This window comes from Cucumis melo, chromosome 5 (assembly GCF_025177605.1).
Source record: "Cucumis melo cultivar AY chromosome 5, USDA_Cmelo_AY_1.0, whole genome shotgun sequence".
NCBI classification, from domain to species: Eukaryota; Viridiplantae; Streptophyta; class Magnoliopsida; order Cucurbitales; family Cucurbitaceae; genus Cucumis; species Cucumis melo.
In genome coordinates this window covers 9,718,271-9,790,359 of record NC_066861.1, presented here as the reverse complement: position 1 = coordinate 9,790,359, position 72,089 = coordinate 9,718,271, and the positions used below count along the sequence as shown (strand labels likewise).

The 72,089-nt window shown below is 33.2% G+C and overlaps 1 protein-coding gene across 7 annotated transcripts; it reads right to left on the bottom strand.

Moving 5' to 3' along the window:
• Window positions 1-28,915: 28,915 nt before the first annotated feature.
• LOC103496936 (SNARE-interacting protein KEULE) lies at window positions 28,916-52,536 on the bottom strand. 7 transcript variants are annotated; one of them, XM_008458985.3, is made up of 22 exons: window positions 51,935-52,511; window positions 49,573-49,763; window positions 49,284-49,342; window positions 48,929-49,010; window positions 47,910-47,988; window positions 47,277-47,327; window positions 47,068-47,164; window positions 46,899-46,931; window positions 46,337-46,462; window positions 44,508-44,699; window positions 44,311-44,394; window positions 44,118-44,216; window positions 43,970-44,046; window positions 34,578-34,674; window positions 34,133-34,258; window positions 33,954-34,049; window positions 33,627-33,746; window positions 33,481-33,555; window positions 29,964-30,154; window positions 29,571-29,661; window positions 29,386-29,475; window positions 28,916-29,284 (listed from the first exon to the last, which is right to left on the bottom strand). In XM_008458985.3, exons 2-22 carry the CDS (start codon window positions 49,643-49,645, stop codon window positions 29,231-29,233), a joined length of 1,992 nt encoding a protein of 663 aa, XP_008457207.1. In that variant the 5' UTR covers window positions 49,646-49,763; window positions 51,935-52,511; the 3' UTR covers window positions 28,916-29,230. The 7 variants fall into 7 exon arrangements, with proteins under 7 accessions (XP_008457207.1, XP_008457205.1, XP_008457206.1 ...); XM_008458983.3 differs by having other exon boundaries at window positions 33,481-33,558; window positions 51,935-52,510; XM_008458984.3 differs by having other exon boundaries at window positions 33,481-33,558; window positions 49,573-49,708; window positions 51,935-52,510.
• Window positions 52,537-72,089: the final 19,553 nt, after the last annotated feature.

The following is a 72,089-nucleotide window of genomic DNA, read 5'->3' as shown; positions in this document are numbered from 1 at the left end:
CAATGTTTGATTGAAATGATATGATCGACATTTATGACATGCTTATGATAATGTATGTTATGTTACATGCTATGGTTAGGTTGTGCTGTTAGCTTTAGCTATTAGAGTCGTATCCACATGGGTGTCCTTCGGGATCACCACCTTTTATGACTGTGTAATCCGATGGGATCACCAGTCCAGTATGACATAGACATAATTATGAGCGACTCGACGGGGTCACTCACAACCCGATTGTCTTAGTGTTTCCTTCGGGTACACTAAAGACCAGTTGTCCTAGGTGTTCTTTTGGGTTCACCGAAGACTAGATATGTTCCTATTGGATCACAGATTGCACGTGTTTGGGAACGTGCCAATTTAGGGGTACCACTTTACAGGACTCTAATAGGAAGTTAACAGGCACCTAACGGAACTAGTAGTGGGTCCCTTACTGAGTATATTTTTATACTCACTCTTTCTTGTTTTATTTTTCAAGCAGAGGTAGATGTAAGGGAAGAAGGAAGCAGGCGAATGACAAGAAGTGACTATGATGAGCCATATGGATCTTTTTGCTTCCGCCTTATGTTATTGATCAAATGCATTTTTTTTTATTTCTTTTTAAAACTAGATAGGGTCCGAGTTAAGATTTTATTTAATTTTATTTTATTGATATATTGTCTAATTACTATGGTTGTTTATTAGATATTAAATATTTTGTGATTTTTATTTGATGTCATGTACGATTGCTATCAACTGCAATACTCGATTGAAATCACAAAATGAAGTGGTACATGTTTCCATCCATTATCAATTTGTTGATAAAAAAAGGTTAGAAATAAGAGATAAAAAATCGTATACAACTTAATATTAGGGGTTATTTCAATCTAAGTACCCTTTTAAAAGATAACACTTTGCAAACAAGAATAATATTGAGGTTGTTAGGAAACTGAAAAGAAAAGAAGTGCATGCGCAATAATTAATTTCATAAATTAATGGAATAGCAATGAGTAGTACAAATAAGATAAGAGCAAAAATTATAATCGTCAAAACAACTTTATTATTTGTTTAAGAAAAAATAAGAATATTGAAAGGGTAAAACTATTTGATATAAGTTGCACATATTTACTTTTTCGTTGATTCTTTCACCACCCAAACGTAGCAGAAGGCAGAAGCAAAAGCAAAAAGCCTAAGGTATGTGCAAGGAGGGAGAGAAATAATCGGTAGAGAAACATTTTGGTTTTGATTTGATCTACACCTGGTTGCTATCAAACTTCTATATGATTACTATTTGATTTTTACGTAAATGTTATTTGATTGCATGATATTAAGTATGTTTGATTTTTTTTCTGATTGTTATTTGGTTTTTATACGTTATTTTCATTAAATGTTAGATATTGAATTTATGGTGCAGTGTTTAATTTATCTTGTGGTTTTTGTTTGATTGTCAAGTGATCTTAATTAGTTATTTTAAAATTCTTTATAGTTTTTATGATAACTATACCTTATTTTGTGATTTTTATCAAAAAATACTATAAGTTATGTGAAAAAAAAATATAAGATAATTATATGTCAATTAGAAGTCATCTAGATGAGCAACCGACTAAAAAAAATAAAACACTTTCATATATTAATAAAATGAAAATCAAATAGACTATAAAAAATTGTTATCTATTATATTAAGAATATGACACAATGAATCTTCTTTTTATTTTTTAGTTTTCAAACATGAAGACTTAAGGAACGTTCGGGGAGGTAATAGTCTTAGGGTAGTAGTGTAGACTATTATAGTTTGTATTTTATATATAGTCTACATTTGGGGTGCACACGGTAAATTATTATAGTATTTGTTATAATAATAATATTAAAAAATATAATAATAATAATAATAATAATAATAATAATAATAATAATAATAATAATAATAATAATAATAATAATAATAATAATAATAATAATAATAATAATAATAATAATAAATTGTCTTTTACAAAACAAGTCAAAAAAATTCTTCAAATACGGTTTTGAGAATGATGGCAATCTTCGGATCAAAGCTGTGCTAATTATAAATTTTGTATTAAACTTAAAATAAAAATGTCATGCAACCAAATAATTATCAATTACTTTTTTAATTGACTACCAAATTAAACAATCATTAATTAGATGCTAATTACTAATTATACCCTGATTAGAACAAAATTATTGTAATCCCTAAATAAACCCACCATATAATAAAACAAAAGAAAAGCCATCAACTATAGATAATCCGTGTTTAATAACTAAAAATTGTTCAATTTTGCTGCACCAATTCAATCGCTAAAATTATCATAATTAGTCGGAACCCAAAAATTCATTAATAATAATACTTTATCTATTTATTTATTTATTTATTTATTTATTTATTATTATTATTGTTTTTTCATGCAACAACATTCATTTATTTACTGATATAGGAAATTCCATGATTTTCTTTTAAGAAATTAAATGTCATCGAGTACAACTTATTTATTTATTTTTTGTTTTACTAATTAGCTAATTTGGTTTTAGCAAATGAGTGTAATATTTTCAACTTTCCATTTTATAATTTTACACGCAATATTTTTCTTTGTATAAGAACACACCCCTCATACAGTAGTAGTTAATATAATTTTTGTGTTAATAAAATTTATAAATATAATTTATTAGTGAAAAAAAGCATTGCTATTTATTTTATTTTTGTATTAATTTTCATTTTCTAGAAATTGTTATCAACTAAAGAATTATCAAAACAAAATTATAGAAATAGACAAAGTCCTCTTAAAAAATATAATAAAGCGGCAAAATATTTATATAGAACAATTTCGAAATGGAATAAACTCATAGATCTACAATGAAAAAATACAAAAAATGCCCCATCAACACACGATTAATTTGGCTCTTGTGCGCGTAATATTTTTGGTACACGATCTTGTACCAAGATCATTTAGATTTGGCTACACGATAGATTTGACTACCCAAATCTAAACGATTTTTTTTCAAGATTTCTTTGTACACAATCATTTAGATTCGACTATTCTTTACTATAAGATCATTTATATTTGATTATGATTTTATCGTTTAGATTTGGCTACCCAAATCTAAATGATTTTTTTTTCAAGATTCTCTAGTACACGATTATTTAGATTTGGCTACATGATCATCTAGATTTGAATAGCCAAATTTAAACGATTTTTTTTAAGATTCTTTGGTACACGATTGTTTAGATTTGGCTACAAGATCGTTTAGATTTGGCTACATGATCGATTGCAGCAACCTCCCCTATAATAAAGACAAGTATATATATAAGATTTTCAGCTTTGTTATATTTTAAACAATTTATTAAGAATTTATTAAATATTAGGAAAATTTTCATACATATGACAAACCAGTAAAGTATTTACGGCCTGTGTAACAAATCCAATGAAGTTAGCAATTTTTTAAATATTCTCGGTTTGCCCTTTCTTTTATTGTCTTTCTTCTTTTCCTTCTTTTTCCAAATTGTTATTTGGTTCAAGATCGTGTATCAAATATAAAATATCAATTTTTTTTCTTCAAATTGTTATTTGGTTGTTCAAGATCTTACACTAAATATAAAAGACTTGAAAAAAACGAGATTTAGATATGAGTAGCCAAATCTAAACGATCGTGTACAAAAAATAGCCAAATCTAAACTATCGTGTACAAAGAATCCTAAAAAAATCGTTTAGATTGTGGTAGCCAAATGTAAATGATCATTTAAAAAAAAATGATCATGTACCAAAAGAATCTTGAAAAAATAAACGATCGTATAGACAAATTTAAACGTGTACCAAAATAATCTTTAAAAAAATCGTTTAGCAAAATATAAATGGTCGTGTATCAAATCTTGAAAAAATCGTTTAGATTTGGCTACCCAAATTTAAACAATCAAATCTAAATGTTTATATAACAAAATCTAAACGATCATGTAACCAAATTAAATGACCATGTATAGAATGTTGAAAAAAATTGTTTAGATTCGGCTATCCAAATCTAAACGATCGTATACTAAATAATAGTCAAATTTAAACGATCGTGCACCAAAAAATAGCTAAATCTAAACGATCGTGTACTAAGTCAAATTTAAATGACCGTGTATGTACGTGGTTGACGGGATATTTTGGGTACTTTTCATTGTGAGCCTGTGAGTTTTTTTCGTTTTCAAAATTGTTCTATACATTATAAATATTTTGTTGCTTTGTTATATTTTTTAAAATACTCTTAAATAATACATAATATATATTTTCTAACTAACAATTTGAATTTAAATTTTAGATTTCTCCTAAAATAATGTCAAATCTAAATACAAGATTTTCAGCTTTTTTATATTTAAAACAATTTATTAAATAATATATAATATATATTTTTAATAACAATTTCAATTTAAATTTTAGAATTGTAATTATACCTCAATGACATTTTTGCTATTATTTGAATCTTCTTTTTCTACATTTTTGCAATGACATTATGCCTCAATGCCTCAATGGTTTGTGCAACTAGTAGGCTAGACACGCTTACAACACACTTCACCTATTTAATTTTTAACTACAACATTTTCTCAGAGAAAATACACTTCTACCAGATATAAAAAACCCTAAAATTTAAAAATTAGGAACACAATTAGTAAATCCCTAATATCAAATTTTTAAACTCTAAGTCAATTTGACGACAACTCAAAGGGTCGGATTAGACTTGGATTACTCTTTGATCGAAGACTAAAAGATAAGGAGACCTAGTTTTTCTCTCCAAGTTCGAACATACCTTAAACAGGATGATCAAACTTACCTGAATGTTATTGGAATATAACCTCAAATCAAGAATTACAAAAAGATGGCGATAAGCTAGCAAGACTCTATTACCTACTAGAGATTCTGTGTTGATAGGAAAAAAACCTAAAACTTCAATTATCAAAAACTCCAATTAAACAGCTTAAAAAAAAGGCTTAAATTAAATAGCCTCCTAATAAAACAGCTTAAAAACAAGGCTTAAATAGCCTCTCGATAAAACCCTAATGTATGGTAAAAAGACGGAATTAACTCTACTTAATTGATATTAAAAAGGATGAATCGGAAAATAGTCAAATTACATCAAAATTATTAAATAAAGTATAATTAAAATAATGGGAAACTATTTTAAATGTAACAAAACACCAAACTATTTACGGCCCGTGTAACAAAGCCCATAAAGTTAGCCATTTTTTAAATATTCCAGATTTGCCTTCCATCTTTCTTTCTTCTTTGCAATTCGTCTTCCTCTATTTCGTCTTCTTCGTTCTTCCCTAGCGATTTCGTCTTTTTCTTTTCTACGATTTCTTTCCGTTATCTTTCTTATTTTTCAATTCTTTATTTACGTCGTTTAATCTTTTCATTGTTTTTCTTCTTTTCCTTTTTTTTTCGCTTCGATTTCTTTTCATCGTCTTTCTTCTTTTCTTTTTTTACGCATTTGCATTTGGGTAACCAAATCTAAACGATTTTGTATAAGATTGTGTACATAAAAACTAGCAAAATCTAATGTGTATAAGACTGTGTAAAAAAAATAGCAAAATCTAAAAGATTGTGTATAAAGAATCTTGAAAAAAGATCATGTAGATTGGAGTAGCCAAATATAAACGATCGTATAAAAAAAATAAACGATTGTGTAAAAAAATAAAAGATTGTGTATAAATAATCTTGAAAAAAAATTATTTAGATTGAATTAGCCAAATGTAAACGATCGTTTAAAAAAAGTAAACGATCGTATGTATAAAAAATCTTAAAAAAAATTCATTTGAATTGAAGTAACCAAATGTAAACGATCGTGTAAAAAAAAGTAAACGATCATGTAAAAAAGTCAACGATTGTGTAAAGAAATCTAAACAACCGTGTAGCAAAAGAATTAAAAAAACCGTGTACCAAATTTTTTTAAAAAAAATCATTTAGATTTGGGTCCCCAAATCTAAACAATCGTGTAACAAAATTAAACGATGAAATTGAAAAGATAAATTGTAGTCATATCTAAACGATCGCATTGTAGCCATATCTAAATGATTGCGTATAAATTATAACCATATCTAAACGATCGCCTTGTAGCCATATCTAAACGATCACTTATAAATTATAGTTATATTTAAACGATCGCGTATATATTGAACCATATCTAAACGATCGCGTATAAATCGCAAATATATTACGCGTGCGTTATTGACGGCGTGGTTGACGCGACATTTTTGGTATTTTACACGGTGGGCCTCTGGATTTTTTTCGTTTTTTGAATTGTTCTATAGAGTCTAAATATTTTGCCGCTTTTTTATATTTTTGAAAAGATCTGATTAATAATTAGATGTTTGATTTCATTCAATTCCCAACAACCCTAATTTCATCCAATTTTGGGTTTACTATAATTAAGTCCTATTAATTACCTTAATTTACTTTAATTCCTCAAAATTAATTCAATTTCAATCTCAAAGTATCTTATTAGTACCAATCGACTCAATAATTCAGCTCAATGATCCATAATTAATCTTTAATCTAGCAAATTCAACTTTTAATTGTGGTGCAATGTTCACCTTTTTTAATGCGGACAAAAGATGAGGGACTTCATCTTCAACCTCTTGCTATACATTTTCCATTATCTTCAAATTTTGAGCCAAAGTTTCAGCGACACTTCGACCGCCAATTTCTCTCATTTCAGCCGTACCCACTTTAAATAGCTTATATAGACTTCTTTCCCAACTATTAAACTTTCTTACATCAAATTTTGGAGCCTCGAAACGCCCTAAAACGCCCGGAACCAATCAATCTTTCCATGGAGCTCTGTTTTTTCGACGAAGAGTTGCATAATTTTTAAGCTTCCATTCTTTTCAATATATCTTCCCAACCAAATTTCTGATGTATGTTTCTAATATCCAAAAATTCCAAATTCATATTAATCTCCCATCTCCGAGCTCGAAATTAACCTTTATAATTCTTGAAAATTCCAACTTGAACTGTAATTGGGGAAGGGCTTACAGAATACCACCCCTTGAAAGAATTTCATTCTCCAAAATTCAGTGAACGTTACTCGAAAAATCTTATGCCATCAATATCATAAAATTAAGCTACAAGATTTAAAATTTCTAATTTAAGTTCACACTACAAGAAGAGACGGGAGTACTCCCGACGCTAAAAAACATCGGAAAAAATGAAAATGACATCAGAAAAGGATATGCCGACGTATTTCACGGCGTCGGGACAAACATCGGGAGAACCGAGTCGAGAGAGGCATTCCCGACGCCACGTGGGTACGGCGTTGGGAATGCCTCTTTCCGACGCACCTTATGCCGACACACCTTGCGGCGTTGGGAATGCCTCGGGAATTCCTTTTTATATATTTTTTTAATATTTAATTTCTATTTTTTTTCCTAAAATATTTTGCTCAAACATTCACAACGATGTTCAGATTGCTCAAAGATTTTTCCCGACCTTTTTTATTAAATTAAAACAAATTGAATATAAATTAATAAGTTAAGAAATATACAAACACAAATTAAAAAAAAAAAATTTAAAATTAATAATACGAATAACTTCACAAAATATTAGTAAGTTTAATACAAAAAATGTAGTTCTCATAATACAGAAAAACGCAAACATAACAAAAAGTACTGTAAAGCTAGGGATCATGCGGTGGTCCTTGTTGTGCACGAGTTAATTCTTCCATCATATTTTTCATTATTTCCACTTGTGAAGCTAACACTTGGTGTTTTCTATCTTGCACTTCAATCCGTTCCAAAGCTTCATTAAGTTTAGCTTGTAATTCAATCTCTTTTTGCGTGGACTGCGAACAAGATGTCGACGAACTGCTCGCACTCGTCGTCCTGCGGGCCTTCGGCTTGGGTCCCCAACCAAAGCCAAGAGTAGCCTGGTCGTCTACCCAACACCTGATCACATATCTCATCCTCAGAGAGTGGCTGACTACCCTCTGGGGTAGGCTGGGATTGGAGTTCCACCATTTGATTCTGCAACAAATTTAAAAACTATGTTAGGTAACGCACAAAAACATATAATGAAAGAGGATAATTAATAAGAGCATAACTTATATGCGCATCTCAACGGCCTGCGACACGAACGTTCCAGCTCGAACGTGTGTTTCCCGAAACAACTCCACACGATCGACCGGCTCCCCTTTTCTCTCAGCGAGCTCGTGTCATTGTAGAAACGACTTGGACCCACTACTATGATTGTAAGGTTGCCTCTGTCTAGCAGCTTTGTTCATCCGTTATTGCTCCTGTATTCAAACAATTATATTGTTATTTCTTATACATATTAAAACTTGTTATCATAATTAATCATGACAAATACCTGGAATGCACAACTGATGTAGTGGTCGCAAAGGAAGTGTCAATCCTCATGACGTTCAACCAATGCGTTTGGTGGGTTGGCACGAGCCTCCTCCGGGTCGCTGTACTTCTTGAAATGTTTGTAACAGTCGGCCCGGAACTCTTTAAAGGTCGTGAGCATCTGATGCTCAACAAACCTATTCATTGCTTGATCATTGAAATCAAGCACAAACAATCGCTACACATTACAAACACAACACATTAGATTGGTTAAAGTTAGATATGTTTCAAATGAAATCATAAATGTGTAGTGCACTTAATTACCTGGAGGTCGCCCTTGACGACCTCAATGTATTCTCTCCCAATGTCCGCCCACTTAAGACAGCGGACGGGAAATGTCTTTCGCACGCACCCGCCTATCGCTTGGTTGAAGCGAACGACATATGGGAAAATAGGCTTCTCCGCTCAAGGGGCGATCGTCATCGAAATGCACCCATTTATTGCAACGTGGCACTCTAACTTCAAGAGTCGAGACTGCGCACGTCTCCTAGGAGTCGGAGTTGCAGGTTGTTAAGAAGAAGACCCTGCTCAATAAATCGATAATAACATATAATGCTATAAAAAAGAACATTAAATGATCGTAAGTTAAAATGAAGAAAATTCTTAGACTCACCCGTATTGTCGCCCATAGACGACGACCCTCCCGCGATGTTATCTAAATCATCCTCAAACTCGAGGAATATAGCGTCCGTCTCCATAAAATTATTACGTGGATATGACGATGACATAATGGCTGTGGACATAGAAAACAAACATTCAAAATAAGCAAATACGAACACATAGCTAGAATCAAACTACTTCAAGCTATCCTACTACCACCCCTTGAAACCATCCCAAACAGAAGCAAATTCAAAACAAAAAAGGCTACCATAACTACAGGATAGCCATCCCAAACAGAAACAAATTCAAAACAAAAAAGGCTACCATAACTGCAGGATAGTCATCTAAAATCAACAATACAAATATTCAATACAAATAGGCTACCATAACTGCATGATAGCCAAAACAAATCTTAACACACATATTACATTTTAAATTGAAAACATAAACCCCCTACAAAAATTTCAATTCAACTATAATCCCCCCCCCCCCCCAATTCAATTTTCAATTTAACTATAAACCCCCCTCAATTCAATTAAACCCTAAACCCTAAACTATTCAAATTTCAATTTAACTATAACCCCCCCGGCCCCCAATTCAATTTTCAATTTAACTATAAATCCTGAACCCTAAAGCCTTCAAATTTAAATTCAACCACAAATTACACACATTCTATACAAAAATACATTTAACAAACAAAAATCTATTCCAAAGAAAATCCTAAAACATAAATTTAAACTAAACAAACTTTATATTTAAACTTTCCTAAGGTGGCAAACGGCGGTGGAACGGGGAGGGAAGACAGCGAGGGACGGTGACGACGACGGAGTGGAAGGCGGTGAGCTACGAACGGTTCTCTCTTCTCCCTTTCCCTTTCGGTTTCAGTTCTGTGAAATACATAACTGAATCGAATATAAAGGGGATTTCTCGATGCCATCGTGCGTCGTCGGGAAATCTCCAAAAAGGCATCGGGAATAATCGTATCCCCGACGCTCATTAAAAGGCTTTCCCGATGCACTATGGCACGTCGGGAAAACCCCTTATTCCCGACGTCGTTCCCGACGCCTTGTGCACGCCGTCGGGAATAAGGTATTTTTTTAATTTAATTTGGCCTATTCCTGACGTCGTTTGGCCGACGCGTGTTTGATGCATCGGGAAAAATGGTATTTCCGATGCCCCTCCCGACGCAGTGGTCACTGCATCGGGAATACACTTATTCCCGATGTTTTTTGTTCCGACATCTTTTTTGGCGTTGGAAAAACCCCCATTTTCTTGTAGTGGATCACAAATCATTCATAGAAATGTACCTTTTGAACGATTCCTGATTTACCCAAAATATTTGTTGTTGAACTACTCTCTCCTTGGTAGTTCACTATTCAACTTTGTCTTCTTATATTAATTGTGGACACATTCTTCCCAATAAGATGAGGTACGTTTGTCCATAATTATAACAAATATTTGTCCTTTTGAGTCACTGACCTCGGTGATACTTTTTGTATACATAACTTTTTCTTATTTAATTCTACTTATCGATATTTGCACTTTTATGCTCATCTTTCTTAAAACTTAATAAGTCATACTAGCTTAGCGATAACAAAAAAATTATTAATTAACACTGTTTTTCTCGTTCTCCATCATTTTCCAGTCATTCCTGAAACCCAGTCCTTCTCCACCATCGAATCGCGGTCGTTCTCCATCATTTTCAGCAAGCTTTTCGCCGGTAAGTTCTCCCTCCATTGTGGCGTCCGAAACCCCCCTCCCTTCCCTAGTTTTGCTTTTCCGACCCCCTACCCGATTCTAATTTCGAACTCCCCCTCCCCCTCATTTTGATTTTGAAACACCCTTTCCCCATTTGGATTTTCGACCCCCTTATACCCGATTCTAATTCCAAAACCCTCCCTGATTTTGATTTGGAACCCCCCTCCCCCCGAGTTTGATTTCAGAAACCCCCTAATACTATTACCATCACTACACAGTCTACAAAATCAATAAACGACAATAGTGGTTTCTCTTTCCTTGTGATGTAATTCCCTTTCCTGAACTTAATTGGTCTATAAAAGTTAAATGGTCAATTGGTCTAGAAGAGTTAATTAAATGGCCAAGTTACCATTTGATAAACAGTTCAGGAGAAGTCAGTCAGTTTACTGTGAGAAACTTCTTCAATGGAATTGAATGGTTACCAGGAATTGGTGTACCATTTAGACCAGATTTGTAGTTAATTTTTACTACAACAATATGTTTTTCACTAACTGATTTTCTCTTTTCTTCTTGTAGGATGTTCGACGAAGAACTTGCTGAACACATCGGACGTCGCTGCCACAACCTGCTTACTAAACACTTCGAACGATTTTGTGTTTCGAAGAGATCCCTCGCTGCTTTAAGTTTGATCCTATCCTTGGTAAATTGATTGAATATTAAGAATTTCTATGGATATATGTTACACTTAGAATTATGAACGATGCAATAATATATATTAGGGATTAAGTGTTACATAGACACTTTTTAACTTGTTTTAGGAGTTATATTGATAATTTTACACTTTTCTTACACTTAGAATTTCATACTTATTTATATGTTTCAGTTGTAATAGGTTGTGGCTATCCTGCAGCTACGGTAGCGAATCATGCATATCTAAAATAGTTTTTAGATATTTTGTAGTTGATTTTTAGTTTGAAAGTTACACTTGAGTAGTTTTTACTTGTTTTGAGATTTTTAGTTTGAAAGTTAAAGTACTATTTAAATCATTTTTTGAGATTTTGGGGTAGGTTTTGAGTTAGGAAGGTACACTTAGACATTTGTAAGTTGTTTTGAGATTTAAGGCATTTAAAAGATGATTTTTGTATGGTTTTTAGTTTCAATGTCCCACTTGAGTAGTTTTCACTTAAGTTGAAGGTAAACGTGCTTGATTTAGACACTTTTAACTTGTTTTGACATTTAAAATGCTACACAAACTTTTTTTTTTTGATATTTTGTATTTGGTTATGAGTTTAATTCGGAAGGCTCACTTAAACATTTTGAAAGGATTTTTTTTAGACATAAGACACTTTTAAGTTGATCTTTAGTTTGAAAGTCGTACTTAGATATTTTGAAAGGATTTTTTAGACTAAAGGCACTTTTAAGTTGATTTTTAGTTTGAAAGTCACACTTAGTCATTATTAACTTGTGTTCATAGTTAAAGTGTCAGCATTGATGATCATGCATATAGTGGTTTTATGTTTAAGACACTTTAGTTGGGTTTTTGTTGGTTTTGAGTTTAGGAAGGTACACTTGAACATTTGTTAGGTGTTTTGAGATTTAAGACATGTAAAAGGTAAATTTTGTATGGGTTTTAGTTTGAATGTCACACTTGAGTAGTTTTTACTTAATTGGAAGGTTAACGTGCTTAATTTAAACAATTTTAACTTGTTTTGACATTTAAAAGGCTACACAAACTCTTATATATATATATATTGTATTTGGTTACGAGTTTTATTTGGAAGACTCACCTAGGTATTTTGAAAATATTTTTTAGAATTAAGGCACTTTTAAGTTCATTTTTAGTTTGAAAGTCACACTTAGTCATTATTAACTTGTGTTCATAGCTAAAGTGTAATATTGATGATCATGCATATAGTGGTTTTATGTTTAAGACACTTAGTAGTTGGGTTTTTGTTAGTTTTTAGTTTGAAAGTCACACTTGAGTAGTTTTAACTTGTTTTGAGAGTTAAAGTGCCACTTTGACCTTTTTTTTTTTTTTTACATTTTGGGGAGTTAGGAAATTACATTTTAACTAAAAAGACAAGTTAAAAAGTATTTAAATGGCACTTAAACACATTTTAACTTTTTAGATCAGCTTGCCACTTTAACTAATTCGTTGTCATAATTTGCTATAGGGTTAACTTTTTGTCCATTCTATTTGAAGATGACTAGGATTTGGATTAAACTAAAAAATAGATTTTCAAGTGATTATATTGATGAAGTTGCTCAATTTATGGAAGTGGCTAAGTGTCATGTAAATGATGTGGGGAAACTAGGTGTCCATGTAAGTATTGTAAAAATTCAATGACACAAACATTGGGTGAAGTAGAATGCCATTTATTTACATATGGAATATCTTCTTCATATGATAAATGGGTTTACCATGGAGAAGCAACGAACTTAGCTCGATTTGAACCTGGTGCTACTTCATTAGAAGGTGGTAGATTAAGTGGAGAGTCTAATGTTGACGACGAGGACAATGATATTTTAGATCTTTTAACTTATTTGCAAGGATCAATGATAGCAAGGAAAGAAATTTTTGTTGACGGAGATGGTTTTGATGATGAATTTCCAGAAGATATCAATGAAATAGATACTAGTAACATTTTTTAGGAGTTGATGAATGAAGCACGTAACCCATTGTATCTTAGACGTACCAAATTTTCCTCGTTAAATTTTTTGGTGAAGTTAATTCATATCAAGGTTTTGAATAATTGGAGCAACAAATCATTCAATATGCTACTAGAAATATTGTTGAAAGATGCATTTTCAATCGATACAATTATACATAAATCATTTTATGAAGATAAGAGAAATTATGTGACTTAGGATTAGGATATGATTTCATCCATGCTTGCAAATATGATTGTGTTTTATTTTGGAAAGAATTTGCTAACTACAAAAGTTGTCCAGTGTTCGATGAATCTCGATATAAAACAACACATAGTGGAAAAGGAAAGAAGATTCCAAATAAGGTTATGCGTCACTTTCCATTAATTCCAAGGTTGAAACGATTGTTTTTATCAAAACATATCACTTCTGAGATGAGATGACATAAGGATAAACGTGTTAACACAGAGTACGACATCCAGCTGATGCTGCAGGTTGGAAGCACTTCGATAAAGAATTTCCTCAATTTGCTTTAGAGTCAAGAAATGTTCGTTTAGGCTTAGCTTTAGACAGTTTTAATCCATTTGGGAATATGAATATTGCCTATAGCATGTGGCCAATGGTACTTATACCATACAATTTGTCCCATTGGAAGTACATGAAAGAATCCGATTTTTTCATGTCTTTACTTGTACCTAGACCCAAATCTCCTAGAAAAGAGATTGTTGTATATTTGCAACCCTTAATTGATGAGTTAAAAGAGTTGTGGATTAATGGTGTGCGGACCTTTGGCTGTACAGATGGGAGTACTTTCGGTTACATGCATGTTTGTTATGGACCATCAATGATTTTCCTGCATATGGTGACTTGTCGGGATGGAGTACAAAAGGATATCAAGCATGCCCTACTTATAAAGAAGATGCGTCATTGTTTGAGATAAAAGGAAAAATATCTTTTATGGGACATCAACGTTATCTTTCGTCTGATCATGGTTGGCGTCAAAGTCAACAACATGATGAAAAACCCGAACACAGACCTTCACCAGTTATAATGAGTGGAGATGAGATCTTACAACAAATAAACTCCATAAACCTTTAGAACTAAGTAAGCATATCCATCCAAGATGAATAAGAAAAGAAAGCGTACTATTAATTGAAATAAGAAAAGTATATTATTTGAACTTCTGTTTGGTCTAAACTTCTTTTGAGGCATAAGTTGGATATCATGCATATTGAAAAAAATGTTTGTGACAAATTTCTTGACACTTTAATGAATATTGATGGTAAAACAAAGGACACAATCAATGCCCGTTTAGATATAGAGGACTTGAATGTATGAAAGGAATTACATTTACAAAGGCAAGGAACTAAGTTGATAAAATCACATGCTACGTATACATTAACTGGGAACAAAAGAATAGACTTTTGTAAGTCCTTAAAATTAGTTAAATTTTCTAATGGATTTGTCTCAAACATATAACAATATGTGAGTGTCAATGATGGAAAATTATGGGGACTGAAGACTCATGACTTTCACATTTTACTCTAACGACTTATTTCCATTGTTGTACGAGCATATACTTACATAAGGATGTATGTACAAGTATAGTTGAGTTATGTAATTTTTTTCATGATCTGTGTGCGAAGACAATATGTATCAACGACCTGAATCATCTGGAAGCTGATATTGTGCTCATTCTCTGCAAACTTGAAAGAATTTTTCCACCTACTTTTTTATTACATAATGATACATAATGATACATCTTGCAGTTCATTTACCGGCTAAGACAAAGATTGTTGGTCCAATAAGCTATAGTTGGATGTATCCTATAGAAAGAAGCTTGCAAACATTAAAACAATACGTATGGAACAAAGTTCGTCCTAATTGTTCCATTGTAGAAGCATTCATTATGAATGAATGTTTGACTTTATGCTCGATGTATCTAACAGGAATAGAGACAAGATTCAATAGAAATCCACAAAATGATGACTCAATGAACAGATAACTTAGTTGTGGAGACTTTGATGTATTTAAACAGAATGTGCGACTAATGGGGGGGTCAGTTTGTGGACGCTATCTGAAGAGGAGAAGAGAATTTTTCATTGGTATGTTCTGAACAACTATAGTCAAATAGAATCGTATCGCAGGTAAATTATGTACAATTAGTTACTTATTAGTTTATATATTGTATATGACTAAGTCAAAATTCTTTTTAATGTTAGATATGATTACTAATCAGAGAACATTTGAGCTTGATAAACACCAGAGGTGAGGATGGATTAGATTTATTTTGAAGGCACCAATTAGAATTTCATGATTGGTTTAGAACACATGTAAGTGTTGTTTTCAACTTCAAAATATATTATTTTACTATTGAGTTATTAGTAGTTATTCTAACCTACATAACATATCTAGATGTATTCATTATGTGAAAGAGGTGAAACATTTGATGATCTTTATTCCATAGCGTTGGGGCCTATTAATAAAGTTCGCACTTATGGTTGCTTTGTAAATGGATTACGTTTTCATTTAATAGAGTGTGACAATTGTCGGACTACTCAGAATAGTGGAATCATAGCATGTGGAGAAACCAAAGCCGACGAAACGAATAATTATGGTGTATTGCAAGAGGTCTTGGACTTAGAATATCCTAAGTGTAGACGTGTATGTCTTTTTAAATGTAATTGGTTTGACACAGATGTCAAGAAGAATAAATTGCATTATGATTTAGGGTTTAAAATAATCAATATTTCTCATTTTTGGAACACTGATGACCCATACATATTGGCTACTCAAGTTGTGCAAGTTTTCTACATTGACAACCCAAAACTACGTAGTAATTGAAAAATTGTGCAAATTGTCCAAAATAAACAAGTATGGGATATCCCAAAATCTGAAGAAGTAGAAGATGATAGATTTGAGTTGTTAGAAGCATGTAATTCAATTGGGATTGATGAATCCATACACGATATCCCCTTTTGTAGATGCGATATTGAGCCTACTGTTGTTGATCATGAAGAGACAGATAATCAAGATCAATCCCCAATTGACGACAACTTTATAAACGACGAACCTGAATAACTAGAATCTTCGGATTCAGATGAGAATGAATAAGAGTATATATTATATACTTAAGACATAATAATTTTAAAATCTAATCACTAATAGTTGATTTTACAGCGTAATGGTACGTCTAGATCAAACATGTTTGGCATTGACTGAAGTTGAACAAACAAACACTCCATCAGTCGATCCTTCCACTCCATCAGGTATTAATATGATATGTTTATTTGTTATACGTTACTTAAATTATCTAAAATTTGTTTTACTTTTAAGATCTCAATCACGAACTAAAACACAAGGAAGGAGTGTGAGAGGGTACAGTCGAAACATAGAACTAGATAAGTTTGTAGAAAAACATGGGAAGATCAAGATAGAGATTAATGAAGAGGAAGTAAAACCAGTAACTTCTTTTTCCCCTAAAATTACGTTAGGCATTGGTACTGCAGTTCGAAACACTATTCCATTGAGTTGCGAGAAATAGAAGGTGGTACTTATGGGCGTAAGGGAGCTCGTGATTGATCGGTTGTAGGTACGTTTATGATTCTTTTATGCATTCATATACTATTTTAAATGTAAAAGCAATCCATTTATATATTAATGAATATGCAGACACATTTTGAATTTGATCCCACTAACATGGTTGTGAGAAAATACTGGGAATAAAAGATGCATAATACTTTTAGAAAATTTTGTAGCAGATTTGCACAAATATTACTGTGAATTTGATGATCCAGTTGAAGTCCATGCCAATCCACCAAATAGGATAACACATGAGGATTGGAACATGACGTGTGATAGATGGGAAACAGATGCATGGAATGTATGTTTTCCTTAGTTCAGAAAATTGTTTTACATGTATATTATGTACTTGTTCTTATCACTACTTCAATTAAAAAAACGAGAGACAGAAAAAAGAAGTCGCTCTACTGTCAAGTTCAACCATGTCACTGGGGCTAAGTCATTCCTCCAAGTTCGACATGAATTGGTATGATGAATTGTAATTATCTTTTGTACTATTATGTGAGTATTTTTTAGTAATCTTAATTGTATTCTTTTTGTAGAAAAAGAAAAAAGGTTGTGATGTTGATGAGATAAAAGTATTCCATGAAACACACTTTCGTGAAAAAGAATGATGGATCAATGATAAGGCAAAAGATGCATACGTAAGTTTGTTTTATCATGAATAAGTAAATTCATGTGTTGTTAAATATATTTAATCTAACTATATCTTTCATATAGTTGAAAATGCAACGAATCATTGCAGAGTCAACTGAAGCTGGTGTTCAAACGATTTCCAGTGCAAAGGTATGCGAATTTGTATTAGAGAATCGCTCAATGCAAACTGTCAACCCAAAAAGTGGTGAATCGTTAGGTAGTAATGTGTCATCTACACATGAGAAAAAAAAAGAACGAGATGACATACCTTAAAGAAGCTAATGAAAAGTTAACCCATGAACTTGTAAAATGGGAACAAAGGTGGGCTGACATGAAGAAAAAGTTGGCTCTACGAGATGAAGAGGAAGAGGATGCACCTTAAAACACTTAGGTATGTTTCTAAACTAAAAATTAAAAACTTATATTATGGTAGCCAATAATGCATACATTTCACATTTATTTCTGTACTTTAGTTGAAATATTTTGTGGCTATTTTACAGTTACGATATCCAATCATGCATATAATGATATTTAACACCTATTTCGCACACTTCTTAGTTACACTTTAGTTTCAAAATTGCACTTGGGCATGTAAGTGTTGTTTTAAGACTTAAAAATGTCACCTAGACACTTTTTGAGGACTTTTTAGGTAGATTTTGGGTTTGAAAATCACACTTAGGCTATATAAGAGTTTTCTAGGACTTTTTAGGTAGATTTTGTTTTAAGACTTAAATTTGGACTTGGGCATATAAGTGTTGTTTTAAAACTTAGGCTCTTGGGCATATAAGGAGGATTTTTTTTTAATCTTAAATACATATGTCACTTGTTTTTTCCTTGTTTTCATACTTGATTCATTTGAAACAAGTAGTTAGAGATAATACACCTATTTAGCACACCTAGTACATTTATGCGTCTCATGAATCATGTTTTGCGTGAGTATATAGGAAAAATTTGTGGTCGTTTACTTCGATGATATTTTGATTTATTCCCAGCCTTTAGAAATGCATGTGGAACATGTTAAACAGGTTTTGTATGCTCTGAGAAAAGTTCAGTTGTTTGCTAATATGAAAAGTGTGCATTTTGTCTAGATAAGATTAACTTTCTTGGGTTTGTTATTTCTACAAATGGTATTGAAGTTGATAATGAGAAAGTTAAAGCAATCCAAGAATGGCCACAACCTAAAAATTCTAACGAAGTTAGATCTTCTCATGGCTTAGCTAGTTTTTAAAGGAGGTTTATCAAGGACTTTAGAACAACTGTTGCACCACTAACTGAGATGGTTAAAAAAACATGTTTTCCAATGGGGAGAACCTCAAAAAAGGGAATTTAATATTTTGAAAGAAAATTAAGTTTTGTACTTTTGTTGGCATTACCTAACTTTGAAAATACATTTGAAATTGAATGTGATGCTAGTGGAATAGAGATTAGAGTTCTTTAAATGCAAGAACAAAAACCCATTATGTACTTTAGCGAGAAATTGAATGGCGTTGCTTTGAACTATCCAACTTATAACAAGAAGTTGTATGCTTTGGTAAGAGCATTACAATTCATCTAATATATCATCAAGTCTAAAGTATATTTAGGGTGACGATATTTTCCGTAATCTTGTTGATGGATCTACAATCCATGCACATTCTCCAAGTCCCATCCTTCTTTGGAACCAAGATGATAGGAACAAAACAAGGACTTAGACTTTCCCTCACATATCCTTTTGCAAAGCAATTCATCCACTTGTTTTTAAATTTCTTTTATCTTAGTAGGGTTAGCTCGATAAGATGGTCTATTTGGAATGACAACCCCTGTAAGGAAGTCAATTTGGTGCTTAACTCCTCTAAGTGGCGGCAACCCACTAAGTATGTCTTCAGCAAAAATGTCCTTAAATTCCTATAACAAACTAAGAAAAACACTAGGCAAAGAAGTATTTGAAGCACTAGTAAGAAAACATGATCCTTTGCACTAAAGTACAAAGACGATTTTTGTGGAAAATAAAGCCTTTCTAACCTTTCTATTTCTAGCTATTAGAGTACTCTCTATTCTTTCTATTCTTTCTTTGGGATATTTTTCTTCTTTTTCACTCCTTTCTTTTTTTTATACGTTTATTTTTCGCATTCTCATCAAGAAAATTATTTTCTCTTTTGCTTTTTCCACTAAAACTATTTTTTTCATTTTTTTTCAAATTCCACTCTCATTTTCTCTAGCTTGCATTGTTCATCATACACATCATTTGTGGACAAAGGAAGAATGATTTTTCTACCATCTTTGCTGAATTTGTAGTGGTTAAGATAATCATCATAAATAGCTTTTCTATCAAATTGCTATGACCTTTCCAACAAAATTTCTCCAGCGTGCATAGGTGCAACATCACATAAGATACTATCATTGTATCTTCCAATCGAAAAAGTCACAAGACATTGTCATTCACGCGCACTTCCCCACTATTGTTTAGCCATTCAAGTCTGTAATGTCTAGGATGTGGTGTTATTGGCAAACTCAATCTTTTGATAAGTAATGTAGTAACAACATTAGTACAACTCCCATCATCAATAATTACACAACATGTCTTTCCATTCACATGGCATCGAGTATGAAACAATGTTTCTCTTTGCTCCTGATCAACTTGATCTTCTTTAACTTGAGCACTTAAAGTTCTTCTAGTTACCCACACATCTCCAACTATTGGTTCGAAACTTCCATCACTAGCCTCTCTTACTTCAACAATTTCTTCCTTACCCACTTGATTTTCACTTTCCTCTCCCTTAGTTACTACCTCGCCCTTTTGAATGGTCATTGTCTTTTTATTTAGATAATCTCTAAAGACATGACCTAACCCTTGACATTTTCAGCACCTAATATCTCTATTTCTCTCCTTAGACTCTTCAAATTTAGACCTTTCTTTCATAGAAGACTCACCTTTTTCTTTAAAACTTCCATTCACAAATTTATCTCTACTTCTAAATTCACTTTTATTTTCCTTTTTCTATGATAAGTTAAAGGAAGAAGAAGGTTTATAAGAATTGTACCTTATTCTTTCGGTACTCAATTGTTTTTACACTTTGATGGCAATATGCAACATCTCTTCTATGTCAAAAAATACGACTGCATATATCAACCTTCTCAACAATCTCCTTGTTGAGGTCATTTAAAAAATGTGCCATGAGAATCTCTATTTCCTCAACAAGATCAAGTCGATCCATCAAAGTGTCCATTTTTTTGTAGTAGTCTTCTACCAACTTGTTGCCTTACCTCAATGCTTGAAGCTTTTGTGCCATGTCTCTTTGGAAATGATTTGGAACAAACCGCTTCCACATAGATTCTTTGAATTCATACCATGAATCAATTAATTGGTGCTTCGAGATTCCTTCTCCTTCTGGACATTAATTTGTCCCACCAAGTTTGAGCATAATTTTTAAATTTGGCAACACAAAATCTAACCTTCTGCTCATCATTAAAATTATGGTAAGCAAACACATTCTCCACCTCTTTTTCCCATTGAATGTACTCCTTTAGATCAGTTTTCCTAAAGAACTTTGGAATTTTAAACTTGATGACTCCCATGTTATGCTCAAATTGAGGTGCTTCTTGTTGAGCTCTCTTTTGGACATTTTGATCAGCTCTTCCACAACCTCTTCCTATAACTACTCCATGTCCCACATGTCTCGACTCCCTCAATATAATATAACTTGGTCCTCGTTTAAACCATCATAACCATCACCCTCATTTTGGTTGTCACTTTGGTTAATTGCCACAAGTTGTGCTAAAGGAGGTGGCAGTCTTTCTCTTGCCCGATTTTCAATCTCCAACTTATCTAAACGATCTGTCAAGGCTTCCATACTACTAATCATCCATGCAATAACTCCTTGTGTTGTGCCTCTCTTAATCGTACTTCGTCATTTTGATTGTCCATCCTACAAAAGAAAAACAAAGGAAAGAAAAAAAATGGACCTCACCAACACTCTCTTATATGATTACTCTCTAGAAAATGAAAGGTCACTCATGTCTGCACTCACTAAATTCATAGGTTGACTCCTAAGACTAGAAATATATCTCAAACTTCAACATGTCTTATGGTATTCTTATGAGAATCATACAAGTAATGAAGCAAACAAATAATGAAGAGTTGAGAATATATATGAGAATGAACAAAAAGGTGTGGATGAAAGATGATAATGACAGAAAGATGAACATATGAATTTGTAGGGATTCAAATCACATGCTTCAATACTTGTTTGACAAACTTTTTTTTAATCACCTTAAATAAGTGACATAAAATATGAAAAGTCTCTAAAAGACGATAAGTCACTCTTTTTTTGTTTTTTTTTTTTTTTTTTTTTTTTTTGCAAGCATAAATCACTTATGAAGCAAGAAAATTGATAAGATAAAGAGTAACATGAATTATGGAAAAAGAAAATAAGGATATAATCTGTTTAGAGCCAAAGCTCTGATACTAAATAATAAATAGAACTACCTCAATAACGTTTGAGAACTTTCCTTATTTTAGGTGAACCCCCACAATAGTAATAAGAATAATCCTAATTAAACAAACAGTTAAACAACCCCAAGAAAACTAAGCAGATTTTGGCTTGAAAAGATCGATCAAAGATCAAGAAGAAAAGAGAACATGTTCCTAACTTCAAGATTTCAAACCCTCCACAATCTAATTGATCAAACTAAATTGAAAGTCCTAAACATGCATTCTAACATAAGAATACAAAGGAAAGCATAAAGCTTGAGAGATAACACTTTATGACAAATTTCATTCAAGTTCAAGTTGTATTCAAAATGTGGAAACTACAACCCTATTTATACTAATTAAAAATATTATATGAAAGGACACAACATTTAATTTTATGTCCTTTCAACTACTCTATTTAATAACATTAAATAAGTACATATTAAAGATGTGAATGAATCTAGAAATTCATTAAAGATGCAATGAATCTAGAAATTCATTAAAGATGTGAATGAATATGAATTAAGCGACTCTTGAAGTTCCAACTCTTTATTAAAGACTGAAAATCTAGCTTGTAAACAAGCATTTAAGACATCTTGGAATCATCTAGCTCTAGCTTTTGTCATTGAGCCCTGAGCCATAATGATTGCCTATTGATTGGTTTAACTTAGAAAGTTCTCCCATGAATTTCCAACACGTGCTTCATTTTCCTCTTCATTTGAGTTGGTGTGAGCTTGTTGAGTCTCATTTTCTGCTTTGTTGTTCAACATCTTACCAGAAATTTTTCATAAATTCTAAATTTTCCTTTGATATTGCAAACGATTCATCATTTCTATTTCTTTTTCTTTGCTATTTATTCATCTTCTCTTCTTGACTTCTTCAGCTTCTCTTCTAGATTTTTTTTCTTCTATTTTTAAACATTTTATTCTTTTGTTTAAACAAGAATATTCAAGATCGTTTATAAAGAACATTGAACTTCATCTTCCTCATATTCAAGAATATCAAAATTGTTTAAATATCACTGTGACATGATCTACACGATTGTTCACCATTGTCAACACGATCTTTTGACATGGTCAACACGATCAAGAGTTGAAGCAATTTTTTACCATTTAAAAAGAACTACAAGATCGTGTGGATATGATCTAAACGATCATTTACCATATCAAAATGATCATTTAGCATACTCAACACAATGGTTTAGATTTGAAGCTCTTTTCCCATCATTAAAAAAAGAACTACATGATTGGTGGATATGATCTAAACAATCGTTTAACATGGCCAACACGATCGTTTAGATTTGAAGCTCCTTTTCCATTGTTAAAAAAAGAACTACACGATCAAGTGGATATGATCTAAACAACCGTTTATCAAAGCAAATGATCGTTTAGCATGGTCAACACATCGTTTAGATTTGAAGCTCTTTTTTCATTGTTAAAAAGAGCTAAACGATCATGTTGATACTACCTACACGACTGTGTATCATTATCTACACAGTCGTGTATCATGATGGTTTAGAAATGCATTAAAGATGTGAATGAATATAAATTTCTAGATTCATTCTGATCCTTGGGTTTCCAAGTGACTTTTAAGTTCCAACTTTTTAATAAAGATTGAAAATCTAGCTTGTAAACAAGCATCTGAATCCATTTTGAAATCTTTTAGCTCTAGCTTTTGCCATTGAGCCTTGAGTCATAATGGTCTTATATCGATAACATGGGTACGTATGACCGATTAATCATACATTGACGGAGACATTTTTGGTACTATCTATTGTGGGCTTCTGGGCTTTTTTTCGCTTTTAGAATTATTCTATACAATATACATATTTTGTCGGTTTGTTATATTTTTTTAAAAAAACCCACATATTTATAAATAAAGTAAAATATTACAATTTGTTTGTGACAGTAGAGATAAGACTATTATTTGTGGCTAAGCATGATGCAAATAGCAATCTATCATGATCTATCACAATTTATAATAGACATAGATAGTAGTCTGTTATGGTTTATAAGATATTTTGTAAATGTTTTAGTTCATTTTGTTATATTTGAAAATTATCATAAGGGTATTTTTTATATATGCATGGCAAAAAAAAGTAGTAAAAAATCAAGTTTGAAGCTAAATTTATTAAATAAATATCATAATTAACAATATTTAATAGAATCAATTTAAGAAAGATGTGTATTTCATGCACAGGATACATGTACAAAACCAAGTAGTGAAAAATCCAGATTCTAATTGTCTCCACCCAAAACACACTTATAATAACACATATTAAAATAATCTTCACCACAAAAACAACTTATAATAACACAGACTATATAATAGTCTGCACCCCAAACGCGAACTATAAAAGACAGACTATAGTAGCTTGCACCTTAAGCCCAACATAGGGAAATCCGTGGAAATAGCAAATATGAGGATAGAAAAAATACAAATAGCAAACTGTTATATTATTTTGATTTATGGAAAAAACTAACTGCCATAAATATTTTTTCATTTTTTTTGTCCGAAATTACCCCTCAACGGATGACAATTGTCCATATACAAATACAGTGTATTTGTTGAGATCAAAAAATCAAATAAAATATCACATATCATGAATACAGTGTATTTGTAAATACACTCACTTATGATAATTATTAACTAAATCAAAAAATTATTATATTGTTCCAACAATCCCTAAACATATGCCATTAATTTCAACATCTTCTAATTATCACGATAAAAACCAACAAATTAACGATAAAAATCAACAAATTAACAAAAAATAACTTCAAATATTCAATTTTTTATTTTTTGAATTATAGATTCAAAATTGAATCCTTCTCTAAAATCATGTCAAAGATAATGCAATAATTAATTATTAGGATAAAAATTAAGAAATTAACGAAAAATAATTTCAAATATTCAATTTTTTATTTTTCGAATTATAGATTCAAAATTGAATCCCTTCCTAAAATCATGTCAAAGATAATGCAATAATTAATTATTAGGATAAAAGTTAAGAAATTAATGAAAAAGAATTTCAAATATTCAATTTTTTATTTTTCGAATTATAGATTCAAAATTGAATTCCCTCCCTAAAATCATGCCAAAGATATGCAATATCCATTAATTTCATCATTTTTTATTTTTTAAATTATTTACCAAAACAACATACATAAATTAACTAATTTTAGATTCAAAAGTAACATTTTGTGTTTTTAAAGTATTTACGGAAAAATTATCATAAATTAGTTAAGTTTAAATTCAAAATTCAATCCATACCTAAAATCATGGCAAATATAATGCAATAATTAATTATTACGATAAAAATTAAGAAATTAAGAAAAAATAAATCCATCCATAAATTCATCAACATCTTCTTCATCTCAGCCGTAGCCCTCCTCCCACTCTCATCTTCTTCTTCTTCGAAATCACACGCCCCTCACCGCCCCTACCTCTCTTCTCTCCATCGAGATCTCCGACGAAAATCTCCCTTCATTTGTCGAAGCCGCCACCGTCACCTTAGTGTTTCCTGTCAAGCTTTTGTTCGTCGTTAGCCTAAGCTGCCACACCCCGAGCCGCTCTCCTTTCCGTCAACCATCTCCTCTGCGTCGCGATGTTCCGATCTAAAGTGAGCGGACTGTGTTTGCTCCAATCGGTGTTTGTTCGCGAAGCTCCGATCGCCGTCGTCGCATCTCCACGAATCCAGTCGCCGCCATCACGATCTCCCATTCGCGTGGAGCTTGTTGCACCATCCATCCTTCTCTATAGCATGCTGCCGCACCATGGTGTGCTCTCCTCGCCATTGAAGAAGCCTCCGCCCTCGAGCAGTCATGTCCCAAGTGTGGGTGCATAATTTGTATTAATTATATGGTATTTGTGGATTCTGTTACAAATGTATTTAGAAATCACATTTTCCAATTAGGTAGGGCCATTTAAGGCATTGTTCTCCCATTTATTAAATAAAATAAAATTGACATTTATCCAAAGTAAACATCTAATTTTGCTATTCTTCTTGTCAGCCCTTAAACATAATCTATAATAGTATGCACTCAAACGGAGACTATAAAATACAACTTATAATAGTCTGCATCCTAATCACAGATTAAGTTACTCTTCACCCGAAATGCCTTCTAAAATTTAAAATTAAATTATTATAAATTATAAGGTAGAATGACTAATATTATTAAAGTTAGGGACATCAATTATTCATTAGGCCAAAATAGGCTTGGCCAAATCAAGACTCCTTTGGGATGACCCATTGCGTCACTTCCTTTGACTATGATAATTAGCCAAATAAGCACAACATTTTTCTTTTTAATTTAAAAATTACTATTATTCCCTAAACTTTAATAGACTAGTTATTTAAGACATGTTTATATTAGGGGTCTTTTAAAAAATATAAAAAAGCGGCAAAGTATTTATATTGTAAAGAACAATTCCGAAAATGGAAAAAGCCCAGAGGTCCACCGTGTAAAATACCAAAAATGCCCCTTCAAGAATGCACGTAATATATTTGGTAATGCGATTTGGTACACGATCGTTAATTAATTGGGTACACGATCGTTTAGATTTGGCTACCCAAATCTAAACCATTTTTTTTCAAAATTTGGTATACAATCGTTTAGATCTGGCTACACGATCGTTTAGATTTGGGGTTTCAAATCTAAAAAAAAATTCAAAATTTGGTATACGATCGTTTAGATTTGGTTACACGATCGTTTACATTTGAGGTTCCAAATCTAAAAAAAAAATCAAAATTTGGTATACGATCGTTTAGATTTGATTACACTATCGTAAACATTTTTTTTTTATTAAAATTTGGTATAAACGATTTTTTTCAATATTTTTTATACACGATCTTTTAATTTTGGTTACTCTAATTTAAATCCCTAACCAATTTTTTCAAGATTCTTTATACACCATCTGTGTAAAAGAAAAAAGAAGAAAGACGATTTTTTTCAATATTCTTTATACACAATCTTTTGGTTTTTGGTTACTCTAATTTAAATGTCTAACCAATTTTTTCAAGATTCTTTATACACCATATGTTTAAAAAGAGAAAAGAAGAAAGACGATACAATGAAAAAAAAAAGAAGAAATAGGAATAAAAAGAAATAAATTTGGTTACCCAAATCTAAAAAAAGAAAGATGGAAGAAATGCATGAATACAGAGAAAGAAGACGATAAAAAATCGCAGAGAGGAGAAAATGATAGAATGACAAATCTAGAATATTTAAAAAATTGCTAAATTTATGGTCTTTGTTACACGATCCGTAAATATTTAAGTAATTTGTTATATTTAGGAAAGTTTCCCTTTATATTATTTATTTTGTTTTATAATTTGAGATTTACCAAGTTTAATGAATACATGCGTAAATATATTATGCATTTCAAAATTTAAAACTCATAAATATATAAATATATTAACTGTTTGTTTGGATAGACTTATAAATTTTATTTAAATTATTTTTGATAAAAATATTATTTTAAATACACTTCAAAATCTATTTTGAGTGATTGTCAAACAAAATTATATTTCAAATTAAACACTTGAGAATATATTCTAAACATGAGCTTATGTTACAATCATTCAAATTTTTTTAAAACTAAAATCTATATTATGTAATGTATTATGTCAATTATGTTGCACTCTAAATTTAATCCCTATAATACAGAAGTTAATTTCATATATAATCTTTATAGTTTCGTTAAGTCCTCTTGACAAATCCCTACCACAGAGAATATTTACTATATTAAAGCTTCTATAAAAAACTATATGGGTAAAATTCTAATTATAAACCAAAACACCTAAATTGAGACCAAAATTTCAATTTTTCTAATGAATTATTGAATATTACAAAACAATAACTATACAAAATTTTTACATAGAAAATGTTCATAAATAAATTATTAATAATTTATTATCGATGAATATTTAGTTATTTAGTGAGTAACTATGATTAGTTTACAACCCTTCAAATTATAATCTAATTTCTAAATTTGCTACCAAACACAACTCACTTTCACTTAATCTATTGTTTTTAAATTTTTGTTTGTTTTTTAAATTTTTGTTTTTCAAATTCTCTGCCAGAAAAGCTTCTAATTTGCAACAATCTAATTCTTATACCTTCAAATTTGTACTAATTCTTGAATTTTAGCATATATCATCACTAAACTTTCAAATTTGTTAACATTTTAATCAATATTAGGAAAAGATTAAATTTTATTGTCAATTTTGATCATAACACAACTTTAATCTTCACAATTTATAAACAAACTTAACCCAAAAGAAGCTCGTTTCAGATTATTTAATTATAATTGTGAAAATTAGCCATAAATTTTAGTAGTACTCTTTTAGGATACAGATCAAATTATTACAAATGGTTTAGTACGAGGACTATTATCATTTAAGTTTTGGTTTTAATTTGTAAATTACAATAGCCAATATTATTAAAGATGGAACAATTAAAAAATGAAAACAAAATAAGTTTTACTTCCATGAAAGGAAAATGAATTTTAACTTTTCATTTATTGTCAGCTACTCTTACTAATTGATTAAAGTTAGGGTGTGATCATTTTCTTGCACATTCATTTTGTTCTACTGGAGCAAACCAGCTTTAATGAACTACATATAACCTAAACACATGACGTTGGTTTATTTCTCAAGTGAAAACCTCTACCTTTCCCATCGCAATTTTTATGAACATGAACTTGACTTGGCGCAAAAGGTACATTGCCTATTTGAAGACACTTACAAGAAATGAAATTCGTTGCTAGGATGAGAAGTCTTAAAGTAGCCATAGTTTCATAAACACTATAATATTCTTCATTGAATTCACCCCATAACTTGTATTGAAACGAAATCTGTGATTCCTAAGCTACAGTTGTTTCTGAATCCTCCAAACAAATTCATGAATTCATACCTATCCATTTGCAATGTGTACTAAATCAAACAACACGAATTGATTATATTTGCTTCCCAAAAATTTACACAATTAGTTTTTTCCTTCAATCGTGTGAACTATGGGTAATAATGGGAAGGCACAGTTTCAATCGTATCTTATCTATTAAGAAATGTTACAATATACGAATGTAAAACATGTTACATTATGCAATATGCACAAGCTAAAAGTTCATCACAAGATCATGACAAACTAGCAATAAAACTAAAGCTTAAAGAGGCAAAAAAAAAAAAAAAAAATCAACCAACAGACTAGTTACAAAGCGCTGAAGAGCAGAGAAGAGGCTGCTTCTAATCATCATATCTGGAGATCATCCAATGAGAGCTCATGTGCAGTCAACATCTTAAGCTTCTGTATCAGTTATACATACGATATTTATGAGAAATGATGGGTGTCATAAAAAGGGTAGAAAACAACTCCACATTTCAATATAAGAGGTAGAAGCTAAATACCGTAATAAATTGAGGAGGATCATCGATGCTTGTTGAACCTAAAACTACTTCTCTCTTCAACTTTGCTGTAAGCTTGTGACAAACTCTAAGCTGCAGGTTGAAAAGATATAATTTATGCGTCCAGATAACCAACTCAAAAGAGTATCAATGACAACCTGTTCAAATAATATAAGAAAATATTTTACCTCCGACCTAGTTGCTCCACCTACAATAAATACAAAGATACGCTGCCCCATCTTCTTGAAATCACTAGATGCATGCCTCAGTATTGAATCACTGTCCGAAAAGAAATTTTTAAATCTAGAACAATGCATCGTAAAAGAAACATGCCAATAGGAAATTCTACTCTATTAGATTGTTACAGGTTCAGATCTTAATATCTTAATAGTCTCCAAGTAAACCAGAAGTATCAATGATTCAACAAGAAAATTAGACAGGAATCAAATGTGACAAATGAACCACAAAAATTTAAATGCCATCAATGTGAAAATTTGATATATATATATGTGTGTGTGTGTGTGTGTGTGTATATACAAAATAAAAACCAAAAAATCAAATAAAATAAGTAAATAAAGCACCTTGAGTATCCATCATCGGAAGCACGAGGTCGGGCCCATGTTGGAGTCCGTCTTGATCTCATTGAATGAGCAGCCGGAGGTGGCTGAACTGCTGCAGTATGAGATGGTCCATGGTAAGTTGGACTGGGGTCATTTAGACATGGATAATCATCCTTGGATAATTCACCTTTGCTAAGTTTTTCAATCAGTTCCTGAAAATTAATTTGGGTCAACAATGACAGGAATGGATTTCAACAAAGATAAATGCCTTAAAAGCCATTAGCTTTGGAGAACATGGCGTCGACCGTTGAAAATGATCACACTAAGGGTACGTTAAGTGTCACCCTGATTAAATTGAGTTTAAGATATTTGGTCCAACAAACAAGAAATGCAATGTTCTTTTAATTGTGAAGCAACATCAAAGCATGGTAAACTGAAAGGCCATAAAAGATCCAGTTTAGGTAAACACCACCTGCTGGCTGCTCAATAGTTTGAAAAGAAAACTAATTGGCCAAATCTCTTGGTCGTATATTATTAATCCACGGGTTAAATTTGCAACTACACCCAAAAAGTTAAACAAATAGTCTTGGGAAAACAAATATTAGAAAATACTCTTCCTCCTTCACAAGGGGGCTTGTGTTTATTTATTTCTTTTTGTAGAGGATATGAAGATTTTCCTCAAGTAAATGAAAAGAGCCTGATACACACACAATAAAAACAAAGCAAAATAAAACAAAAACCTCGTGACAAATAATAAACCAAACAAAACTAGTAAGGTGAAAGAAAACCAAGACAACTAAGACTTGATAAAAGGGGGAAATGAAAGCATCCCAGTTTCAAAAGATATCTTGAATGGGAAAACCACCAAAGACCTTTGATATCAAGCACCAATGCTCTGAGATGTGCCAAATTAAAATGATCAAATTGAAAAAGAGAGTAAATTTGAAATATGCACTAATTTCTTTCCAACCAAAGTTCTAATAGACGCTGCTTAGAACACTTTTGTTATAAAATTTCCCCTGAATTTAGATTACCATCAAGCATAAATCCAAATCAGAATATTAGTCCTCTTAGGACACTGACTTCCACATAGCTGCAAATAGGGAGCTAACACAAAGGAGAAGAAACATTCAAATACTCTGACAAAGTCATATCGATTTCCCTCCATTCCAACTTGTATCATACTATACAACACGGTTATCGTACAATTTTAACAACACTAGATCAGAAAGCAAGGATGCACAATGATAATACCACATTCTGCAATTTTCCACCAACTGCTATAAAACTGAAACGGAAAGGGGCCCCAAATAAAGCTTCCATCTTCCAAAGGATTTAGAAGAAAATGAATCCTGTGTAGTAAACACTTGTCTTGTAACACATCAGATGAATGAGTCAATAAACAGGAACAACACTCTTCAATAAAGTCTGAATTACGAACAGTAATACTAACCCCTAAAATAAGTCTCTAGTTTCTCGTTTTCGAGAATAATGAAGAGGGCTGGTATTAATTGAACAAAATTAACATTAATTAAGCCTTGTTGTGATTTAATAAATAAAGAGTCCTTATCAGCTAAAAATCGGTTGCTTGCTGATATTCCTGAAGCTAATGGTCACCAAGTAAACAAATCTTGGTTGAGACATCAATGAGAACATTGAAAGTGAAAATCGTGTTAGCATTAACTTCGATATTGGGTATGTCAAATGAATAGGAATGGCGTTTCTCTTTCTTCTTTAAACGTGGCTGAGAACTAAAAGGATTTATATTCACATCAAAATGATTAAAGCTTGCAAAACAGCCATTAATTGTTAATCTTCAACCTCAGGAAGCTGCTCGGTTTACAAAGAAAACTTGCTCTGTTTTTTATTCCCGGTACAATCACACTTTTTTCCACACTTTAGGCCAACAACTTCCAATAGATCCCTTGAAAACAAGGAAATGGACTGAATGAAAGCCAAGAAGTCAATATCATACCTCTGAATTTGAAGAACAGTACCTTCATCTGCCATAACCTGGCATAAACGAAATAAATCAAGTGAATTTGAAAAAAACTTCTACAATAAATCACCATGAATGAGATTGGGAGGATCTAGAGCTAAAATATCTCCCAAAAAAAGCAAGAAGTATACCCTATCAACATCCTTAATTTCGGTGAGAAGGCATGAAACCACACAAGTTTCTTTTAACTTGAATACAAGCCTCAAAGCAATTAACCAATTGAGAGTTTCATAAGCTATACTCTCTAAACCTCCAAAATAAGCTCCAATAGTTTCCAATGTTCTCCAACACCATTAATCTTAAGGAAAACTTTTGATAGAAATCCAACCTCCAAATCCTTTCATACGAAAGGAGGACTGCAAATCCATGTTCCATTTTTCAACTGAAGATGAAAATTACCATAAGCCTGCAATTCGCTTGGAGAATCAAATAAACTCTTCCATTTTGCCCTTGTCAAGTACAATCAGAGCTTTATCCTCAACACGGATTAATACAAATTTTAGTCTTAAAATGAGCTTCAGAGTTGTAAGTCTCCTTCCAATTATCAAAAACAAATAGTTTCGAGATCACCCAAAACTCATTGAAATCTTCAGCAAACACTTCAGATTCTTTCCTGATCCAATAAGATCCATGAGTCTTGGGAGGAACAAAACAATTTGAAGCTAAAACAGAGGAAGAGACACTTTGTTTTCCTTGCAAAACATCTGGAACTGGAAATTAGTACTCTGCTTTCCTTTCAGAATATTTGCATAATTCTTGAAAATTTCATTTGGCATCAGAGGAGATAACAAAGAACATTTATCCTTACAAGGCCCCAACTAAAAGTTCTTGTAATAGATACTAAGCATGCCAACTCAAATTTTCAATATGCAAGTAGAATGAGCAACATCAACTCTGTTTCTTGAAGAATTGACAAGTTGACAAGCCTAGAAGTTCAGTAATGGCTTTTTCAAACCAGAGGAAATGAGACTTGGAAAGAGGAAAAACATGTTTACTTCTAACATCTTCCAAACAGAAAAGTCCATCTACAAACCAAATGCTAAAAGAAGAAATCTTCAACTGTAAGGTCGGATAATGAAATAAAATTTAAAATAAAACAGCTTCGTCCCACACTTGTTTACTGATCAGAGAAAACAGAACACTAGACAGAGCTACAACAGCAAGGATGACGAGGAAGAGAGGAGAGAGAAGACTCTTGTAATTACTTTTAACTTCTATGGCTTTTTTTATTTTTTAAAATAGAAAAACACATCCATCAAAAAATGAAATATAATACAAAGATGTTCTAATTGGATTTTGGCAGAACCACCCATCAATCACTGATTAATATCAATTGAGAAGGAAATAACATTTTTGAAATTCGAATTTAGACAAGACCTACTGATCCCTGTCACCTGCATCAAGTCGATAGGCTAGAGCAAAAAAACACTAAACCATATAAAACATCTCCCCCACTTTATATCAAGGCCATCTAATCATATGTTACCCAATATTAATAATTGCATCAGATTGAACAAACAAGCATGACCGTGGTCTCACCTCTATCATGGGATAAAACCGCGATAACTGCCACGTTTCTTCTCCACCATTTTGTTGCTTCCTAACTGCACGCTTCTTCTGATGATAACTATATTGTCAGACATCAAACAAATAAATTAAAGAAGCCAAGTGATGGACAGTTTTACCTTATGAATATCAAACTTCAAAGAAAATGACCCTAATGAGCTTTTTTTGCTATCAGGTGCAGCACCAAGTAATCTCATGTTCGTAACAGCACTCATATCCTCTGGTGGTAGTTTTGCTAACTGCCAAGCATTAAACATCGTCAAGATGTGAAGCATGAAGAATAAAAAACAGCAATATCTTTGTTTTTTTCTTTTTCCAGTACAAGACAGCAATATCTTAGTTAAGATATCTTGCATGTGATAAATAACTTAATTAGTTAAATAGCTGGTTTGTTGGAAAGGTTGTCCTTTCTTTCCCGGCAGTGGGTCAAAGTTCAAACTACTAACCTTCATTAAATTTTGACCTTTCTCACCCTCGAATTTCTCAGGATAAATGGCTGCAAGAATCATCAATAACCGTAACTTATTTTCACGACTTGCATCCTGCCAAGATGTTCAAAGTATCTTTCATATTCGTATCTCTACGGACTTTTACTTGAGAACATTAATATAGTTTCAGTCATCACCTCATTTGTTGTCAAAAATTTTATTACTTCCTTTGTTCCTGCATCTCCAAAAACAAGATCCTGCTCAATTTGTCCTAGTTCTCTGAGCCCCTGTTCCTTGATGAACTTGTTTAATTTTACTGCAATCTGAATTAATAAACTCAATGTCAGTTCCTAAAGATCTTAAGAAGTTATTTCCAACTCCTTAAATATTGAACATATTGCTGAGCAAGAGGGAATGAAGGCTCCTTTGCTCTTTTTTGAAACATTTTTCAGTTTCTAAGGCTTCTAGACACGGCAAAGTTCTCAACCACAGTACAAAACCAAACCTGATTAAACTAAAAAAACCATCCTCTTCTCTCCTCTATCTATAAGCTAAGATTGTTTGCTCTAGGTAGGGGAAAAGTACCATGCAACATTTAGGTCAAAAAGTAACATACAAAACCAAACTCTACAATAAACTAACCTCCACATGTAGAGAGAGCTTGTCGATTTGTTCGCTGTATTGTGGCAATGCTTGAACCATCTTTTGCAAATCCCGTGTGGAAAGTTCACTACTATTTCTATAGAAAAGCAGAAAATATTTAGGTCAGAAAAGCAACATCATAGTAAAGTATGCTTGTTTAACTACTGCTAACAAACCACAGAAAATTAGCTCATATAGGTACCCAGTGCTTGGCCAATGACTCAATAGTATAAAAGAAACTAGAGGCCAAAGTTCAATAAGGAAGAAGAATTCCCTTTTATCCTGTTTGTTCAATGTGAAATGAAATTGTGGAAAGGACAAGCACGACTTTTTTTTTCTTAAAAATAAATAATAAATAAAAGAGGGAAATATGGCAGTGATCCTGTAACCAATTATAGGAGAATACGTTTCCAATTAGCTTGTATCAGAAACAAAACAAAATTACAAAATAGATTAGTCAAAATGATCCATCAATGAAGCCTGGAGAACTAAATCTATAAATAAACTCCGTCAATATGAAGTCAAAAATATCTAAAGTTGAACATGTTGCTTCATTCCAGCCACTTACCAATTACCAAAGCACCAGCCACCAATACCCAATCATTAACCATTGATTTCGGTTTTTATATTTGCAACCAACAAAAACATAAAGCAGCCATTCTTGAGGACCTCTCAAACTACAGTTCCAATTGAATTATCAAAAGAAAAAAATCGCTAGATTGTACAGCCAGCTTAGAGTTTACAAACAAATGATCTTGGGCTCTCTAGCCCCATTGCACATGATTCACCGGAAAATAAACGTTTGGACGCTGGATCCATCCACCAAGGTTTGTTTTTCTTTTTTTTTTTCACATCAGTAGAATTGGTGGCTCATCAAGTACACTGATTCCCAGGTTGCTTCATCCTCTGGAAGTTCTTTCCATTTTAACCAACCATTCATTAGCTCCCAAGTCAATTCCAACGCACTCTCAACACTGTTCAACTAGAGCTTGTAACTCAAATTCCTCCATCAAAGTGGGGTGCTGATGTTGAATTTGATTGGATTCCATTGGGAGCTGGGATACATGGAAAACATTGTGTATGATGGCTTCAGGAGGCAAATCCAACCTGTATGCAACTTCTCGATCTTCTCACTTATCCATTAGGGCCCGTAAAACCTTGGAGCTAATTTCTAACATTTTTTTCTGGTGTCAATATGGTCAAAGCTTCAAGAAATACCCCATGCCCTACTACAAAATTCAGATCCCTTCTATGCAAATCACCTTGTTTCTTCCTTCAATTTTGTGCCCTAATAGGTTCTCTTTGAACACATTCAGAGCCAAATCTCTTGTTTCAGTTGTTCCACACTATCATTCGTTGTCATCTTGGGTTGTGGGTTCCATAAACCACTTGAAAAAGGGTAGACTTCATTGAAATGTGCAAGGTGGTATCATACCACAGTTCAGCCCAAGCTATCAACTTACTCCAATTGTTTGGCTGCTCATTACAAATGCATCTCAAATATGTTTCTAAGCAACAATTCACTCTTTCAGTTTGTCCATTGGTTTGTTGATGGTACGTCGTACTACTCTTGATCACCGTTCCTACCATTGAAAAAAACTCTTCCAGAAATTACTCAAGAAAATCTTATCTCGAATAGTAATAATAGATTTTAACCACTTCTTGTATAAACAATTCCGAATTAGGAATCCTTCCATGAAATCCATCAATAAATCCCCCCAAATTAAGTTCGAAAGTGGATTGGTTGAAGGAGTCCTACTGAAGAAAGTGCTATGTTTTATTTCTTTGGCACACCTCACAACTTTCCATATATTTCTTATTATCATTCTTCATGCTTTGCCAAAATAACTCACCATTCAAGCGCTTGAACGTTCGAAGGTACCCCGAATGCCCTCCCAACACATTCAACACAAAATAATGAAAAGTATGGAGCAAAGTAGGAATTAGAGAAGAAGTAATAGATAAAACTAACCTTCCCTTGTAAGGAAGTCTTCCAATTTATCACTAATAATTAGGTTTTCCTTTGGGGTCCTTCAACATTCTGTTAATGCTCAGTAATTTTTCATTCTTTTCAACTTCCGGATGAATTATCTCAATATCTAGCTAGGTTGGGGCTCTAATCATCATTGCTTCCCCTGCTATAGGAAATCTACAAAGGGCATCTGCTGCTTCATTTTGTAATCCAGATTGGCATAAAATCTTGAAACCATATCTCAACAGCTTCATTAACCACCTCGAAAATTGGGTTGCACCTTACGTTGCTCTGTCAAGAACTTCAATGTTTTTTGATCAGATATTACTGTGAATTAGTTTCAAAGCAAATGATGCCACTTTCGCACAACCAAGACCACTGTCATCGATTCTCTCTCATATATCAATTTTGCTCAGGCTCTACGAGACAACTAAGTCCACAATTAGTCTGGAATTTTGAGTTAAAACAGCACCCCAAGCCATGACCTGAACTAAAGTATCAGTTACAATAAGAAACGGTCGCGAGAAATCTGGTAAGGCCAAAACTGGTATGGTTATCATGGCCTGCTTCAATTCCTTGAATGTTGCAGTGGCTTCCTCACTACATTCAAAAGCATTTTCTGCAATAATTTAGTCAATAGGGTAGAGCAATGTTTCCATACCCTTGCACAAATCTTCTCAATATCCAGTCAGCCCAAGAAATTCTCAGTATCCGGATATGTTCCTCAGTTGTGGCCATTGGGTCATGGCCTCCATCCTTTCATCATTGGCTTATACTCCTTGCTGGGAGATCTGATGTCCCAAATATTGTATCTGTGGTTGACTAAAGATACACTTCTTCTTTTTGGCGAATAACTTGTTGTCACGAAGAATATTGAATACTGGGGGTGTATATGTAGGATTGGGTTGAGGTTGACAAAAACAGCCTAAAGTTGTTTGGGTTGACAATACAAAAGACCCACCCAAATAAAGTCTTCAACCCAACTCAACCCAAGGTTGGGTTGGGTTCGATTACAGGGTAATAATTTATTAGTTTCTTTCTAATTAAAAATAGGCAAATTTATCTACAACACATGATTAGTTAGGCAAGTTTCTTTCTAATAATATTTATTACAAACTCTAAACAAAGACAAACATCATAACCGTTCTAAAAAAATATTAAACATTCACAAATTAATCCATTCAAAGTAATCAAAGTATAAAAAAGAGAAGTATAAATATATTTTTACTAATATATATGTACTTTGGGTTGGATTGGGTTAACCCAAGCTTTTCTAGGCAACCCGTGGCCCAACTCAACCCAACAAAGATAGCAAATGTTTAACCCAACCCAACCCTTACATTTTAGGTTGGGTAGTTCAGGTTTTATGGTCATATGAACAACCCTATTGAATACTGTTAAAAGTGATAAAGTAAAGAGACACACCAAGTTACGTGGAAACCCGAGTGCCGGGAGAAAAACCACAATTTACTTTTCTTATTAATTTCTCATATTAACAAATAATACAAGAGGGGAAATAAAAAGAATACAGCATAGAAAAAAAAAAAGAATATTAGGTCAAATCCTTCCTTTGGCCAAACCAACTAAATCTAACACTCCACCTCAAGTTGGGACGTAGATATCAATGAGACTTAACTAGCTAACACAAAATCAAAGTTCTGTCTGAGAAGCCCCTTGGTGGGAACATCAGCAACTTGTTAACTCGAGGCAATATATGGAATGCATATGCTACCATTGTCCAACCTTTCTTTGATAGAGTGTCGATCAATCTCAACATGTTTAGTTCTATCATGTTGAACTGGATTATTGGCGATGCTAATAGCTACCTATTTGCACAGAATAATTTCATTAACACCTCACATTCCTGATGAAGACCAGACAAAACTATCTGGAGCCAAATTTCCAACGTATCCTCGAACTAATAGCCCTATACTAGAGGTAGATTTCATGTCAACATCAGACCTTGCCCAGTTAGAATTAGTATAGGCCTCAATAGTTTTCTTGTTTGTCTTTTTGAACATCAATCCTTTACCAAGAATCGTTTTTAAGTATCTCAATATTCTGTTGACAGCTCCATGTGTTCCCCATAGGGAGCCTGCATAAACTGGCTCACAGCACTTATAACATAAGAAATATCTGGTCGAATATGGGACAAGTAAATCAACCTACTCACAAGGCACTGATATTACTCTTTATCAACTAGAACTTTATCACCTGAATTTCCCAGTTTACAGTTGAATTCAAAGGGAGTGTCAGCAAGACAACATCCCAACATACCTGTCCCTTTCCCTGTTTAGTCAACGAGGAAAACATTTCCCCCAGTCCCTTCCCCATTCTCCATCTAATCACGGATCCCCACCCCATTTGAGGTGGATCCCTACAAGACCCAACCCCACAAGAAAAATGAACATCTCTATGCACTTCCTCTGTCAACTTCTCAATACTTTTACATAGACCCAAGATCATTTCCTTCATTTTCAAAATCTCCTCATTTGCTTCCATCGTCTCATATGTTTTTGAGCCATTTGCCTTGTTCGCCCAGGATTGAAGGCTTTGATACCAATTTGTTAGGTCCTTTCTACCTAAAAACAGTAAAACCCAACAAAAAAAAAAAGGAGAAACAAAACAAGATAGGCTCTGATATACTGATATTGAAGAAGCAAAAGACCCAAAGTCTATTACAAGGTCTCACGAAAATAAATCAACAGTTCTTCCTCAAAGCTAAGACATTAAAAAGTCAGTCAAGGTAAGTTATAGACTCATCTTAATGAAAATGTTGATAAGTTGGAGGAAAATATTTCAGGGGAAAAAGGGCACTACACGATGCTCCTTTTCTCCCACGACATCTCCCTAACCCACCCTTGCCAAAAACCATGACCAACTCCTCTTTGCCCCAAAACCTGCTGACTTTCTACCTCCACACCACACCAGCCCATCACTCTCTTGAAAATCGAAATGACCAACCACCCATCACCTAAGAAGCAATCAGCCACCATCTAAATGAAGGCCTACTTGATTGAAGCTGATTCCATATTGAAAACCACAAGCGTCAAGGTCCATCTAAGAGGGCAAAGCTTTCTTCATCGCCCTACACTTGGAAAATTCCTAACTTTCCCACCATTCTTAACCAATAATAAAAATTATGTAATTTCCACAAGTTTAATGCATCCAACTCATTTTCAAAAAAATACCTCGCACCTTCTGAACACCCACTCCCACAAAAATTACAGTTGCTAAAGAATACAGATATGAAGCCATCAGGACAGATGAATTTCTCATTCAACAATATGTGCCTCTTCATACCCAAAATGTCTTTATAGCCCACACCTTAAAAGATGAGGAAGTCTATTTCATAACAACAAACAATAGGAAAAAACTGCATCTAGAAATCCTAACACTCTTTTTTTATAAAATCAACGGCTTTCATTAAGAAAAATTGACAAAGTATACGGGCATACCACAAAAACTCAGCCCACAAAAACAGCACCCTAACAGAAGGGATTCCAACCATGCAAAACAACTCCTATAGAAATCTTTACAAATTATTTGCATATACAAATCTAATTCAAAAGATTTTATGCATCCAATCAATGGTAGCATGATGGATGGAAAGATAAAAGTTCTAATAAAACTTTAAGATGATATCCTGATGGGATATGCATATCTGTAATTCATTTATCCATTTGATTGCATCTCCCATCAAGACAAATGAATCTCCCATGCAACATTATGTTCCTCTTCATCCCTAAAATGTCTTTCTAACCCACAACTTAAAAGTTGAGGAAGTCTATTTCACAACAAACAAACAAAAGAGGAAAAATTGCATCCAGAAATCCTAACGAACTATGTGCATATACAAATCTAATTGAAACGATTTTAAGAATCCAATTATTGGTAGCATGACGGATGGAAAGTTGAAAGTTCTAATAAAACAATGGCAGAAGTATATGATTTAAGCAAATCATCCCACATTACTAAGAGACACAACTTCCCAAATACTTTAGGGCTCTGTTTTGATGGAAAGGTAAATGCCTAAGGCACACTATGGAGCTTAGGGGCAAGACACACATAAAGGCGTTGGCTTCTTTTTATGAGTCACACTACATATAAAAATATTACATTAAAAAGAGAAGTATGGTTAAAGTGGAAATATGGAAAAAAATACCTCAAGCAGAATTTTTGCATTTAGGCTTCGTAGACTTGATTCTTTTAGTTAATAAAGAAGGAAAACCCTCAATTATTACATCTTTTTAGAAAAATGAAAAAGCCCCAATCCAAGGGCTTTGAGCCATGGGGATTCAGAAAAGGCATGCGCCTCCTTATACCGTGAGCCTCACCTTGGAAAGAAAAGGCGCTAGACCTATGCTTTGAGCCTAGGCAGGCCTAGACACAAGCCTGAGAGGGCTTTCTAAAATACTGCCAATGATGAAGGAGAAAGTTCTCAGGTTTCCTCTGTTTTGAAGACAGCAAAACAGAGCTAGTGGGTGATAGAAAACACGGAGGTTATTCGAGCAAAGTTTGAACATCTGTGGATAGATACGAGACTCTTTGCGTTGGATGATTGGAGAGAAATCTGAAAATTGCTGGAAATCTGTTTCCAAATAAGAATTATCAACCCACTGATTGATGAAAAGACCCTCATTAGTCTAGACCAGGGATTGGTTGAAGACTTCGTCAATGAACCTGAAAGATGGTAGGAGATGGGGTCGTTCCACCTTAAGTTTGAAAATGGAATAGATTTAAACACAACCGGCCACTGGTAATGAAAGGCTTTAGAGGATGGTTGAGAATTAGAAATCTTCCATCAGACTACGGGTGCAGAAAATCCTTCGAAGCAATTGGAGAGTATTTTGGGGGTTCGGAAAACATTGCCACAGAAACACTTAATCTGAGCAGCAAAGCGAGAATTCAAGTTGAACAGAATTTATGTGGTTTTATACCTACCACTTTTTTTTTTTTTTTTAATTTTGGTGATTTGGAGCCTATGGATCCCCCAAGTATTTTCAAGGGAAGTCTTATTTTTAAGGATTTCAAAAACCCTATTGATCAGCTAAGGGTTAAGCAAGCTTTGGAAGATGAAGATGCTGATGTTTCGTTCTTCACTCCAGAACTTAATGTGTTAATCCACTAAAATTCTCCCTCCGTTTCAAGAAATCCATTCAAAGTTTTGAATTACTGATGTAGCCTAAATAACCTCAAGAAGAAATCCTCCAAGAACCAAGATTGTGGATCTTTTATTAGAATGAATAATGTGCTTCATACAAAAGGAGAAGACTCCTATTTATAGAGTTCTATTACAAGTGGGGGTAAAAAGGGAATTAACCTAGAATATAACCTAATTACCCAATTAACCCTTAGTCTTCTTACATCAATCACGTTCAAGTTTCCTCACTGGTGCCGGAGGAGAAGACAAAGGCCAACAGCCAGATTGGAAATGGAATCTGTCCATTAAAATTTAAAGAGCTGCACTCAAGGAAAGGAGAGAAATTAGTAGAAGATGACTGTGCCTTTAATTCATTGGGCTTTGGTCTCCCGCCAATTTAACCTCAGATGTTAGAGAACTCAAATGGGCTCCTTTCCAGCCGAGTGTGAACACGAAAAAAGCATTAATGAGGAAAGAGAATGCAGATGGAAATGATTCTCTGCAAAGTAACCTTTCATCTTCCATCCATAAGGGCACGAAAAAGAAATTTAAAAAAGTGGCTGTTGTAGTTCCTCCGTTAGTCCCCCCAAAAGACAGCTCAGCAGCATTAACTAATCACTCAAGAACCCTTCCATCTTCCAGTCGAGTTCTCATTTCTTCCTCTACCTCGGAATCCGACTGTTCCTTGCCAATTTCCAACCAATCAAACGGTAAACTGAACATAGCATTCCATTCGTCCAAGGATAATTTGAATAATGATCTTCTTCAGTCTCCATCTCAAAATACAAGTACGGTATTTCAACCGCAGAAGTTTCCGGCTGACATTTCCATGCATCAATGAATGTAGAAAAACAAGAAGCACAAGATTTCTAGAATGTCCCAAAGAAGTTCTTATTTGTTTAAGCCTTTTCGAAAACACTTCACCAGGAAAAGGACTTGTTTTAACAACTCCTGGACAAAATTCACAAACCCCGATTTGCTTGAGTCGTGTTGTATCAAGATCCAAGTCCCTAGGCTAGAACAAAACAGCTCAGCTTCTTTACCTTTATTGAATAAACCCGGTTCCCATTCTGGATGTAATTCCCAAGAGTGTTTCAATTCTTCTGCGTGAGGTATACATTGCACTTTTCAGACAACTTCTCATAAAGCTCCAAAAGACTTCAATGAAGAGTCATTGGCAAGTGTAAGCAGTGAAGAACTGGAAAGAGAAATGATAAGGATATAAAACATTCAGATGAAATGTTGGACGATATGAACAAGGCTTTAGGTATTTTATTCCAAACTGAAGAGGTTCAATTACATTCCATTAAGGAAAGCTTCCCCCTTACTCCACTGGAAAAGAAAGACATACCTCAAAAATTACATTTCATATTGGAAGCCTGTGAAATCTCCTTACCCTAATCCAAAGGAAAACAGGTCATTCAGTGGATATCCTTCAGGGTTGAAAAATGAAGATTAGCTATGGAATTACGTGAGGATTTGGACAAGAATCAAAGCAAATGATTCTTAAAAGTTTTCTAAAGGAATTAATCCGGACATTGTACTAATTCAAGAATCTAGAAGAGACCTTCAATAAAGAATTCATAAAAAGCATCTAGAGCTCAAAAAAAGTTGGCTGGACTTTAGTTGGAGGCTTTAAGAAGTTATGGAGGCGTTCTTACAAGGTGGGATGAAGGTTTTTTCAGAGACAGACATTGCTAAAGCAGATTTTTTGGCAACTGGAGTAATGCCTTTAAGGCAGTGCTGGCAAGATTTTGTGGATTGGAATACTGCTTCAAGTTCCTCTGGGCATTGGATTGCATAGGCAAGATAGTTTTGAAGCAGCTATTGCATCTTCTTGGCTTTCTCCTTCTCCTTTCATCTTGAAGATTTGGGTTTGCAAGATTTAAGATTAGAGTGGGCTAACTTTGAGAGAGAATTCAAGTAATGCTTTGTATTTAGCTTTCTACTGATGTATTGTCTTTGAGTGGCTTTGATTAGCTCGTTTATTTTCTGTCGGATTCGTTTTTAGGTTTCCATCATATTTATGTTGCCCGTGTATATTTTTTGTTTAAGTCTCAGCTTGTATATTCCCTTAGTTCTTTTGTTATTCGTATAATACTCTTGTACTTTGAGCTTTAGTCTCATAATCACTAATAAAGAAGCTTGTTTCCGTTCCAAAAAAAACCAAAAAAGAGAAACAATTCTGGTATACCCATTCGAGTGACCTAAAAGCCAGGTTCCCAAATTCATATTCATAACACCAACCCAAAAGCAAGCAAACACCACAGCGCTAACCTTGAACCTTGATGAATTTGTGCAGCCTTATTTTTGGAAACAAAGTTGGTCATCTTCTCATGCAATCGCTCACTTGCCTGAAAAAACCCAGTGATTAGAAATAAACAGAGGAGTAATGTTCAAAAGATATAATAAGGACAAGCCATACATCTGCAATGTGTGCATGGCGAAGCTCAAGCCAAACCGGATCATGGTCCTCCAAAAGAACCTCTTTCTTCTCTGGTGGACCTCCAACTTTGCTGGGAACCTGAACAGTAAATATCTTATGAACATAGTGCCTAAAAAGAAAAACAAATACAAGATCAGAATCAAATAAAGACCTTATAGAATGCTAAACTTACCTCATGAACATATTTATTCCCCTCCATACTAAGCAAATCACGACACATTGCATCATATGTCCATTCATGAATAACAGGAGCAATCTAGGGAGAAAATAAATAAATAAATAAAATATCCATGCTATAAACCAAACAAAAAAGGTTAAATTACAAGTGTTTAATAACTTATAAGTAGTCAAACTATTTGCATTATATACCTGATCTATAGATCGATCAAGAATCAATAGCTCGCATGTTTCTGACTGAGGAAAATCAGGAATTGTCTTCTTATATTTCGTTATACAGTCATAGACACCAGCAGCAACTTTAGTAGGAATGAGATCACGAAAAGTTGTCATTGTAGTTGCATCTAGGGACTTGGCAGCTCGGTACCGAACAAAAGGAAATTCCTGGAGAAGGAAAAGGTTGGGGAATACTTGATCAATACAATGTAATCCCAACATAAAATAAATCTACAGCCTCAAAAGGTAAATCAAGCTTAAGCCTTGAGGAGTCTCGATGAAAAGCAGTAGATTTTGCCTCAAGGTTTATATCTCACACCCCCATCATTTTTAAGTTATCAAAAAAATTAGAAAGGGAGAAGAAAACCCAAGTTTCCCCTCCCCCCACACACACAAAAAAGAAAAAAACAACGTGAAGTGGTAATCCCGAGGAAGCCAAATAGATTCATTGGGAATCATCAAATCTGAAATCTCCATATCGTCTCAGTTTCATCTTGAAAAGTTCTCCTATTGCCTCTTGACATACCTTCCAACAGATAGCCATTACTCATCCAATCCAATTTGTTTCATCTTCATTCTAAAAACGAGTCAGAACTCAAGTACGATTAAAAAGAGTATAGAAACTGATAAGTTACCAACACATTCAACCATGCAAGGAAACCCTCACCACAACTACTACTTGGTCCATTATGAAGCAATTTTAACAAAACTCGTCCTCATTATTTTTCTCAAGGACGGAAGGTGCTTGGGCTGGTTATTATGGACCACATCTAACATTAAGATACTCAACAAGAAAATAGGAGACTACCAAGGCCTAGACCCATAAACCATTGATTTTTTCTATTTCACCATGGGCTGCCCTTATGCCTTTTATGTTCAATGATGGTGCTCTGATCAAGCTTAATGAAGATCCATGCTGGAATAATACAACCTTCTGCTAACGTTGTATCAGTTTGAGTGATTCTAAGGATGCTTTGATATAATTTTTTTTTAAATGATGGATATGGACATCCTTGCCTAGAATTTAAGGCGAGGGTGAAATAGGAATACTGGATGAGGATAGAGGAGAATGAGCTATCCGCAGTAGCAGTTTGGATGTCATCCTTGTTTCCCATGACAAAGATTCTAGACATGGAAGCCTCCGTCATCATCAGGAATTTTTTTAATTAACACCCTTTTTCATTTGATGTTCCCTAGAAGGGACCTTTAACTCAAAGGAGTTATGTCGGATGACTTAGAAGTCTAAACTCCTCAAGAAGCATAAAGTTACCTGTGGTCAGTTCTTTTCTTAAAGGCTTCAATGCTTGCAGATAACATTGCCAAAAGGTAGAGCCCTTGCTTGCCTCTCACCCACTTATTTTGTCCTCTGTAGAAGAAAAGTAGAATTTGCCCAACATTTTTTTTTTTTTTTTGAGTCAGTTCATTAAATGGCTTTGGTGGAAGTTTTTTGACCTCTTCTGTTTCAGCTTATATGGGCCAATCAATTGAAGGCTTTCATTTTCAAACTTCTATCTGGGCCTAAGGGTTGATGAAAGAGGGGTGCTTTGTGGGCTAATGGCATCTTTAATATTTTGCAAAGGTATGTTGGAAAAATTTGACTGTCTTGGTGATGGGAATTTGTCGTTTTTTGTTCTTCGTTTTTTTCCTTTTGTTATTTCTGACCTTCCATAGCCTTTGTAAATTTCATTTATTGACTATATATGTCTTCCATCCCTCCCCCAAAGCCAGCACTAAAACCATGACCACTACTAATGCAATCAATGACATAATCAAGGATGCATGTTTCCTTTAAACTCAAACAATACCCTTAATGATGCAAAAACTGTGCCAACACGGATGGCCATCTCATTCAAGCACGCTACACCTTTTTGAGAACTCTCGTCATCACAAAAAAGTTCCTCCAAAGCTTTCTCATTGTTGGTGGTAAAACCCTGAAAACGTAAGAATACTCAAATATATAAGTTCATTGTTTATAGTACACAAATTTATGATAACATTAATGCATGAATGAAATTTGTCATGATATGCAGTTCAGGACATAAATGTTCACACTTTCCTCTCAATGAAGAAACATTATTCAAACTCATACTATTGCAAAACTAAGGACAAATTTATCATTTCAGTACGGAGATATATAAACATACGTATTTCGGTACAGACAAATATTGGAAAATGAAATAATCTTCAGAAACAACTAGTGAGTGGAAGTCATTATGTTTAACGAGGAAAAGATCAAATTAAAATATCATCACAGTTTGCAAAACAAAATTTGTAAAAAAGAATAAAGATACGAGACCTACAGCCTACAATAAATAACACTACTGATCATACACCTGCATTGATCAACAAGTAGGTTAAAAGGGATACCTGGCTGTCTATAGCAAAGTACTCCAAATTCATCTGTATATAGACACAAAAAGAAAGGTGCGAAAGTAAATATTCATTTGCATCTAACAATTAACGAAAGCTTTAATCCAACAGACTACGATGGAAAAAAATCAAGCAGAAACTTTAGCCTTGGCCTGAGATCAGCAACCTCTTTTAGGGCAGCTATGCGAGGTAAAACAGTTGAATCCCTCTTGATGTGAGTGACTAATTCTTTCGATATAGGTGAACTGAAGAAAACAAATGCCCTTCAAGGATACAAAAGAAAATAGATTCAACTACTACAAAAAATAAATAAATAAAATAAAAATAAAAAGCTCAACTAGAAACATTATGTAATTGGGAACTGAGCCTACGTACTTCCGGTATAAAGGGGACCTCCCTGACATGTCTGAAAGGAACATGATAACACTGCAAGTTCAAAAGAGAGAGATAACGAAGAATTCAACTCTAATTTATGCAATCAATCTAAAATAGTAACCAATACTAAGTTTACTCCATTCCTGTATTTATTTATATAAATGATATTTTCTTTTGATAAGAGGTGTAAGAATTAAGATATTATCCTAACAAAAAGCAAAGAAAGAGGGGCCCTTCTGACGAGGTTAGAAAAATCTCCTTTGCCTAGTGCGGTTCATACATGTATCTATAAGTAAGAAATATAGAAAAGGACTTGCTTCATTACATCTGTAAATAAATGAAACACAAACTTTTCTTCTCTACTCCAATTTATGCAGTATAAAAAGAATAAGCAGGAATTAAGACAAAAACAGAATGAGACAAATGTTCAAGTCATAACGATAAAAGAGAGAAAATAACTATAAATGCAGGAAACCAAATAAAAAGTATAATCAAACAGAAAAGATCTGTTATGTTCCAATTTTGCTCAGTAAAAGGTAGAGACAATGTATGGTCTTAAAGTTTACAATTAAATGGAACTATCACATGGAACTGTATACTTGAATAAATCATATAAAAGTACAAACATATTACTTCTCTCGAGAAGGCTGAATGAAATAGATAGCATCCATGGACGGCAGTGGCTGCCTTCGTCTGTATATGTCTTCTACCACTGCAACACCAAATGAATCCAGACACTTTCAAATTCCAAATGGAGAAAAGATCTAGCTTACAAAAGCATTTCTTTAGTAATTTACCACAAAATCCCAACCAATTAGAAAAGGTTTTTAATTCTTCTTCCTATCTGCTTCGATAAAGAACACATAAATATAGCTTTGAATTCTGGACGGATTAGTTAAATAATAGAAATCATTACCCCAAATACATGTAGCGCCTTCTAATAATTACATAGGGATAAAATCATTGCTTCAGATAAATAACACATAAATATAGCTTTGAGCAATGGATGAATCAATTAAATAATAAATTTCATTACCGCAAATAGATGTACTGCATTAATAATTACTTAGGGATTCAAATCATGGTGATTTAACGTCAGTACGCTGTATTATAGTGAGAAAGGGTTTGTTCATTTTACATCTGGAGAGAAATAAAAGGATTTTTTAGGTTTGGTGTAAAAAGGTCCCCAAACGAGATCTGAGATATCGTTTAATGCCCGCGGGGGGGGGGGGGGGGGGGGGGGGGGGGGGGGGGTTGTCCGTCTACTTTTTTATAATTATCATAGTTCTTATTCTTTTGATTGGAGGCCGATTTTCAGCTAGTTTTGAGACTCTTTTTTGTATAGCCTCATAAACTTTTTAGTTTCCTTCATGAAAGTTTGCTTTCCCATTGAAACAAACTCAGCCAATGAAATTAGCAAAAAAATGATAGATATAGAGGAGATTAGTGCATGAGGTATTAATGTGTAATTCCACTTCCAGAGTAACAAACCACCCCTGTTTGGAGTCCTTTAATGAGAAAAAACAAAATGCAGTAAATTCATATTCAACTAATATCATGAAACTGCAATATATTGTCTAACCAACGCAGTGAATCACAGAGAGGGAATCATTGGTATGAAATTTCTTAAAGAATACGTCTGTGTTTCTTACATGAAACACCTTCGTCTGTGATATCAGCCATCTTGCATGAGTATGACATTATCTTGACGGTAAGTTTGTCCATGATGAGAACCTGCAAGCAACAGATCCAAGCACCAAGAAATTTGGGAATGTGGTGTGGAGTAATAAACCAAACGAAAAGCAAACCAATGATTCTTGCTTGTACCAAAAAAAAAAAATTAGTTTCCCATTTTTTTTAAGTCCCCCTTTCAGACAAATTCCATGTTATAAAAATGCAAAATGCTACATTAGACCCTTGCAAATTCCAAAGCCACGTAAGAATCATTATGTTAAATGAATGAAGATGAGTGAAAAATAGGCTTGAAAGACCATGCATATGGCATACCTTCCATGTTGATTTGGAATCTCCGGTTTTAGCTGAGCGAAGCATCTCATGCAGCAATCCTGACAGTGAATTTGAAATGATAAGTAAATCAGTCAATGTGGTGCCATGATGCAATGCACTGGCCATCTAGGAAGATTAAAGATCTAAGGTTGATCTTTTATAATATGCAATATTATAAAAGTTTGAAATGCTTGTGATGATCAAAGTTCTGTTTCCTACCGATAAGAATGAAAAAATGCTAGGAGGTAAGTAAATTAAAATAAATGCAAAAGAGAGAGATGAGACTCACGATCACGACTGATTTGCCTGAAATTTTTATAATCACCCCCATAAGAAGATGAATCGGAATCAGAGAACGACATGGTCCAAGACCAAGAATCCCTCCAATTGATCGCTTCAGAGATTGTTTACCAATCGAGGAAGTTCTAAATGAGGTGGAAGATTGGGGAAGGGAACAACAAAGAAAATGCAGTGATGATCCTGAAAAACAATAACCCAAAAAGTAAATGTAATTGTACAGCCCCAACTTTTTTACACCTAAACTTACTAAGGACATAAGTAAGTGCATGTCATACTATTTCAAACTTGAAAATAGGCATGGAGAAATAATTTTCCAGAAAACAATTAAAACTTCTTATTTCGGATCCCATTGAAAACTTGTAAAACATAAAACAAAGATGAAGTGTTAAACCAATAGAAACAATTTTATGACATAATTTGAAATTTAAATGATATAAAGAATATATGAACGTAGAAATGTGCCCCTCCTAGTCTCATGGCACAGTTAACAAATCGCCTTGCCAAGAACCCTGTACACTTGTATCATTATTTGAAAAATTTTAAAAGGAAATGTTGAGTAATGGAACTACTCAGTAAATAAAGCCACTATGAAGGTCAAGATATGCAATGTAATGCCCCAATATTTCAACATTAACAAAACTTACTCTTTAACTAACTTTACTAACTATGATAGTTTAGAAAGATTTGGCAGCATATTAACACAACCATAAACACTACGTATATGCAAATCACCTGGTAAACTATAAAGGCAATCAAGGAAACTAATGTTCAAAACACTTCCTAATCAAATTAACATGGAACATAACTAGCAAATTCAAGCCAAAGTCAATCTGAAACCAATCTTTGAAACAAAATAACTCTACAACAGTTTTTATCTTCTTTTTTTTTTTAATGGAAACAACTACATTCGTTGAGAAAGAAGGAAAGAATACAAAGACATTAAAAGAAAAAAAAACCCTAAAAGAACCCCATTAGTGAAATGGTTTCCAACTAGGTAAGATGTTGCCTAAAGTGTACTTACAAAAAGCCATTTCGAAACCCAAAGAGAAACATGAAACCTCACCAAAGGTCAATCCTCGTTGGGTCACCAAAGGCCAAACCTCGCTAGGTCACCAAAGACCAAACACTACTAACTCTATTAGAACCACCCAAACACAAGGGCAACCACAATAGATTTGCATCAAAAACAAAAGTTTTAACTTCCAAAAGTTTTTAAACAAACTAAACTCAAGAAAAGCAAAACAAACAGCACGCCTAGTCATAATGGTCAATCTTTCTCAAGCTCCCTTTTTAGCATCACTAAAATCCTTGTACCCATCAACACCTACAAATCGGGTTATTTGGCCACATCTGAAGTACCACCAAATAGCACACAAAGATTCAACAATTACAGAGGCTCGCTATTCATGGTGTACAGCTGGGGTATTTGCAAGGTGCTAGTGCCTTCCTCAACAACACTAATATATAATCAACACAACAGGCATTTTCTCAGTGAAAGTTGTTTTATATCAAAAGAAAATCAACACAACGAGCATTCAAGCATGCTCGACCATATTAGAACACATCACAGTTTCAGGATAACATCAGTCATAATTATTCATAATGGGAATAAATCATACATCATGCTAGAACAAAGTAAACATATCCAACAGGTAGAATTCAACTTCCTTAAGCATTCTAAGGTGCTTCAAAATTAACAAATAATAAATTCAAGGATTCAGGGTCAGAACTTCGTTAGAAACCTTATTCAAAGTCTCAAAAAACACTCGGAGCGAGTAATTTCCCAAATTGAATCTAAATAGAGTTGTAACGCCTAAAACTCACCAATGGTGGCTTGAATACTTGTCGAAAAAATAATGATGCAACATGGAGTAATTTTCTCACTTCTCAGACTCAGTACACATCACATTCATAAACACTTCGTATTAACATGCACACCAACTTTTTATTCACATCTCATTGATCGACATAGCATAATATTTATCACGCATAATATAGCATACCATTTCGCAAACATAAACATAGCATGCCATTTTACACAGACCAAACCAAAAATACCTGCAGAACACAATTCCAAACCTAGTACTAGTGCGGTCCGGTAAAAACAGCCACTTACATCAAATCGATTCCAAACTATTACAGAAAAACTTAGACTAAAACCTAAAAACACATTCCAAATTAAATATAATATCGGGGGGTCCTATTAAAATGTTTAGAAACGTTACCCAAACTGTCCTTTATTTCAAAACTCGAGACCTCAATTGAACAATCTAAACCAGGTTAGAGACCAAATTACTTCATTTAAATTGAGTTCAAAAGAGACTTAGAGCAACATTAGCCTCTAAACTTACTTTAAAGGCGTTTAATACAGATGGACGGTGTTCGAATTCCTTCGAACTCAGAGATGCGAGGTTGAAACCGAGTGGGTAAAACGATCAGAGGTCAAACAAGTGGTGGATGCTGCAGATATTTGCACCGTAGAAAAAATTCCTTAAATTAAGATCATCATCGAGTGTTTCCAAGGTCCGATCTCAAGTGCGTCAGTACTGATACTCTTCGAACAGAGGGAAATACACGTCAACGATCTGTTGGCCACTGATTGGATGAAGTGACAGCCGGTTAGCCGAGAAGGCGTTGGGGGGGGGGGGGTGCGCTTAACGCCGTTGCCGAAAAGGAAGAAACAAAGCAACCGGTAGCTCAGAAATGGAGGGCTGGCGGTGCGGTGTGCGGAGGAGAAAGAGAGAGGGAGAGATCGAGAGGGATGCAGCAGAAGAGATGAAACTGCAAGAAGATGAAGGAGGAGGAAGAAACCAAAGAAATGTTTCCTACTTTTCTTCTTTCATTTCTTCGTCTCCTTTTTTGTTTGTTTTTTTTTTTTTTCTCTTTAAATTTTCCTTTCCTTTTTTCTATTTTTCAATTTGAATCTGGTTTAGCTTAGTCGTTTGCATTGCACCCAATGTCTTTTTTCTCGTGTTTCTTTCTTCTTTTTTTTTTTTTTCAATTTCAAAACTCTAATTAAACTCCAAATGCTACAGGGAAATTGGATTAACAAGTAGGTGAAGAAATTAGAGTTCAAGACTTTGGTTAATGGGTTTTGACTTTAGACCCCGCGGCGCAAAGGCAACGAAAATGGAACGAATTTCTCTATTACCTCCACCACGCATGTCCGTATCCCTCCATCCCCCACCTTCGCTTCTAATGCCCAATTTTGTCCAAACAATTATTTTTTCTTTTCGCATCTATTCAAATCGTATTGGTTTTTAATCTTTCAAGAAAAATCATGTCAGCATTTACACCTTCAATTACTAGTGTGAAATTAATAATTACATCCTTTAAACCTCAAACTTCTTATGAATGATCCATTTAGTTTCTTTGTTAAAAAAAAAAAAAAAAAGTTAACGTCGTTTATAAATTACCCTTCGTTTGGATTGAATAAAGTTGAATAAACGATTTTAAATTCTATGATTTGAGATCTTAGAAAGGATTTTAAATTAATTATTTTGTTTTGAAGGAAAAAGATTTGAAATGAATTCATTTTATATTGAAAATTTCAATAGTAATTAAAAATGAAAAAAAAAATAAGAATTTACTAATATAGGCGGTTCATCGTGTCGTATTATGGACATTTTTAAAATAGCGAAAAAATTTGTCATATTTTGTAAATAGTTTTTTTTTTCCTATTCATAATAACTTCCCTGCGTATTAATCAAAAATTAGAAAATGAAATGACTAGATCAACTATGTAATTTATTTTTAAATCCTACGAAATCCAGTAAAATCCTAACTTTTTGACCACGAAAGTTTTTAAGTAAAATAAGATTTAAAATCATTTTAGATTTGAAAAATCATTCTCTTTACTTCCGTAACAAACAACATCATTCATTTGAAACATGTTATGAATTGAAATCCCACAAAATCTTGAGGTTTCAAATAGAGAATTACTCCAAACATTCATTTCGTAAAACTGACACTCAGAAGAAATCGACTCATGTTTGACAATTAAATCATTGATGATTTTTAGAAATGGGTAACAAATGGTCTAAATTCATAGGCTTATGAAAAATTTAGGAGTTTGATTGGTGGTTTGTTTAGATCTCGGACTTAGTGTTTGGATTTGGTGTGTATTCTTAGTATATCTATATATTCTCTATGTGACGAGTATGGTTATTGCATGTGAGGTGCTCACTATGTCTCTAGCTTTTTGCATGACTACTAAATCCTTATTGAATACAAGTTTTCCTATTGCTTGTCCAAGTGCAAATGGAACAATAGGTTTCTTGGGTAATCCAAGGTCGAACACAGAAAATTGATATCAAATATTAATTCTAAAGCTTACATATTTAGGCGGTATACATTATCTATACAAAATAAAGTAAATGTGTATCTATGTGCTCTATGTGCTAAACTTACTATCTACACTAGAGGAATCTATAAAATATGGTAAGAATGGTAGCAAGATGAAAATGTGAACTAACTTGTATTAAGAAAGAGTGAACGAATGTCTCCACGTTGTTAGGCGATTAAGCCATGTGACAATCTTGGTGCGATAAAGATCAATAAACTAGCTTCTGATTAAGGCAAGCACCTCTCAGTGCCTTAAAGGCCACACTTGCTAGCCTCTCGGAATGCAAATGATATAGCTTGGTTAAGCAACATCTATCTAGAAATGTTTATTTGCAAGACTTATAATGCTTCTCTTTTAAGGGTGACAACCTTTCGACACCAAGTACCGGCACTTGTTCTCTTTTCGGGACATAAGTAATGGGAGTTATCTCGCCAACTCCACCTTGCGCGCATTAGCCATATCCTTGCTACTTACTCCCTCAAGTAGTTGGCTGCATACGATGGTCAAACAATGATTATAGCTCAACTAACGTAATAAACCTTATGAGTTAGACTTCTTATCAAGAACTTATCACAAGCCTAAACTACGTATAGCACATTGACAGATGAACAATAAGGGAATGTTGGCTTGAAAAATGTATAAACATGTAATGTATTAAAGAATGTAGGCCTTAGGGCACTATACAATATAAACATTTTACATTACAAATAAATATAAAAATGGAAAGTAAAGAGAAGGAATATTACAAGTTAGAGGAAATGGGAAATGTAGAATCTTCTCTAATATGTTCTTAAGCTCTCACTTACAAACTAATCAGAGAAGAAGAAGAAACTTTTACAGACGGCAAAAAGGCTAGTCCTTTCTGCCAGCTCTTTAAGTTTTTGCCTATTCAAGCCAACCTCCATGAATGGCGTAGAAGAAGGCTTTATATAGGTAGCTTTTGGCAGGAAACTTCTATTCTTCTAATCATGTAGCGTCAATTGCAATCTTTGTTAGGTCACATCAACTCCAACTACCATTCTTGTCTTTTAGTGAACATTCCTTGTGTGCTGATGTGGATTCTCACCTAGAGATGTTTGGTCGCTAGACAAGCTTCTTTTCACATAGCACACTCTCCTTTATCATTCACTAATCTCTTATTTTATCTATAGTCCTACGATAAAATCTTGAAAACCAAGGTGGAACAGGCATGGAGACTTGTGCAAACTGTATTTTCTAATAATTATGAATTTGCACTAGAAGATATGTGTTTTGGTTCCATTGTTCTACCTATAAGGCCACAATAACTTGTATTTTTACAAGTTATCAATTGACTCAGATTATAAGTTTTTCACATGATTGGTTAAGCGAAATGTAGAGGAGGATTTAAATGGATATATTTGTAAAAGTTTATGGTTTAAATTGATATGATTATTAATTCAGAATTATAATTGGATACAATTACTTAGAGATACAAAGGAGTGTTTGCACACCCATAATGAATTGGAACACATAGTAATGTAATCCAAAATGCATGATTGGATTGAGCGTTTTGAGCCTAAATTGTACTATTAAACTTATTTCATTTTGGCAGTTTTTAATTAAACTCTATTTTCCATCATTTTCACTTTTTACAATTTTATTTTTCTTTTGCCCTCAATTCGACATGTATTCCAATACACATGATTTTCATTAATCTTGACTACATTTAAGCTCTCCAAATACCTCTAAATTGTTATTTATTTTTTAAAATATTATTTATTTACTACACCCAACAATGGAGCCAAAACGCATGAGAATGTGTCCAAACGCGTAGCTTCTAGTGCAAATTCTTTAATATTAGATAATACAACTTGCGCAAGTCTCCACGTCTGTTTTACCCTAGTTTTAAGTGTTTTATCGTAGGATTCTAGATAAAAGAAGGCGTAGTAAATCGCAAAGGAGTGCGTGCAAACGCTACCGATAGGAACCCTATTTGGTGAATAAAATTCCTAGATGAGGAACCACATCATGTAATGAAGCTTCACTAGTAGACAAGAATGGTAGTTCAAGTTGATGTAGACAAGGATTGCAATCAACAATAATATGATTAGAAGAATAAAAGCTTTCCACCAATAATTGCCTATAAAAGGACTCCATCTCTACCAAGCAAAGAGGTCGACCTTGAAGAGGCTAGATGTCTGAATAAATCAACCAAAACCTATAGAGTTGGAAAAAAGGACTAGCCTTTCCACCATCTACAAAAGTTTTCTTTCTTTTTTTTTTCTCTAGTCAATCTTGTAAGTGAAAGCTTAAGGAGAGATTAGAGAAGACTCCACCATTTTAGTTTCCCATAACTTGTAATATTTTCATTCTCTATACTTTCCATTTTCATATTTCATTGTCACGTATATTGTTCATATTGTACAGTGACCTAAGGTCTACATTCTTTAATACATTACATGTTCATCCACTTTCAATCCATCATTCCTTTACTGTTCATCTGTCAAAGTGTTATAAGTAGTTTAGGCTTGTCATAAGTTATTAATAAAAAGCTTAGCTTATACGATTTATCGCATTAGTTGAGCTATTATCACCGCTTGGCCAGTGTCCGCACCAACTACTCGAGAAAGTAAGTAGCAAGGATATAGCTAATGCGTGCAATAGGGAGTTTGCAGACAAACTTCACCTTGGCGCTTGAACCTTCATCATTTATGTCCCGAAAGGAGAACAAGTGTGGTATCTTTGGCATCGAGAGATTGCCACCCTTGAAAGAGAGGTAATATAAGTCTTATAAGTAAACACTTCTAGATAGATATTGCTTAACCAAGCTTTATCATTTGCATCTTAAGAGGTGAGCAAGTGTACCGTTTGAGGCACTGAGAGGTGCTCACCTTAATCATAAGCTAGTTGACTCATCTCTATCGTCATATCAAGGTTTCCGCTTTGCTTAATCGCCTAGTAACGCGAAGATATTCTTTCACTCTTTTCTAATACAAGTTAGCTCACATTTCCATATTTCCACCTGTAGAGATAGATATTGTGTACCGCTTGGACAAAGAAGTAAGCTCTATATCTAAGATTTGATATCAATTCCATGTGTTTGACCATGGACTTTCCAGGAAACTTACTTTTTCGCTTACGCTAGGGCAAGCAATAGGAAAACTTGTACTTAATGAGGATTTAGTAACTATGCGAGGACTAGAGACATAATGAGCATCTTGCATGCAATGACAATGACTCGTCACGTAGAGATTAAGACTATAAATATAATAAACAATGAATCCTAAAAATCTGAACCTAAATCCATCAAGAAGGCATCGATTCGCAACACCAAGGCGAAACAATATTGCATATTTTGCACTTAAATCAATGCAAGAAACCCACTATTTGGCCAAGCTTTCCTTAAATAGTTTGTCAAGTTCAATCACCAAATCTTTTACAAAAGGCCTCAATTCATGCAATCCATTCTAAACAGTTCTTTCCATATACTTATAACAGAAGTTGAGAAGATGAAGTTATGACCACGAATCTTTGTTGATCATAATGCTTTGTTGCTCTGGTGTGTTGGCCTCGGGCTGTGAGGTCCTCCTTGTATACAACCATAAAGAGGATCTCATAGCCGAAGACCAAGGCACAAGAGTAACAAAGGCTCAACAACACAAAAAGAACAACTAAAGCACCAAAAGAAATAACACAAGAAATCAACAAACCAAAAAACAACCCCACTAATCGGGAAAAAGAAACAACATAAAGAAAACAACCCCACAAAAATGAAAAGGAATAAAAACTAAATAAGATCTCGAACATCCTCATGCCAAGACACAACACAAGCACGGACATAAGACCAAATAATCTGAAACAAAACAATGAGATCACGAGCCTGACCACCACAAAGACAATGATTATGCTAATGCTAAATAAAATAGATCGTACCACACCAGATCACACGCCACAACTTCCTCCTCGCACCTTTCCCAATACCCTAACAAGAAACCCAAGAAAACTCAATATCCCACCTCTTAATCTTGTGAGAGGAAGCCATGACTTGAAGGACATGAGACCAAATATCACACCCAAAAGGACAAAATAAATGGTTGATAGCTTGTAAAAGTACAAAGTTATTGTGGCATTTTATGTAAAATAATGATGCCTTATCACACAAGAACAGAAGAAAACATGAGAAAAAAAGTAGAAAGTTTGATTAACTCGTGTATCGCATCTTACAAAAGAACTTTATCCTTATTTTATCACGTTTTATATATCTTATCGCAGGATCTTAGGCAAAACAAAGTAGAGCTTGGTAATCTTGACCTTGGACTTATCAGGAAACCTCTCTTCGCTTACACTTGGGTGATAGAGAAGAAAACTTGTATTACACGTAGACCATGAGAAGATTAGTAACAAATAGATTGGATTTGCTCATTTTATTGCAACATCCTATTCTAGTTGCCTAATAGGTCGCTCAATTAGATCTTAAACATGACATATCCACGAATAAATGTATGTATATAATAACTCAAGCAATGGTCATGGGACTAAAAACCCCCCGACACAGAATGCACGACGATAAAACCGAACTATCTCACCTACTCAACCTATCCCTAGTAGCTAACCTATCTTTTATAACCAACCAAGCACAAAAGGAATACATGGGAATATTCCCCCGACCCCACAACAATCACGCCCAATGAACCTAGACACATGAGGATAGCTTCCACAAAGCTGAAAGAAGGTTAGCTTCCACAAAGGCATGGAAGAACACAAACTACTTTCAAAGCGGAAGTGAAGAAGATAAATGTAAATTTCTTTAATTTTAATTTTGAGTTATTGGATTTAAATAAAAACAATCCTTACCAGTGGATGGAGAACAAGAAGAAAATGGAAGAGCATATAATATCAAGAAGATAGTGGAATCAATCACAACTGATGCAACAGGGATGAAATTTGCAATTCTTGAAAGGGTAATAAAGCTAGAAGGATTTACAAGATAATGTATTTCTAAGGTACATCTGTAGTATAATTATCTAAAAGGTCTTCTTAATTTGGCAGCTAATATACGACTAGTTAAAATAATTATGTACGAAAATGTAGAAGAATAAGACAAAAAAATGTTGTATTTAGAAAAATTAAGGATTAGGAATAAACTAATAAGGTAAATCCAAGTTTATGCAGCAAAGCACAAAGCAAGGATCAATAAAGCACAAGAGGAAGAGACCTGTTAATAAATTTTATATAAAAGTGTAAATAAGATATAAAAGTGTACATGTCGAGTTGGTGAAATTGAGACCGAAAGGGATAGAGAAAGTAAAAAACAAAGAGGTGGAAACTTATAAGGTAGTTGAAGAAGGCATCCATTGAAGTATGATTCCTACTATAAATGAGACACCATTTCACTTTTTCATTCAAGGAATCTAAAACAAATTTATTTACACATTTTTGTTCAATTTTGGTACCAAAGCGCTCTGACTCACGTCCCTTTCTATCTTGCTATAACTTCTTTTTCATCTTTTCAACCCAACCCAACCGTCTCTACTTATCAATTTTCTAGTTTACTATCCCAACATTTGCAATCAATTTCCTGTTAGGCCCAATTCCACTAACTATGTACGTTGAAAGTTCCATTTTTTTTTGCCATTTTTCAAACATTTGATCTTTTTGGCCATCTCGACAACTCTACACTAATGATTCCAAAATATCTCTCCTCTTCCGAACTAACTATTGTTACCCAAACAACACTTGAAATCAATTCATATTAATTATACCAATTAACAATAAAATATTACTTTCGTATCAATTGGCTTATATGACATAAATACTCTATAGATGCTTAATGTTTATGATAAATAAACTGTTTGCATCTATGTTTACAATGTTGATGAATTGGAGTTAGATGTGTAATAAGATCTTTTCATATGTAAGCCTAACACACTACATAGCCACTACCATAAAAATTCAAGGTTTTCAACCCCAAACCAATTTGAAGCCTAAAAGTTAAGCAATAATAAGTTTGAGGGAGATGTGAAAGATACTAAGATATTTTGAGTGAAATATACCGTTAGTGAAGTTGCCACAAAATGTTTGAGTAAGCAAAACAATCGACAACTTAAATTAAATATATAAAAAAAAAACTTAATAAGCTAACACTAACCCGAGCATTACGACGAATCATAATGAAGGAGAAGCGCATGATGATCTAGTGAGTGAGAGGGCAGTCGATAACTTAAGCAAAAGGCAGTTGACAACTTAAGCAAAGGGCAAAACAAAAGGTGTGGCAAGTGAGAGAGGGCACGACGGTGCAAGATGATGGTGGCTAGAGGAGGGCATGGCAGACTGAGGGTTGTTATCTGATTTGAGAGACAGTTGTGTGCGTAAGATTAAAAAAAATGATGCAAAGAAGGAAGGGTTTTTTAAAGGCCAACTCTCGATGTAGCCTGACATGCGTCGAGAGTTCTCTTAAACTACAGATGCTTTATTTAAAGCGTCAACAGTTCCTCCACAACTTTTAACGTTCTATTAATGGCATTGGGAGTTCTCTTCTATCTCTCAACTTGCCAAGTGTTGCATCGGGAGATGTCCTATCTCCCGACGCCTTTTCTCTCAACGGTGTAAAGTGGCGTCATGTAGAAAATTCGAAAGTAGCATTTTTTCCTGCCAAAATTCCATGTTTTTTTAATGACACATTTTACTTCATCCATACCTTTTTACTTGATTTCAAAGGTCATTGTATCATATATTTGCAGTAGTGAGAGGAGCAATTGTTGAGAGTCTTGAAGGACCATAAGTCTGCCATTGGTTGGTCTATGAAGGATCTTAAAGAAATTATTCCATTAATCTATGTGCATATAATTTTGATGGAAGATGTCTTAACCTCTTTAGTAGGACATCAAAGGAGACTTAACGTAACCATACTATGAAAGATGCAGTTATGGTTGATGAAATTCTTGATAGGCTTGCAAGGTTTTCTCACTATTGCTTCTTAGATGGCTATTCAGGTTATAATAAAATTGCCATTGCTCTTGAAGATCAAGAAAATACCATATTCACATGTCCTTATAAGACATTTGTTTTTATGAGAAGGTTATTTGGTTTATGTAATCCTCCTACTACCCTCAAAAGATCCATTATGTCTATCTTCTAAGGGCTAATTGAGGAAATGATGGGAATTCTTTCATGGGTGATTTTTAGTTTTTTGCTCTTGTTTTGATTCTTGTCTTGTTAACCTTTATCTTGTTTTGCAGAGATGTTAGAAAATAAATCTTGTCCTAAATTGGAAAAAATGTCACTTCATAAAAGAGAGCATTGTCTTAGGACACAAAATATCAAGGAATGACTTGAAAGTGAATAAGGCAAAAATTTCTACAATTGAACAATTGCCACCTCCAACAACTATGAAAGGAGTTAGAAGTTCCCTTGGTCATGCTAGGTTTTATTGAAGATTCATTAAAGATTTTTCTAAAATTGCTAAACCCTTGAATAATCTATTAGAAAAGGAAACTAAATTTGTCTTCCAAGATGCATGCCTAAAAGCTTTTAATTATATGAAGGAAAAATTGATTCTTGCATTTGTGATTACATCTGACTGAAATCATTATTTTGAAGTCACGTGTGATGCTCTGTTAGGCCCGTGAATAGATAACATGTTGATGGCAATTCACTATTTTAGCAAAAACTCTTGATAGTGCTCAACAGAATAACATGACTACTGAAAAAGTAGTCAAATAGTCACTAGCTATTGTATTTGCATTTGACAAATTTAGACCCTACTTACTTGGTTCTAAGGTGAATTCATATTGACTATGCAAAATTGAAGTATTTATTAGCAAGGAAGGAGGTGTTAGATATAATTTTCGGACTTAGCTTGTGCAGTGTTGTGTATGTCTATATCTAATTCTAAGTGATGAGGCATGGTCATTGCATGCGAGATTCTCTCTATGTCTCTTGTCTTCACGTAATTACTAAGTCCTCGTTGAGTATAAGTTTTCATAATTGCTTTCTCAAGTATAAACGAAACAATAGGTTTCCTAGGTAATCTAGGGTCGAACACGAGGAGATATCAAATCTTAGTTCTAAGGTTTACTCTTCATTCGAGCGGCATAAAATCACTATCTATACAATATAAAGTAAGGTGTGTCTAATGCTAATTCTACCATCTATACTAGAGACTATGTAAAAGGGGAACAAGAGTGGAGGCGGAATGGAAATATGAACTAACTTGTTAAGAAATAGTGAATGAGTATTTCTGCATTGCAAGCGATTAAATTATGTGATAAGCCATGATTCGATAGAGATCAGTTAACCAACTTATTATTAAGTCGAGCACCTCTTATTGTCTTAAACGCCACACTTACTCGCCTCTCAGGATGCAAATGACAAAACTTTATTAAGCGATGTAAATCTAGCAGTTGTTGCTTATAAGACTTATAGTACTTCGCTTTTAAGGGGTGACAATCTCTTGGCACCAAATACTCGCACTTGTTCTCCTTTTGGGACACAAGTGATGGAAGTCATCTCGCCAAGATGGAGTTTGTCTCCAAACTCGTCCTTGCACGCATTAGCCACATCCTTGCTACTTACTCTCTTGAGTAATTGACGACAAGTGCTAGCCATGCACTACTACAAAATCTTCTTTACTTGACACTTGTTGCTTTTACATACTTGACGTTTTTGTTAAAAAAAGTCAAGTATTGACCATTTTAAAGGAAAAATGTCAAGTATAGTTTTAAAAAAGCAGAGTTTTCAAGGAATTTTTCGAACTATTTTACTTTAGCCTTTACTTGACGTTTTTTTCGTGTCAAGTATAAGAGAGATTTTACTTGACGTTTTATTCGTGTCAAGTATAGCGAACATTTACTAAATGCGAAAAAACGTCAAGTATAGTTTGAAGAAGATAAAATTTTCACCAAAACTTTCAAATTATTTTACATTAGTTTTTACTTGACGTTTTGTTTCACATCAAGTATAGTGCAGATTTTACTTGACGGTTTTTTAGCTTCAAGTATAGTGCAGATTTTACTTGACGTTTATTTCGTGTCAAGTATAACTGGCATTTGCTTGACTTGGAAACAACGTCAAGTATAGTTAAAATTTTATTTGACACTTTGAAAATGTTATGAAAATGTCAAGTATAAAAATATAAAAATTTAAAAATAAAAAGTATAAAAATACTTTTTAGTTTCCTCGTACACTAAATGAACTTATTAAAGTAAATTTTTTAAAACAAAATTATTAAAATAAATTTATTAAAACTAAACATTAAAAATAAATTTATTAAAGTCAACTTATTAAAATAAATTATTTTATTAAAATGAATTTAATAAAAAATTTCGTCCAAACCCTTCATCTCCCCCTTTCTCTCCCAAAATCCTCAATTGTGTTCTATCCTTCTCCATCTACAGGACTCTACATCTCCACCAGTCGCCAACCACAGTTTTTTCCTTGTTGTCAACCCTACACATCCCCAATCTTCTTCCTCACCCAGTCCTTTTTTTATCGGCAACCCCACGCGAATGACCACAAGTTTTTTCCTTTTGCCACAACCCTTCCTTCTACTCATTGAATTTCTTCACCGACAACCCTTATTATTGGCAGCCCCATCTGTCCAATCTTCTTCTTACGATTTTCTTCACCAATTTCCTACCCCTTTTCGGTAGCCCACAGACCCCTTACCCTTCCTTCTACCTATCTCGATTTTTGTAACGTCCCAAAATCTCGAGGTAATTTTCTCAACATTACTATCCTAAGTTATTAAGATTATATTTTGTTGGGTGTTTCGTTGTTTGATTTTGACGAGGAAGATAAATGTTATTTTTGTAAAAGAGAAAAGAAAAAGGAGAAAAAAAGGTAATATTAATAATAATATAAAATAATTATATTATATTATATTATTATTACTATTATATATTATTATTATTATTACTATTATATTTTTTAAAAAAAAGAAACCCTCACGCGTCCTTCATCTCCCCTCCTTCTTCTTCTCTTTCATGTGTACCTTAGTCGTCCAACGTTCCTTCGTCGTGAAGCTTTAGCCACCGTCGTCGCATCATCCATCCACCGTCTATGTCAGACGAAATGCAAGGAAGCCCAGCCACCCATCGTACGTCAACCCGAGCCAACCCAAGCCACCTAGACCACCTTCCACTCCAAGCTGCGCATAAATTTCCTCTCTTCACTTGAGCTAACCCTCACCCGAACTTCTTCTCACTTTGTAACGCCCACAGACGGAAGAAAATCGACAGCACTCCCCTTCTTCACCGATTTCCTTTGTCGGCGACCCATCACCCTGATTTTCTTTGTTGAACAGCTCTTGTTGTAAGTTTGATTTACATTTACAAATATTGATATCTTAATTTGTTACATCTAGATCCAATCTATTACATATAGAAATCTGTTACATTTAGAAATATTGATAATATAATCTTGATAAACCTATTTGGTGTTTAAAACTTTTTAGATTAATTGATAAACTTCATATTGGTCTTAATTATTTGGATTATATAAGACTTTTGAAGTTATGAAATAGTTCTTAATTAGAAATCAAATAGTATTTTACCTCTTAAAAAAAGTTCTAACTATTTACAAATTAACTTGAAACTGTCTAAGACTTCTATTAAGGTTTCACAGACTTCTAATTATTTACACAGACTCCGACGGCGACCCACGACACTCCGAAGGTGACTCGCAACACTTCGACTCTGACCCATGACGATCCACAACACTTTGAATCCGACGGCGACCCACAACAAAATAAGATTTCAAGGTTTGGATAATTTTGAAATATACTTCTCTTGCTTCTTGTTGACTGATACATTCTTTCGGTTAATATGTTTTTGATTATTTAATAATTATTTTTACCCTATTCTTGTGAGATGACTACCTTGCTTTCTTATTTTTTTTTCTTTAGTCTTATTGCCATTGTTTAAAAGATTAGTATGTACTTGGTGTTCTCCATTTTGCTTTTAATGATTATCGAAATTGTTTGTACTTTAAAGTATAAAAAACGTTGACATGAGAATATATTTTTGAGGTTTTGGAAATGGGCCTAAAGATTCTTTACTGGTTTTGAACTTTGATTGTATTGCTTTAATTGAAATTGATTTAAGTTTCAAGGTTCATTGGTGTTGATTGCAATATTATGTACCATTGTGTGTAATATGTCCAAGAATGCTTCCTTATGTCTCTGTGACTGTCGAATTTAATCCAGACTCTTGTCAACTCTCTTATCTCAAATTACCTTCACAATTCATTAAATGAAGTTGCAACTTTTAGGTTGTTTATCCTGTGAAACACTTCTTGAAATTTGTTTTATCTTTAGATTTTTCCCATTTTATGTTGAAGTTGAATGAAATGTTGGTGAGAATGATACTTACAGACGTGTGGAAGAAACTTCTTTATGAAATCCAAGTTATGTTGGTCTTATTTAAAAGAAAATTGAAGTTTTTCTTTGACAACTTTTTGATGTCGTAATAATGCAAGTTGAAGAAGTGGCATTCAGTTAAAGCTTGAGGACATGGTTGATTGTATAGGTTTCTTGGGCCAATCAACCCAATGCAGAGTTTTTTCTTCTCCTGTAAGTTCAAATTTTAACATATTATAATGTTTGAAAATTTGGTAGTCGTGTATAGGCTAGTTTTCTTTTCAGATTCTTAAAGATCCATGATCGGTTAATCTGTAAAAGATTTATTAAGAATCAAATTATTTGAATTAAAATGTGGACGTTTACCACTAGGAATTAATGAATTAATATGACATTCTTCGTCATTTTTTTCAATTCTGTAGTGGCATAAGGAATGCAACTATTTGATAAGATGTTGCTATGTGAACCCATTTTAACTTGACATTGTTGTATTTTGTTTTAGGTTGTGGGATCCAATCTATTTGAAGCCAAGTTCATCCAAAGTCATTGAGTTTCAAGCTTCTTTAATTAAGTTTGTGCTTCTTGAACTAAAATTGTAGTCTTGTGATTTTTTGTATAGCATAGTTGGATTGGTTTTGTAATTTTGTATTTGTTGATTACATTGCTTAGAAGAATGTAATTATTGTTGGTTTACTTATTATACTAAATTATTTGACATTTTTTTTTGTTGTGTAACTACTGGTTGTAGAGTTTATTTTGTTGATGGATATGCTTTATTAAAACGAATGTACTTAACGCATGAAATAAAAAATGAAAAATTTTGTATATTTAATATATCAATAAATGGTATACATGACGTTAAATACATGTCAAGTATATTATCTTACTTGACATGTAAATAATGTCAAGTATACGATCTTACTTGATGTGCAAAAATCATCAAACACAACATCTTACTTGACACGTAAAAGACGTCAAGTATACGACCTTACTTGACACGTAAAAAGCGTCAAGTGCGATAGATTACTTGACGTTAATATAGTGCCAAGTAAACATATATTTGACACTAAAAAACTTGCAAGTAATATGACTATATAACACATTGACAGATGAATAGTAAAGGAATGTTAGATTGAAAGTGGATAAATGTGCAATGTATTAAAGAATGTAGGTCTTAGGCCACTGTATAATATGAACTCATACATTACAAAGAAATACAAAAATGGGAAGGTAAAAAGAATGAACGTTACAAGTTAGGGGAAGGGAAAATGGCAGAATCTTCTCTAAGCTCTCACTCACTAACTGAACGGAGATGAAGAAGAAATGCTTTTATAGATGACGAAAAGGTTAGTTTTTTCTGCCACTCTCTGGGTTTTCGGCCCATTCAAGTACACTTTGTCTTGGTAGGGATGGGTTCCTTTTATACGCAACTATCAGTGGAAAACTTCTATTTTTTTGAGCATGTCTGCACCGATGCAATCTTGTCAAGTTGCATCAACTCCAACTACCATTCTTGTCTTCTAGCGAACCTTTCTCTCGTGATGACATCATTCCTCACCTAGAAATTATACTTGCCAAACGGGTTCTTTTCGCGGGTTTCTCTACGATTCACTAGTTTCTTCTTTTATTAATAATCATGCGTTAAAACACTAAAAACAAGGTAAAATAGGCATGGAGATTTAAGTAACGTATTTCCAAATAGTTATGAATTTACAATAGAAGCTATGTATTTTGACACAATTACTAAGCGTTTTGGTCCCATATTTCTACCTAAAAGTCTATAATAACTTGAATTTCTACAAGTTATCAGAGGTAAAACTGAGATTGATCAAATGGATTTTGCTCTTGCAGTAATTTGATTTTGATGTCAAGGACAAGCAAGGATGTGAAAATGTAGTTGTTGATCACTAGTGAAGGATTGAGAATGAAAATAAAAAAACCACTTTCCAATTGTTGAGATATTTCCAAATGAGCAATTATAAAAAATAAAAGATAGTTTTGAAGCAATCAAAGCCCTTAAGTAGCAGAAGATTTTATATAGATCAAGTCTCAATTTAATTAGGACACCTAAAATACCAATAAATTAGCAAAATGAAATATAGAGAAGAAACCTACTGTATTAAAATTATGGTTAATCATGCTTATGAAATAAAATAGAAAGACAAAAAAAGAAAAAATCTAAGACAAAAAAAGAAAAAAATCTTACTTTCATCGTCGTCTCTGATTTCTACAAAACATCAAGTTGAAGATAACCACCACTTGAAGCCTTTCCTATGCTCTGAGATTGAGGTTTAAGGTTTTTGCGAACTTTTTTTTTCTTTTTGGGAAAAATTGAAAGAAACAATTTTAGAGAGAAAAATCTTTGAAGAGCGAAAAAAAAAAAAAAAAACTTCATCTACTCTTCTTTATGATGAATAAATGCAACATCTCAAACTTGTATTTCTTTACCTTTTTTTATGGATAGAGGACAATGCTTCATTTTAAGTTCGGAGTGGAGGGTCACTCATCCTTTATTTTTATGCATGTTAAATTGGGTTTATTGATTATGTGCATGATTTTTAAGAATAATTTTTGGGTTAATTTTTTCAAATTTGGGATAAATTTTTTTTATCTTTCAAATTTCTTTTTGTGCTTGGATGTTGATTATCCACGATGAGACTTGAATATGCTATGGTTGATTTCTTGTGGAAATATGATGGCAATATTTGAGTTATAATCAATCTAGGTCCCTCTTCGAGTTTTCTAACTCATGAAGTCATTTTAATTTAAAATCTTTTACTAAAAGTTGAATTTAGTTGTTATATTAGGTTATCACCTCAGCCCCTTTGGCTAGAAATTTAATATGCATGATAGTTTATAATATCAAACTAATTATTAGTCTTTAAATTTATTTTAATAGAATAATAGCAACTTTAATATCATCGCATGCATAGTTAAGAGTTTAGTTGTGAACGACTTTTGCTCGATGTTGTCGACTCCACGCACCCCATAGGTATCTCAAAATGAAGATAAGTGGTTGGAATCGATAAATAAACTCAAATGGCAATAAAATTAAATAAAGTGATGATAAGAATGTTGGGTTTAGGTCCTAAAACTCATAGATAGTTAATGTAATCTGTTGACCATTATTAATAAAGTATGATTATTATAATTTCAATGAAGTATTATTGATTATATTGTTAGTTTTGTCTTAATAACCTAAATTCAATGAACTAGCATCCTTAACTATTTAATGAATCTTGAACTGTTTGTAGTGACATACGATGATCAATGTTCAGGATACAATTTAAAGGGTCTATAGTATATGAATAAAGTGGATACCTTATCCTCGTAACACTATGGATACGACTCACTTTGTATTTGATACAAACACAATAATCCAACTTGTTTGTGTAGGTGACATGCTAGTGAAGGTATCATATACAATGAGTTTGCATAAGACTGGACCATAAAATAGTAACCACTATATGTAATTCTGTTACCTAGTTAGGTTTCTATTTCATTAGGATGTCCGAGGTAACAAAGTCTTAATCCTGAATGTATTATGAACTCCTGTTCGCGAGAAACTTTCCTTTGATTTGTATAGGTAAGAGTTGCAAGATTGTTGACTTAATAAGATTATCATTTTAGGGACAAGACCAAGTGGAAAGCTGGAAGCATAACCACACAAGATGAAATTCACTTCTTCCTGATTTTATGGTAAGTAGACGAGCGTTTCCTGAAATGATGTTCCCAAGACCTGAACAAAGGGACCTACCCTCTCTATGGCATTAGAGGGGTTTCTACTTATTGGTTGGACGATAAACATGTTGTTCATTAGAGAAACATTGATATTTAAGGACTAGAAGTAACCTAGGGGTAAAACGGTAATTTGGTCCAATTGATGTCAAAGACAATAATTGCGAATGACTAACTTACCGTTATTGGTCTATATCTATGGACACATTAATATAACTACAGTTAGAAGAGTTCAACTGTGAGTCTTTAGTGGAGTGTACAGACAGTTAACGAATATCGATTAATGTAGCTAATGAATTTTGCCAATCTATCTCATATCGTTGTAGCTTCTGATCTGTAAGTTTATTAGGTTTCCTTCCGAATTTGTAAAAGGTAATTTGGTTAATATATATTGGATATAATTTGAAATGTTTAAATTACTTGGAGAATTAATATAATGTATGGTGATACATTGTAATATAAAGTTTACATTTTAATCAAACTTTATTATATAAATTTAATTTTGGATATGATTCAAAATTAATTTATGAGAAAATAAATAAATTGAATGAGGTCAAATACAAAATTAATGTAAATGAGATTCATATTAAAACTATAGGTTATGAGAGAAATTTATATATGAATATGATTCATATTTGGATTAATTTAAATATAAGATATTTAATTTAGCCATTAATTAATTGGAGAATTAATTAATAATTTAGTTTCGTTTACTTTTTAAATTAAATTTGATTAAATTAAATTAATTAAATTAAATCTATAGGTTATGTGAGACATATTCATTTAAATATGAATTTAAATGAATTATTAATTAAATATGTTTTGATATTAATATTAATTTAAATTAATAACTCTAAAGGGAATGTGAGTTGCTTCCCGTGTATCCCGATCTCTTCCTATTCTCTTCATCTTGAAAAAAAGGGAAGTAAGTATGCAAGAAGGAGACCTAGGGAGTAGGAGAAAAAAAAACTTAAACTCTCTACATTATCTCTTGATTAGGAGAAAAAAAAAAAGAAAAATTTTCTTTGCATTTTCCCTAGAAGTCTAATTTTGGTTTGATTGGTTCCCACAAACCAATATCATGAATTACTCATAGATTAGGAAAGACCCCAAGTAGTAGTGTTTTTCAATTTGGAGCTTTGTAGAATTCAAAGACAACATTGAACGTAAGTTTCCTTATCTTTGTAATTCTATTTCTAATTTTTTATCAAGGATGCTTAGCCTTATTTATTTTACAACAAGTTCGTTTCTGTATGCATAATTATCAATATATGGATATTTGTAATTTCTCAATTGAATTGAGTTTGTTAAATTCGTCTGCTGCGAATGGTACTAATCCCTTCAAAAAGTTGAGTGGTAAAGGGAACAAATTGATAGAATACCTGAGGTTTTCTGAATCAACACCTAATTAGCTATATATAAATAAAGGGTTAGTTTCATTAATAGCAAAAAAGCCTAAAATAATATCATATATAGCACAAGGATAAAATAATTGCATATATAGTACAAAAATTAGTAAAAGACTAAAATATCCACACGTCAAACCACCATCTTGGTCGTTTCTTGTCGAATTTCTCAAATTAAAAACTATCACTGATAGCATATATCATTAATAACAACTATCACTATTAACATCTATCACTGATAATTGCTATCAGTGACATATGCTATCATTAATAACTTTCAATTTGAGAAATGATTACTGCACACACTTCTTCTCGATTTTTCACATTGAAAGCTATCACTACTAGTTACAATTAATGAATATCATTTATAGTTGTTATCATGTGCTATCATTGATAGCTACTATCAGTGTAACTTTTCACCATTACGAGTATGTTTTCCCGATTTTCTTAAATTGAAAGCTACTATTATTAGCAATTGATAGTTGTTCTACATTTCTATCACTGATAGATGCTATCAATGATATTTTTTAATTTGAGAAATATATTATCAGTTGATATAAATGATAAGACGATCAACGATAGCTTTTATCAATGATAGACACTGAAAGGTAGAGTAGCTTTCAATTTGAGAAATATGGTATCAGTTGCTATAGTCAACTACTATAGCTTATAATTGTTATTAGTAATAACTTTCAATTTGAGAAATGGGCTTCAGTTGCTATCACTGATATCTTCTATTAGCGATGTTGCTATCAATTGATATTCGTGATAACTATTATAAGTAATTTTTCTATATTGCTATCAATGTAAAATGATATTGCTAACAATATCTATCAAATGGTTGCATTATAATAGTATCATTGATCATAAGTATAAGTGATATCATTACAAGAATATTTTATATAAGTGATATCTCCCTGGTAAACATATCAATTTTGAATTGATGAGTTTTAATTAGATTATCAATTGATATTTTTGATAGTTACTATTCACACGCTACTATCAATAATACTTTTCTATTGTGACCACTAATAATATCTATCAGTGATAGCAACAATTGAATATCATTGATAACATTTATAAGTAATATCCTTAATAGCTACTATAGATCAATGATATCAAGGTAATGCTACTATAAAGTGATATTTTTTTTGTTTATTTTTAGCATAAATGGACAAAGAAAAGAGATCAGATTAGCATGCTATCGACAATAGCTTTTTGAATCACTAATAACATACTATCCATATGATAGCTTCTATCGCTTATAGTATAAATGAAATTAATATAGTTGCAACTTTTGTGAAAATAAATTATTGATTTTAAGTTATGCTATCAACATTTATATCATATAGAAATTCAAAGTTCAAGTTATCAGTGATAAAATGATTTATTTATTATTTAGGAGCAAAAAAGAAAAAATTAGGTAAAATCGGGTCTAACTTAGAGCAAAAACAGAATTATAAAAATACCCTAGAAGAAGGGTAACATTGGAATGCTACCTATAATGTTGCGACGTCGTCTAAGGTAGGTAATGTGACGAGCTGTCCCATGCATGCGTTGAGTAGATGTTGAAAGTGGATAGTGTCGTGATGTTGTGCAACAAATATAGCAAAGAGAGTTTATGGTAGACAATAGTTCGATTGGTGAGATTCCAAATAACGTAGCAATGCTGCTTATAGCGTCGCGACACTAGCCACGTT

Excerpts from the sequence above, each read along its gene's own strand:
- LOC103496936 (XM_008458983.3), bottom strand. The coding sequence starts at position 49,645 with ATGTCGTTCTCTGATTCCGATTCATCTTCTTATGGGGGTGATTATAAA. Across the intron at positions 33,559-33,626 it reads TGAAGTTTGATATTCATAAG|AAGAAGCGTGCAGTTAGGAA; the intron begins GTAAAACTGTCC and ends AGTTATCATCAG. Across the intron at positions 29,476-29,570 it reads GTGGAGCAACTAGGTCGGAG|CTTAGAGTTTGTCACAAGCT; the intron begins GTAAAATATTTT and ends TTCAACCTGCAG.